Source organism: Peromyscus maniculatus, chromosome 9, assembly GCF_049852395.1.
Source record: "Peromyscus maniculatus bairdii isolate BWxNUB_F1_BW_parent chromosome 9, HU_Pman_BW_mat_3.1, whole genome shotgun sequence".
Taxonomy (NCBI): Eukaryota; Metazoa; Chordata; class Mammalia; order Rodentia; family Cricetidae; genus Peromyscus; species Peromyscus maniculatus.
In genome coordinates, this window is record NC_134860.1 from 33617066 (window position 1) to 33688932 (window position 71867).

The 71867-nt window shown below is 44.0% G+C and overlaps 2 protein-coding genes and 1 long non-coding RNA gene across 4 annotated transcripts; all 3 read right to left on the reverse strand.

The window, feature by feature from the left end:
- Positions 1-1622: 1622 nt before the first annotated feature.
- LOC121832230 (uncharacterized) lies at positions 1623-5729 on the reverse strand. The gene is made up of 3 exons (XR_006075805.2): positions 5364-5729; positions 4515-4583; positions 1623-4348 (listed from the first exon to the last, which is right to left on the reverse strand). It is a non-coding gene; the product is annotated as an uncharacterized LOC121832230 (long non-coding RNA).
- A 20481-nt stretch (positions 5730-26210) lies between these two features.
- Positions 26211-35343, reverse strand: LOC102903355 (double homeobox protein B-like). Of its 2 annotated transcripts, XM_042284581.2 has the most exons (6): positions 35216-35341; positions 33179-33243; positions 32177-32331; positions 29516-29609; positions 28665-28810; positions 26671-27441 (listed from the first exon to the last, which is right to left on the reverse strand). In XM_042284581.2, the coding sequence occupies exons 2-6, from the start codon at positions 33198-33200 to the stop codon at positions 26800-26802; spliced, it is 1059 nt and encodes a 352-aa protein (XP_042140515.1). In that variant the 5' UTR covers positions 33201-33243; positions 35216-35341; the 3' UTR covers positions 26671-26799. The 2 variants fall into 2 exon arrangements, with proteins under 2 accessions (XP_006991697.2, XP_042140515.1); XM_006991635.4 differs by having other exon boundaries at positions 26211-27441; positions 33179-35343.
- A 24517-nt stretch (positions 35344-59860) lies between these two features.
- On the reverse strand, positions 59861-62999 carry LOC107403024 (uncharacterized). The gene is made up of 2 exons (XM_042284267.2): positions 62784-62999; positions 59861-60899 (listed from the first exon to the last, which is right to left on the reverse strand). The coding sequence occupies exons 1-2, from the start codon at positions 62997-62999 to the stop codon at positions 60045-60047; spliced, it is 1071 nt and encodes a 356-aa protein (XP_042140201.2). The 3' UTR covers positions 59861-60044.
- Between the last annotated feature and the right edge of the window lie 8868 nt (positions 63000-71867).

Here is a 71867-nt window from a genome sequence, read left to right on the forward strand (position 1 = left end):
AGTATTTTGTGTTATTTGAGACAGAAACTCAGCCACAGGTAGTCCTGAGCTGGGCATGTTCCCAAAAATATTTCAAAACTGACCGTCATTGAAGTCAGAGAGCTAATCAAACCACTGTCCTCTGAAGGAGCAGCAGGTGTTTGGAACGGCTGAGCCATCTCTCCTGTGCTAGAAACTTTAAAGCATCTTGAGGGCTAAAGAAGTGACTGGGTAGTCCAACACTACTAACTACTAACAAGCACAAGGCCTGTGTTCAGTCCCTATAACCACAGGAAAGGAAGAAAAAGTAGCTTTGGGGAAATAAAAAATTTTAACACAGCATACCATAAAGCATAGGAGGAGGCTGGCGATGGGCAGCTGAGCAGGTAAGAGTGCCCGCGGAGTAAGCATGGCATCTGCAATTCAAACCCCTGGCACGTGTACAAAAAGCATGCAAGTAGCATGCCCCAGTACTGAGAGGAGTGGAGACAGGAGGATCACCGAGGCTTCCTGACTGCCAGCCTAGCCCTATGTTCTGATGAGTAACCCTGTCTCAAGGGAATAAGGTAAAGAATGACAGGGAAGAACACCTGACATCCTCCTCTGCACACAGGCACATAGGCAGACGCATGGCCACATCCACATGTGCACATACAGCACACACACAGACACACACACTATAACACACACCACAGACACACACATTGTAACACACAAACACACACACCACAGACACACACACCACACACACACACTATAAAACACAACACACACATACACACACACACACACATACACACTCATGCATGCACACATGTGCTATGAAAGATCGGTGAAAGCACTACAGAGCATGAAGTTGTGGAAGACTCAGAAAGCAGCTGAATTAAAGACACCAGAACTTTCCTAAATCTTCCTGAGCCCGGGGCAACCATCAGATGTGCGGCTGCTGGAAAAGTTGCAGGGGTGTGTGTGTGTGTGTGTGTGTGTGTGTGTGTGTGTGTGTGTGTTGAGGCAGAGAGAACAACTGTAAACAATAGGCAGTGACCAAGAGAAAGCCAGAAATACCGAACTTTAGATTTGTAAAAGAAACAAAAGACTGCCAGGGGAGGTGGCGGGGCAAGTCTTTAATCCCAGCACTAGGGAGGGAGGGGGAGGCAGATGGATCTCTGTGAGTTCAAAGGCAGCCTGGTCCATAGAGCAAGTTCCAGGACAGCCAGGGCTACACAGAGAAACAAAGACAAAAGAAGAGGGGGAGGAGGAGAGGGGGGGGGGAGAGAGAGAGAGAGAGAGAGAGAGAGAGAGAGAGAGAGAGAGAGAGAGAGAGAGAGAGAGAGAGGCTAACAGACTAGGCAACAATAGAGAAGGCAAAAATTCCTCTCCCTGGGGCTTTGAGCGGAAGAACAAAGGGAGCCTTGGCGGAATTCCACAGATGCACAATTTGTAGCCTGCAAAAATGCGGACAGATTGTGATCTGAGCAGCAAACAGACCCTCAGGAAGACCCCTGTGCTCTACAGCTTCCTCACTGGTGCTAGGTGTGGGAACAGCTTAAGACAGATCTTACCATCAACCCTTCTGGTTCTGCAAAAGCCTTTGCCTTTTTAAAAGACAGTTCCATGCTCTCACTGCGTTGCTGAACCTACACACGGAGAATCCTGACATCAGTTCAATCCTGCAGCAGTCACAGAGGCATGCGCACATCGGCTGCAAAAGGCACTTCCTGGTCTGACCTGTTTGGGCTTCAGAGAGAACCTTAGTACCTCCCAGTTCCTCCCCGCCATATCCTAAATAAATAAGCCTGAGGCAGAAGTGTCTCCTCTGTAAGGCTCCCCCCACCCCCACCCCCGCCATTTCCTGCTTTCGAACTCTTCTCTCTCCTTCCCCTCACCGCTCTCAGTCATTTTTGTCCGATACTGGATACTGTTTCACTGCTTTCCTCTCACTACAGCTCCTGGAACCTTCAACCCATACCTTTCCCTTCCTGTCTAGCTTATTCCCATGCTCTTTTAAGTGCTGAATCAATACTTTCATTTTTCTTAATTATTAAAAACAATCCTAGTTTGTTCTATACTGACCTAAGTTCCCTTTTCTATCCATGTTGGGGGTATAAATGGTTTTAACTGTTTGGGGCTTTTCTTCCCTATAGTCTAAATACCCAGTTTGTTTATGAGTTCTTGTAGTAGCAATCTGCTTTCTGTCCTTTAAGAAGTCAAGAAAAGCCTGGCGGTGGTGGCGCATGCCTTTAATCCCAGCACTTGGGAGGCAGAGCCAGGCAGATCTCTGAGTTCGAGGCCAGCCTGGGCTACAGAGTGAGTTCCAGGAAAGGTGCAAAGCTACACAGAGAAACCTTGTCTTGAAAAAACCAAAAAAAAAAGTCAAGAAAAGTGAGAACTCAAGACAATGACCCGCTAAACAGAAGCCCTCATAAAACTCGAGGAATTCTCATCCCAGCAAACACACTATGGATGTAGAAATAAATTAATATAAAGAAGCAAGATGATGTACCTGTTATGATTTATTACACGGGCCCCCACCCCCGCCCCGTGGGTATCCTGGGAGTGCAGGAAACCATGCTGGCATCCTGGGCAGATGCAGGCTGGTGGGCAACCCACTCCATGCCAGCATGGCGACGGGTGGACATTCACACCCCAGATGCTACATCTGCATGGGGAATTTATTATAATAGAGAGATGAAGAGGTTGAAAGGGAGACAGAGAGAGAGAAGGGGGGGTCAAGGGATGCACACCTTGTGGAAGTGGAGGGGGAGAGAAGCAGAAGAGAGAAGACACATGGGCAGAGTTTGAGGCGGGATCAGAATATTAACAATACCTTCCCCAAATGCTTGTAGCTTTTCTACAACCAAACCCAGAAATCATTGAAATGACAGGCAACGAATTCAAAAGCCTGCTTTTTGTAATGATCAGTTACCACACAGGGTACACAGCTAGACAGAGGAATAAAATCAAGACACCAGTCCAAATCTTGGATAAGAAATTCACAAGGAGCCGGGCAGTGGTGGCGCATGCCTTTAATCCCGGACAAGAACCAAAACTATACAGAGAAACCCTGTCTGGAAAAACCAAAAGAAAAAAAGAAAGAAAGAAAAAAGGAAAGAAAGCAAGAAATTTACCAAGAAAGCATAATTTTTTTGGGAAAAAAAATTAAACCACAAGGGGCTAAGGAAAAGGCTCAGTGGGCAAAACTGCTTGTCTCTTGAATGAAAATGAGGACACAACCCCTCCCATGTATGGTTGAGGAGGTTTTATTAAAGATTTATTAAAGATGGTATTGTAGATATAAGGAAGAGAACAGCCAGAGGCATCTGGAAGAGTCCAGACTGAACATGACCAGCAGAATAGCCTGGGACATGAGGCTAGAGACAGAAGAGGGGAGGAAGTGGGGGGGGGGGGGAGAGACAAGTAGACCAAGAGGCCCGGAGTAGCTGACTAGCCAGGAACCAAGGGTGAAGGGTGAAGGGTTTATTTACCAGGCGGACACTTCCGCCTAGCCATTTCCGGATCAAAGCGTCTGTTGTAGCCAGGATACCCGGCAGACCCGGACATCTCCGCCTAGCAAGTTCCGGGCCAAGGGGTCTCGCGTGATCAGGGTCCATGACATTACATGGTCACGTAAGCGCGCAACATGACCATGTGATCTACGCACACTCGTGGAGTAGTGACGTGACCTGGCCATGCCCCCAGCCGGTTTTAAAGTGGAGCGCCATGCTTCCTAGTTCCCTCTTCTCCATGCACGAGTCTCTCCCACAGGCCTGCACTCTCTATCCCTTTATTTCTAATAAACTCTTATAAGCGGATTCTGTCGTGTTTCGTGACGTTTCTTTGCAGGGTAAGAACACAACGCAGCTAAATAACTAACAAAGGGGCCAAGAGAACCAAAGATGGCATGTAACCAAAATGTCTAAGTTATATAAGAATCAGAAGCTGGGGGAAGGGAAGCCCAGCCCCTGGGCTGGAGAGGTTTGGGGTGGAGGTCAGGGTGAGAAGAGATGGGAGGAACCACACACAGGTCCTGAGTGAGATTTGACGCAGGTTTCTTTGGGATCAGACATTCCAGCCTTGTGTTGATAAGGGGTCATGTAACAGTCTCTTCTATAACTGCCTCTGAGCTGAAATCGTGACATTGTTGTCCGGGGGAGCCTGGGAAGGCTGGAATGTTGGTCAAAGCCAGGAAGAGAGAGAGGAACACAGGCTGGGAGACACCTGTTTCCCTGGATGCCCAGCTTCTGTGGAACCACCTGGGGTTAGTGAAGTGCAGGCTGCTTTGGGGAAGCCTGGGGTGCAGTTTCTGAAGGGACAGCTGAGGCTGGCACATTGTAGGCAGTTTTGGAGCAGTCTGCAGTTCATTGGAAATCTGCTAGGACAGATAGAGATTAGGGACAGAAGGTAGAGTTAAGGAACTTAGGGGAATATTTTTATCTTGGGTGTACATCTGAAACTTCCAGCCCATGGTCCTGGCAGTTGGTGGGGCAGAATAGGGGAGGGGAGTCCCAAGACCAGGGGAAAAAGAGAAATCCTACCCTTGAGAAGAGGCAAGTGGGGAAACTCAGGCTGTTGATTGACGAGTACTTCTCTGGGGTCCATTTGACCTGTGAGAGATGGATCCAAGTCTCAACTCCTGAAGCTTACAAGAAATTTTTTAAGTTTACAAAAAGAGATAAAAAGTGTTATATATATTAGCATTAACACTGTTTGTAATCTATACTGAAATCTTTTTTTGTAGAAAAAGCAGTAGAGCCAGGTGGTGGTGGCTCACACCTGTAATCCCAGCACTCGGGAGGCAGAGGCAGGTGGATCTCTGTGAGTTCGAGGCCAGCCTGGTCTACAGAACTAGTTCAGGATAGGCTCCAAAACTACAGAGAAACCCTGTCTTGAACCACCACCCCCCCCCCACACACACACACACACACAAAAGCAGAATCATGACTTTGAGTCATTAAAAAAAAGCTTGGGGATCCAAAAAATATTATTCGGAGTTAAAAGCATGAACACTTCCCCTATGCATCCAGAGGGTTGGAGATATAGATTGAACAGTGGTGTTTTTAGCACAATTGAGAGGCACTTTTAAAGTCTATACTTAGAAGACAACCAAAGGAAATTTCAATTTCCGAGCTTGTGACTGTGGTAATAGTAGCAGTGCTTTCCCAGATTAATATAATAGATTAATAGCCTCGTAGAACTGCATTGATTAATGTCAAAACTCTAAACTTTGGAGGACTTAGTATGACAGACTAGAGAGGGAGAGAAATCTGAAACAGTTCTCATTTTTTACATACCTTAAATCACTTCCTTAGACCTTTACAATGCGCATTTCTTTCTTAGACCTCACAAGTTACACTTTAAACCTTTTCTTTCATCTAGTTACTTACCATGAGACAGGGGTGGTTGATTCCTGAGAGCAGGCATTGTGAAGCAAGTTACTTTAAATAAAGGAATTGGTAAAAAGTTACATTGAACCCAGGTTTCTGAGTTTAGCTCTTTCACCATGAAGTCGGCCCCAAGGGTGAACTGTACTGTCTGCTTTTCTTAGGAAGAGACTTAGTAGCTCTAGAAAAGTGAGGCCTGGCTTACATTTGAAATGAACCGAGTGGGTGGCTGCAGCCTTAGGGAAGGAGTTGGGGGCGACAGTTAAACGGACAAAGCTACAGTTAGCTGTCAGAACCATCAGAGATCCCAGAAAGGGGAATTACCGCAGGAGGTATAATCCCAATAGCTTCTGTACCAATTAAAATGACATAGACCTACTGCTACCTGGACAGTTGACGTAGGCTTCTGTGGTGGACAGTTACTCTAGGCTCCCGTAGTCACAATGGCTTCAAGGAGTGGGTGGGAGACAAAGGTCATAGGTCTTCTGGCCACCACACGGAACAGTATTACATTGTCAGCTGCTGCACAAGACAGCATTAAACTTTTGGCTGCCAGACCCAGAAGGTCTCAGAGATTTTCCTGTGGAGGAAGTACTTGGGAAAACTGAACCACCTTGGCAAGGCAAAAGAGGGCAGGCAACCCAACAGTGTGCACAGTTCAAGCAGGGCCCTGGTGATAGGCAAGGCATGGGGTCTTTGACAAGTGGTCAGAATTACCACAGTCCAGGTGGAGTCATCTGTGTCCCATCATCTTCTTTGGAGACCTTAGGGTTGCTGTTAGGAGCTGGCAATTTTGTCTGTCACAGGAAGCTTTTTCATTAAGCATTTTTAATATCATATTCAGAAGATCTCTAAAGAGCTTAAGGACCTTTATCTATTAAGTATATCTGATTTTAAACAAACTATACTTGTTTTTAGTCACTTGTTTTAGGCTTAACCTTGAAAACAATATATAGGAGGCTAAGTAAAGTTTGTCGTTGTAAATGGAATACATTTGTACTTGGCACATCTAAGAGCATAGTTCTGAGCACATTAAAGAATTTGCTCTTTTATAGAGTGACTGGGCATTAACTTGCAGGTCTTAATTATCTTTAGCAGATTACAACAAATTAGTAGCTTATGTAAGACTAAGATTTTACAGCTTTATCCATGTTAACTTGAGCCCTAAATATTTGAATTGAAGAATTAATTGAAGCTCCTTTATCATCAAAATAAAACTTTAAACCATAAATACAGTCCATTGAGAGACTGAGGACTTAACTTTTTTGATCTTTTCATAATGCACCATTACAGAATATCAGTATTTTGTGAGACTCAGTTTATCCAAATAATATCCAAATATTAACAAAGCTAGCAAAGAAGCTACACATCTATCTTTAAGTCAGTTACTATTAACATCAGGAGATAGACCTTAGGAATTTATAAACCTTATTTATCAAACATATGTTTAAGACAGGGTTTCTCTGTGTGGTTTTGGTGCTTGTCCTGGAACTCACTCTGTAGCCTACTCAGACTGGCCTCGAACTCACAGAGATCTGCCTGCCTCTGCTTCCTGAGTACTAGGATTAAAGGCATGCACCACCACCACCCAGCCATATGTTCTTTCTTATACAAAAATTTTTTTGAAGTCTGGTGTTGAATAGTTAGCAAAGACATACATCTCTAAGTCAGTTTCTGTTAACCTAGGAACACCTGTATAACCTTAGGAATTTTTTTTTTCTGGAGCTGAGGACTGAACCCAGGGCCTTGTGCTTGCTAGGCAAGCACTCTACCACTGAGCTAAATCCCTAACCCCGGAATTTTTTATCATACAAAAATCTATCCTATTCCAAAATATTTTGGAGACCTGTCATTACCTCTTTAGTTCAAAAGGAGACAGATACAGTGATAAGCAGAGGGCTCAGTTGGACTGAGAAGTTTCATAACTGCTGTTTAGTTGGTTTAAACCATGTATTCATTTTAACCAAGATAGTGTGAAGCTCTATGACATGGTACATTTTAACCTTAGTAAAGATGGCTGCCAGTCACAGGGCTGCTTCCATCCTAACGAGGTCATCGGCCAAGATAGAGGCAGGTCACATGGTTGCTATTTAAAAACATCTATTTTTCTAAAGAGGAGTTGAATTCAAGTAACATACAAAGCACATAGATGTATTTTCCTAAATAAGAGTTGAATCACATATTGGAAATTAAGATTCAACCTTTTGTTACAAGTTTTAAGCTAACTTTTTTGTTACAGATTTTACAGATTCTTTAACCACACCCAATGAACTTATACATTCTGAGCTAAAGAATGTTCAAATAAGAGTCTTCAGGGCTGGAGTGATGGCTCAGCGGTTAAGAGCACTGACTACTCTTCCTAAAGGTCCTGAGTTCAATTCCCAGCAACCACATGGTGGATCACAACCACCTGTAATGAGATCTGGCGCCCTCTTCTGGCACATGCAAGTACACATGTAGACAGAACACTATACATAGTAAATAAATAAACCTTTTAAAAAAAATGAGAGTCTTTAAAGATGTCTTGAGAGGCCAACACAGGGAAAGTTTAGACATAAAAGATTTTCAAGAGCAGAAAGTTGAAAACCCTTAGAAATAAGAGACTTTGGGGAGTGTAGAGCAGAGAAAGCTTAGATATAAGAGATTTGGGGACCATTTGTTTGTGCATGGCAGAAGTTGTTACAATTTGGGAGAATCTGAAAATCCAGTGTGTCAGTTTTGGCCGTTGATCTGTATGGAGACCAATCCATTTACAGTAAGGTATCAAGGCTGTGGTAAAATCTCTAAGTCTGAGGAGTAACAGAAAAAAAGGGCTTTACACCTGAGGGAGGATTCCAACATCATAGAGGACAAAAGGGCACAGAGAAGCTATGGGACCCCAGCTCCTAGAGGGAGGCGAGGAAACTCAAGGAAGAAGCTGAGAAAAAAAAGAGACTGGAGGGTGGCGTCCAGGGTGTCCTCAACCAGACTGAAAGACTTGTCAGAGAAATGTCCCAAATCACAGAGGAGAGGCATCCCTTTCCACGTCCTAGGGGCCCAGTAGGGTGAGAGGAGCTTCCTGGCTCCTATTTGCAACCCTTTCCCCTCACAGCTACATTGGCTATCCCTCCTGGGCCCATACATGTTGACCCTTTTCCCTCAAGGCTCCTAGCTTCCTAGGAACTGCCTGCTCCGTCCCCCAGCTTCTCCATGCCCTACTGGATTTCTACAATATCAGAGTCCTCCCTGGGGCAGAATTCCTAATCTGCAACCCTCTTCTCCGTCTCTCAGCTCCCTCTTGGAGCTCACAGGAACCCTCTCTCTGGTTTGTTTTAAAGCCCTTTTGTAATAATGGTAGACAATGCAGGCTGACACTGACCAGCAGAGGAGGAGAGATGAGTGGTTAGAGCAGGTAGAGGAGAAAACAGCTGAAGAGGTAGACTGAGAGAGGCTTTTGAGGAGAGGGAGGGTTCCAATTGAGGGTGGCAGGTAAATGTCTTAGTAGAGAGTGGCCCACATGGTGGGGCCCCAAGTAGGCAAGGAGAGACATAGATTGTTGAGCAGGAGGAGAGAAGAAGTGGGTGAAGAGTCAGACTCTAAAACTTGGATGAAATATGGTGGAGGGTAGAAGCCAGCAGAAACAAATAACCCATACACCTTAGGCAAGTCAAGTCCGCAGCTCTGTTCAGAGCCTGAGTCCCTTGGAAGGGAACTCGCAGATGCCATTCCTGGAGTTTGGGCACCAGATGGATTAAAAATGAGGAAATGATTGCTTGATTGCTCCAAGGTTTGGTTGAGGAGAAGGGTTGTACTGTAGATATGAGGAAGAGAACAGCCAGAGGCATCTGGAAGAGTCCAGACTGAACCTGGCCAGGAGAATACGAGAGGAGCGAGGGAGTGAGAGCAGGAGAGGGAAAGGAGAGAGAGGAGCCAGGGGACAGGAGAACCAAGAGAGCATGTAGCCAAAATGGCTGAGTTAATGGGAATCAGAAGCTGGGGGAAGGGAAGCGAATTACCCTGGGTAGGTTTAGGGTAGGGGTGGGGTAAGAAGTGATTACTAGAAGGAGCCACGGGTAATTAGTTAGCCTAGCCCTGGGTTTTTTGGAATCAGATACCTCCAAGCCTGCTGACCTGAGTTTGATCCCTAGGACTCATATGGAAGGAAAGAAGCATCTACCACAAGTAATCCTCTGACCTCTACACATGCATTATCACACACACACTCATACACACACACACACACACACACACACACACACACACACACACACACAAGTAAACAAATGTAATATTTTTAAAATAAAATCTAAAGCATAAATCTTGAAAAAAAAGTTCAAAACATCAACTTTTTTTTTTTTTTTCAAGATAGGGTTTCTCTGTGTAGCTTTGGCACCTTTCCTGGAATTCACTCTGTAGACCAGGCTAGCCTTGAACTCACCGCCCGGCCTCAAAACATAGAATTTTTAAAATTCAATGAAAAGTATCATCAGTTGACTATATCAGCAGAAGAAATAATAATAGGGCCTGAAAGCAAGATCAAAGGACTATTGCATTCAGATGCCATAAAGGGAAAGGAAAAAAAGAAAAAACAACAACTAGCGATTATGACCACTTTAAAGAATTCTGAGACACAATTAAAAGATCAAACTTGCCAGGCGGTGGTGGGCACCTTTAATTCCAGCACTCAGGAGGCAGAGCCAGGCGAATCTCCATAAGTTCAAGGCCAGCCTGGTCTACAGAGTGAGATCCAGGACAGGCACTAAAACTACACAGAGAAACCCTGTGTGTGTGGGGGGGGGGGCGGGGGATCAAACTTAAAACTCTTCAGGGTTGAAGAAGGAGCTAGAATAGAAACAATAACACCTACATACTCTGTGAAATTAGAGCAGAAAACCCCCAAGCATGGGCATCCACACAGTGTTGGGCTTGGGGTCTCTCAATAATGGGGGACAGACCACCAAAATCTATTAAATCAGAAGCAAACTTTATTCCAGAAAAAAACAAAGAAAAATAAAATTTTAAAAATGTCACCACAGGGCACAAAGTTTATCAGCTAACTAAGACCACAGCCAGAGTTTGGATTTTAAGGCTGTGGCAGTTGGAGGGGGGTTATGAGCCCCTTTTTATAGTAAGGAGAATGGCATTAGGCACAGAGTGCATGCTAGGAGTCACGTGGATACATCAGGCATAGGATGCATGCTAGAAGTCCCGTAGAAACAACTATTAAAAGTTAACTTTGGTCCAGGCAGTTGTTGGCTATAAGGGGCAAGGGGGTTAAAGGTTAACCCCTGGCTGTTGACAGAGGAGCTGGCTGTAAAGCAGACAGCCATTGTTAGCAGTTAACCTTTAGAGCGGATGACTGTCAGTTTCCATTTCTTTTCTTTTTGTTTGTTTGGTTTGGTTTTTCAAGACAGGGTTTCTCTGTAGCTTTGGAGCCTGTCCTGGACTAGCTCTGTAGACCAGGCTGGCCTCGAACTCACAGAGATCTGCCTGCCTCTGCCTCCCGAGTGCTGGGATTAAAGGTGTACGCCACCACCGCCCAGCCAGTTTCCAGTTCTTAAGCTTATAATTTGAAATGTCTATATTCCTGGACCCTTCAAGAGAACATGCACAAGTCATACCACAGTTAAAGAAAGGAGATTGAAAGCTGCAAACCAGAAGGTCAGACAAAGGGCTGACAAGATGGCTCAGTAAGTGAAGGAGCTTGCCACCAAGCCTGCCTTGGGTTCAATTCCTACAGTGAAAGAAGAGAACTGACTCCAGCAGGTTTTCTAACCTCCATGTGCATCCATGCATTCACACTCACTTACACACACATTATACACAAACATACAATAATAAATAATGTAAAAAAAATACATTATCCAGGGACTGAGTATAGAGGGCATGAGGTTTTTCCACTCACAGATCAGCACTGGAGAAACCAGGAATATTAAATACATAAGGTTGTCTCTCCAATGGGAGGGATGTATGTATACCTGTTTCCACCCACAAGGCTAGGAATGGATGTAGTTAATAGCCTGGTGATCTGTGCTATCTGTAGGCCAGGTCTCACCCAACCCCCCCAGACTGTTATGTTCACCCCAGACTCTTCCTCCCTAAACACCTTTATCCTGCCCATTGTTTCTCAGTCAACAGAACCCGTCCTTATGGAGGAGCTCACCTGTCCTTTACAAAAGATCTGTGCAAAAGACATACTTTACAAAAAGGTTTCGATGTAGCCATGCCTTAAGAATTATCATAATTATCACCAAGAAACTGTTTTTCCAAAGTTGTACTGTACTTAAATATGACTAAAACAAACTGCCCCATGTCAGTCAGACTCAACACCAGCTAAGTCATTTTGAACCGGATTTCCTTCTTGCCTCACATGGATCATTATTCTGCTGGCCATAGTGTTGACGGAGACACCCACAACTGTCACCCAATGTGAAGGGCTCAACCCTTAGGGAAGGTAAGAAAAGTTTTCTCTAAAGAAGGAAGGAAGGAAGGAAGGAAGGAAGGAAGGAAGGAAGGAAGGAAGGAAGGAAGGAAGGAAGGAAGGAAGGAAGGAAGGAAGGAAAGCTTTCTTTAAATAGAAATAAGGGGGAAATAAGGAGTAGGAATTAAGTCCTCTTGCCCAAGGGTTCACAATCATAAGTGAGAGAGTGGAATTAATATGGGTTCTTCTCAGTCCTCTGAGATTAAAAAACAAGTATACAATTATTGACCTGTTAAGATCCAATGGAGCAAAATATTCAGAGCAACAGCTCTGCAGCTTTCTACACATAGGAACTGCGTAAGAAGGGACCATGAAAAGGGGGTAATAAAATCCCTGTCAGTTATTTTACAAGCTAGAGTATGGTGATGTATTGCTTGGACCCTCTCAGGAGAAAAAAAGGGGGGAGGGCATCCTGCAGGATACATCTTGGCAGGTTGGGCTGAGTGGACTCCAGTGCTGCTCAGCTTCAGGCCAGCTCTGCCATTCAGTGATCGCCCTCTCAAGGATCCCACTGGAACTCAAAGACCTCTGGCCCCAAAGCCCTGTCTGCTCCCTGGGTTTGGCTGAGCTCAGAGCAGCCTCTGATGAGTCCCAGCAACTGGGGAATGAGGACTAAGCTCCTGCAGTCTGGGCTAGGGCTTGGTTGCCCCAGGGCATAGTTTTTGTTGGTCTTCCTCACAGCAGGAATAACTCAGTACAAACTGATCAATGGTCCTGTCATGTGGAAAAATTAAAACAGGCCCAACTTCTAGTACACCAACAATTACAACTAAGACATGATGCACCTGAGCTGGTGCCATTTAAATTTCCTTAGGTATTTGTCATTCAGGGCACGGATGACATTCTCTTCTCCTACTCTAATCAATGCTTAAATGAATGCTTAACTTGCATGGTAAACAATCTAAAAGAGAAAAATGTTAAATTTGGGGCCATGCCAGTCTCTGATCTGCCTATCCCTACTGAGAATTTGGCTCGGCCCTTTAAGTTGCTTTCCAGAGAATCTCAGTTAAATTCTATAAGAAATGGAATACCTGAAGCAGAGCGGGTTCCTAGCTTATTAATAAATAGCTCATAGAATTAATCCCTTACTGGTAAAAAGCCTGCAAAAATTACTGTGCTGCTCTATAAAATGCAGGTTGATTATTTGTTCCACACTAATAATTGGCAGGTTGCATGAGCATGTTATTCAAGAGCTATAGATAACTACTACCCAAAAGATCCCCCTTTAAGATCTGTTTGTTTTATGTATATGAGTGCTCTATCTGCATGTACACCTTGATGCCAGAAGAGGGCATCAGATCCCACTATAGATGGTTGTGAGCCACCATGTGGGTGCTGGAAATTGAACTCAAGACCTCTGGAAGAGCAATCTCTCCAGCCTGCTTGAGATTCTTTTTTTTAAGCTACTTCATGGGTATTTTCTAAAATTACATCTAAAAATCCTATAGAGCTTGCTTTTAATGCTTTTACAGAATTCTTCAAAGGGACAAGACCCTTATGTCTATAACTGAGACTAGATGCTTTCCCTGCTGATGCCTGGTCAAATTATGTATCCATCCAGTGTAGCTAGAGTTTTCCTGCCTTGCCCACAGTCAGGACAAATCTCTGTCACCCGCCAGTCCCACAGCCGCTCAGACCCAACCAAGTAAACACAGAGACTTATATTGCATAGAAACTGTATGGCCGTGGCAGGCTTCTTGCTAACTGTTCTTATAGCTTAAATTAATCCATTTCCATAAATCTATACCTTGCCACGTGGCTGGTGGCTTACCGGCATCTTCACATGCTGCTGGTCATGGCGGTGGCTGCAGTGTCTCTCTGCCTCAGCCTTCCGCTTCCCAGAATTCTCCTCTCTCCTTGTCCCACCTACTTCCTGCCTGGCCACTGCCAATCAGTGTTTTATTTATTGACCAATCAGAGCAATTTGACATGTAGACCATCCCACAGCAATCCAGTGATGTACTCACAGCATTAGCAAAATAAGGAATTTTATCTTGTCTTTTACATCAAAATTGAAGACTTCCTTATTTCAGGCCTTTTAGGCACTGAGAAACCAAGCCACGTAGATTCCACTGTATTTATAATTACTAAAACTTCACTTTTCACTTTTGTATTTTGGTACATCGTAACAAAAATTTTAAAATAAGCTTGGGATGAATTTTAAAAGTAAAATAGGAGTAAATAGGAATTAAGAAAATTTTTTTTAAATATTTCTTCTGAATAATTGGTAGCCAAGAAATGCAAACATAATTGCATGTTTCTCAAATTCCCATGGAGGCCAAAGGCAGTTAAACCAAAAATGCAATCAGTAGGAATTTGCTACCATAGATTATTTGTTGTTCAAGTATAATCTTGGTTGTCAACAATTCCCTGGCATGTGTTACTTTAATGTGTCAGATTTTTCTCACACTATTGATGATCAAATTAATGATTTACATAAAGAGATAGACAAAATCTCTCAAGTAACTTTAAATGTAACCATGAATGGCCATCACGGTTTAGAAGGCTTCCCCTCTCCTTGGTCCTCTGTTAGCTAATGTTACCATTCTCTCATGCTCTCTATTTTGATTAGACTAGCTATGGAGGCAATGCATTCAACTATGGCCTCTATTACGGCCACTATCCTTTCTTTAAAAACTTAGAAGTGGGGCTGGAGAGATGGCTTAGAGGTTAAGAGCACTGACTGCTCTTCCAGAGGTCCTGAGTTCAATTCCCAGCAACTACATGGTGGCTCACAACCACCTGTAATGAGATCTGGTGCCCTCTTCTGGCCTGCAGTCATATATGCTGCATACATAATAAATAAATAAATCTTTAAAAAAAAAAAAAAACTTAGAAGTGGGGAGATGCAGAAGGTCCCAAATCCTTATGCTCACAAATCAGCTCTCCTCGAAAACCAGGAATGTTCAATATGCAGGGTTGTCTCTGCAATGGAAGTGTTGTATTCCTGTTTCTGCCCCCAAAGGCTGGGAAAAGATGTAGTTAATAGCCTGGTGATGTGTAATATCTATAGGGCTAGGCCTAACTCAGATCTCTCAGACTGCTATGTTTAACCCAGACTCTTCCTCCCTAGACCTCTATCCTGTACATTGTTTCTCAGTCTATAGAACCTGTCATTATGGAAAAGGCCACATGTATTCTGCAAAAGAGTTTCCATGTAGTCATGCCTTAAGCATTATTGTGATAACTGTTACCAGGACACTGTTTTTCCAAAGTTGTATACTGTACTTAAATATGACTAGAATAAACTGCTCAGGGTCAGACTCTAGAAGTCTGAACCAACACTGGCTAACTAAGTTGTGTTGAACCAGACTTACTTCTAGCCTCATGTGGATCTTACTCTGCTGGCCCTGGGGTTTACAGAGACTCCCACAGCTGGGTGTGGTGGTGCACGCCTTTGATGCCAGCACCCAGGAGACAGACAGATCTCTGTGAGTTCAAAGCCAGCCTGATCTACATATCTACATAGTGAGATCCAATCTCAAAAAAAAAAAAAAAAGGAAGATGAAAAGAAAGAAAAGCCGGGCAGTGGTGGCGCACACCTTTAATCCCAGCACTCAGGAGGCAGAGCGGATCTCTGTGAGTTAGAGGCCAGCCTGGACTACAGGGTGAGTTCCAGGAAACGCACAAAGCTACACAGAGAAACTCTGTCTGGAAAAACCAAAAAAAGAAAGAAGAGAGAGAGAGAGAGAGAGAGAGAGAGAGAGAGAGAGAGAGAGAGAGAGAGAGAAGAGAAGAGAAGAGAAGAGAAGAGAAGAGAAGAGAAGAGAAGAGAAGAGAAGAGAAGAGAAGAGAAGAGAAGAGAAGAGAAGAGAAGAGAAAAGAAAAATATGTGTGTGTGTGTGTGTTAGTAGAGATGCTGCACATGTATCCCAGCAAAAATGCACGTGTCCCAGGAAAGCTATACTAATAGGGAATAAAGACTCTTCAAGCACAGACTAAAGCGGTTCATGACCACTAAGCCACTAAAGCCAGCACTGCAGAAGATGCTGAAATAATTCTACACACATCGAGGAAGAAAACCAGTCACAATCACAGAGGTTAGGAAAGAATAAATCACATAATGACAGGAGAGAAGCACATGAAAATTTCTGAAAAAGGCCAATAATGAAAATCATTACTTCGTCCAGTTAATAGATGCCAACAAAATGTTTTTTTAACCATGAAACTGCTGAGCATCGTTTACTAAGTAAACCAGGATGTCACTAAGATGAGTGCAGGAAAAAGAAAAAAATTGGGATAATCAACTCAAATCAGGGAACAAGCCAACAAAACCACAAGAATGTGCACTTGCCTCCCAATAATAGCCTTACATTCAAATAGCCATAATTCTTTCATTAAAACATGAAGATTGGGCGAGCAAGATGGCTCAGCGGGTAAAAGCATTTGCCTTCCAACCTGATGACCCGAATTCAATCCCAGATCCCACAGTGGAAGAACTAACTCCTGGAGGTTCTCCTCTGGCTTTCACACACATGTGTAAATGAACATATACCCACATGAATGTACATGTACACATGCACATGCACATACACATACACACACACACACACACACACACGTATGTGCACAAACTCAATGGGCACTGTTGGACCCCAAAGTTTAGGGTCTCAAGTGGGTGCCCCAAGAAACCAGACTCCAGTCCAGTTGATGCAATAGCAGGACGATTTATTAAGCTTCTATATAGAAGGGCAAACTCTGCTCCTAAGAGCAAGAGCCGCATCTTACTGTAGCCACATGGGGGGTTTTAAAGGAAAAACCCACAAAAGCCATAAGATTACAATTCCCATACAATTTCGTTTCACAAGATCATGGTCTGGGTACAGAGTGATCACAGAGGGGGTACAGTTACGTCAACAGGTACATTTTTCCTGAAACCTCACGGGGTGGGGGGTATCAAGGCAGGATTGGAGTTTACACACAGGTCACGGTGGTTTTTCCTGGAACATCTGCAACTATCCCAGTCACAGTTGAGCACATCTCTTAACAGAAATCTCTTTACATTGTTATATGGTTGCAGAGGAGATCGAACAATGGCTAAGTCAGGTTGCCCTTGGAACTAGATTTTTAGTTTCTCATTTCCTGGTGCTTGAAGTTTCTCTTTTCCTGAGGCTTGGGGGTGTAAGCCTGAAGGGCTAGGGTCTTTCCGGCATGTACACACACACACTTAGCTAATTAAATTAGCTAAATTTAGTTATTAAATTGACTAACACTAATGTTAGTTAATTTTGCTAATTAAAAAAATATTAGGTTTTAATTTTTTTTTAATTTTTTTAAAACACAACCTCAGTAAAACCCCCAACTCTATTCCCTACAGACAAAGAGAAGCTTAAACCAGGATTCCTGAGTGTAGATAAGAACTTAGACCCCTTTTCCCCAGGTGGATGTATCTGCTACAGGGACTTTGGAAAACACAGAATCAGGATATTCGACCAAAAGACTAAAAAAAGGGAAGCGGGTTAAAATAAATTATATGGTCTGTGCCTTTAAGAACTAGCCTCACAAAGAAAGGGGAGCACTCCTTCCAACCTCCCTGCTGTGAGTGAGAGATTTGGAAGAGCCTCCCTGGAGGCTTGTAAACTTAGAATTCACCTTGCTTTTACATTCTGTACCTAAAGTCTCCAGTGGTGGCTTTGGGGACGATCTGGGCACAACAAGACCCTGACTCTATTGTCTCAAAAAGGGGGCCTTAGACAAAGATATCTCAATATAGATAGACCCAGGCCAGTTTCAAGTCCCTAGAAATGATGGCGCCAGCCCCAGGAACTCAAAAGAACAAAGTCAGGATGTCTGATGGTAACCTATTAACCACTGTTGTGCCCAGATCGTGACCCCCAGAGAGACCACCAAAGATGAGCATGCCAGAATGCAAAAGCAAGGTTTAATTCTGGATATCCAAAAGCAATACAAGCCTAGGCAGGGACTTCGTCCAATACATCCAACGCAGTGGAGGCTGGAGGAAGTGCCCACCTGTCTGCAAGCTCAGTTTTTAAAGGGAAAAGTCACAAGGTTACATCATTTAGGGGTGCTAGTATGGATACAATTCTGATTGGCTCGCTTCTAGGGACTTCTAGAAATTACTTCTAAGGGAGTGGTTGCCCACTACCATTTCTCATTGGCTGCCCTCAGGTGGGGGCATTTCTGTGATCAGTTACCCTGGAAACCAGGGAGAGGACATTCCATAGTCTGGCAGGCATTACCTCGTGACTATCTTGTGACTGTGAACTTCTACACTTCCTGGTTTCTGGAATCTGAACTGACTGGTTTCAGTAACTAATGGCCTATTCCCAAAAGGAGAAATCTTAGGCCTTAATTTTAGGGTGAAAACATTTTGGTCTTATTTCTAAGATGGCTCATTTTGGTCTCACACCACAAGATGCCCCTCTCCAGAGATAACATGACCAGACCCCGGAGATGAGTTGTAAAACTCCTGACAGGGCAAACAGATAAGCTAGAATAAGATAAAGTCCAGGCCCGGGAAAAACTGGACCAATCAAGGATGGACCTGCACTAACACCCTCCCCTCTAAGAAATTTTATGGGTTTTGCCTATAAAAACTAACTTCCCCAAGAAAGAGGAACTCCTCCCTGCCTCACTTGAGATGACTTGAGATGAGTTCCCTGTCATGACTTGCAGCAGAAGTAAACCTTGTTTTTGCATTCTGGTGTGCTCGTCCTTGGTGGTCTCTCTGGGGGTTACGATCTGGGCACAACAACTGCCTCATTATATTAAAAAAAAATCTCCAACTATTTCCTGTCTAAAGAAGCATCTTCTATTGGCAAAGATACACAGAGACTAAATTCAAAGGACAGAAGAAAAAAAAAAAATTCCAAGGACACAGACTCCAAAAGCAAGCTGAGGTAGTCATACTCAGAGCTGATGAAGGAGAGTTCATGACAAATCACATGATCAACTCAATAGACACAGAACAAAGCTTTGACAAAACTCAGCGCCCTTCATTATGAAAGCCCATCTAAATTGAAACAGGAGGATCGCAGCTCAACATAGGACAGGCTGCCCAGGAGAAATACTCAGATAGGCAACCGTGCAGGAACGGGAGATACTGACACATCTCTGCTAAAATCAGATTGTTCCGGGGTCTGCTGAATACTGTTTCAAAAAGCAAGCCGTGCATGGTGGTACTACAGTCCTAGCATTTGGGAGGCAGAGGTAGGGGAATCTCCCACAGGTCAAGGTCACCCTGGTCTACAAAGTGAGTTCCAGGCTAGCTGCCTACCTAGGCAGACTCTGTATTAAATAAACAAAAGTAAATAAACAAATACAAACAAAGTGTTAAAGTAGCAGGATATAAAATCAGTGTTTTAAAAATCAGTAGTTTTTTTTTAATATATATATATCAACTCCCCTCAGGTTATCCTTAGATCTCCTCACTTCACAACATGTGCATGGCCCCCAATAAAATAAATGAAAACAAAGCTGGGCAGTAGTGGCACACACCTTTAATCCCAGCGCTCAGGAAGCAGAGGCAGAAGATTTATGTGAGTTCAAGGCCAGCCTGGTTTACAGAGTGAGTTCCAAGATAGCCACCAGTGATACACAGAGAAATCTGACAATAAATAATTAATTAATAAAAATAAATAGATAGATAGATAAATAAAGACTGAAAATACCTAATTATAAACTTAAGCAAAGATGTTAAAGACCTCTATATGAAAACTGAGGAACTAAGCTGAAGAAAATACCAGAATATGGAAAATCCTGCCTCACTCATGGACCAACAAAATTAATATTGTCTAAGTGGACATGTTACTGAAAGCAACCAAGCCACAGCAAAATCCTAGTAACTTCCTCTTCACAAAAAAATAGGAAAAAGTGATATTTAAACTCATATGGAAATACAGATCACCAATAGCCAGAGCAATCTTGAGCAGAAAGCAAGGCTGGATGTGTTCCGATCCATGCCTGCAGGGTACGGCAGAAAGAATAACACAGCCAGTGTGGAATGGCATAACAATACACAGAGGACCCTTGAGACAGTTGAGCAGATAATGAATGTATTTGCTGCCACACCTGACAACCTGAGTCTGGTCTCTGAGACACATGTAATGGAAGGAGAGAAGAAATCCCCAAAAGTTTTATCTGTGGCACATGCATGCTTACCTTTTCATATAACATAAAAAATAAGTATTTTTTTTAAGATGCAAAATCAAATGGACTACAAGACCCAGAAATGGGATCCCACATAGCTACAGCCATCAGACTCTTGACAAAGTTACCAAAAACACAGATTAGAGAAAATCTTCCTTAATGAGGAGAGACTGGTGAAGGGTTCACAACACCCCCCCCCCCACGGTCGCATTTACCAGGCGGACACTTCCGCCTAGCCAATTCCGGTCAGGACGGACACCTCCGCCTAGCAAGTTCCGGCCAAGGCATCTCACGTGACCAGAATCCGTGACGTTACATGGCTACGTAAGCGCGCAACGTGACCATGTGATCTACGCACATGCGTGGAGTAGTGATGTGACCTGGCCACTCCCCCAGCCGGTTTTTAAAGCGGATTGCCATATTCCCGGTTCTCTCTCTTCTCTCCTCTCTTCTTCTCCACGCACATGTCTCTCCCACAGGCCTGTGCACTCTGTCCCTTTAACTCTAATAAACTCTTATAAGCGGATTCTGTCGTGTTTCGTGACACTTCCTTGCAGGGTAAGAACACAACGCAGCTAAATAACTAACAACTGGATGTCCACATGCAGAAGATAGGAACTAGATCCCTACCTCTCACGTGGTACAAAAGTCCACTCCAAATGGATCAAAGACCTTAACATAAGACCTGAATCTCAGCCAGGCCTTCAATCCCAGCACTTGGGAGGCAAAGGTGGGCAGATCTCTGACTTCCAGGCCAGCCTGGTCTACAGAGCAAGTTCCAGGATAGCCAGATACCCAGAGAAACCCTGTCTCAAGAAACAAAACAAACAAATGAAAGGACCTGAAGCTCTTAACTGCAAGAAGGAAGCCAAGAAAAGACAGCTGAAGACACAAATATGATAGAAGCAAGAACTTTCCAGAAGCACAGGACACAATAGCAAGAGTTAAATATGGTATGTACTCACTCATAGGAGGATACTAGATGTGGAACAAGGATGACTGGACTGCTGCTCACATCACCAGTGAGGCTATCTGGAAAACAGGACCCAAGAAGGACACAGAGATCACCCAATGATGGAGAAATGGATGAGATCTACATGAGCAGCCTGGACGTGAGTGGGAGCAATGAAGGGCGAGGGTCGAGGAAAAGAGAGCGGGAGATCCCAGCTAGATCAAGAAAAGAGAGGGAGAACAAGGAATAGGAGACCATGGTAAATGAAGAACACATGAGAAAAGGAAGAAACAAAGTGCTAAAGAGGCCCACAAAAATCCACAAAGATAGCCCCACAAAAGACTGCTGGCAATAGTCGAGAGACAGCCGGGACTGACCTACTCTGGTGATGGGATGGCCAAACACCCTAATAGTTGTGCCAGAAACCCCATCCAAGGACTGAGGAATCTAGATGCAGACATCCACAGCTAGGCCCCGGGTGGAGCGCTGGGAGTCTAATTAGTGAGAAAGAGGAGGCTTTATATGAGCGAGAATTGTTGAAACCAAGGTTGGATAAAGCACAGGGACAAATAGCCAAACGAATGGAAACACATGAACTATAAACCAAAGGCTGAGGGGCCCCCATCTGGATCAGGCCCTCTGAATAGGTGAGACAGTCGATTGGCTTGATCTGTTTGGGAGGCATCTAGGCAGTGGTACCAGGTCCTGGGCTCATTGCATGAGTTAGCTGTTTGAAACCTGGGATTTATGCAGGGACGCTTGGCTCAATCTGGGAGGAGGGGACTGGACCTGCCTGGACTGAGTCTATCAGGTCTATCTCAGTCCTCGGGGGAGACCTGGATCTGGAGGTGGTGGGAATGGGGGGTAGGCTGGGGGGAAGGGGAGGGGGGCAGGAAGGGAGGGAACAAGGGAATCTGTGTCTATTATGTAGAACTGAATAGTATTGGAAAATTAAAAAAAAAAAATGGGAAGCACCCTTAGTCATTAGGGAAATCCAACCCCAAAACACCTTGAGATCAGTCAGAGGTAAGCATTAAGAAAAGAGGAGCAAAGGACTTGAGTCACCTCTGGCTCAGCAGTTAGGAGCACTTGCTGCTCTTCCAGAGAACCACAGTTTGGTTCCCAGCACCCACAGCAGGCAGCACACAACCTCTTGTAACTCCAGCCCCAGGAGACCCAATGCCTTTTTCCGCCCTCTCCAGGCACCTGCACATATGTGACATATACACGCACAGACACATTAATAAACGTAAAATTAAATATTTTAAAAAATAAAATAAAAAGCAAAGCCATCAAATATTGGCAAGGATCTGGAAGGGAAAGGGAAACCTTGGTCTCACCATTATAGAAACGAACATGGAGATGGCCCCAAATGCTAGATCTAGAATTGCTACAGCACTCTTCGGTGTATAAAGAATCAACGCCAGCATATAGAAAGATCACTCATAGGGTAAAAACAATGGCCGTGTAAGCAAGATCACCTCAGTTCAATCCCCATGACCCAGACCGGAAAGAGAAAACCAACTCCCAACCTATACACACACACACACACACACACACACACACACACACACACACACACGTGCGCGCACTCACATTTTTTAAATCAGCATGTAATAGACACACACTCAAACTCATATTTGTTGTGTTACTATTGTTTGGGGTATGTGTGTCACTCTTATATGTGTGTGTATTTGTTAACAAATCACATATTAAAAAGAAAAAAGAGCTCATGTCAACAATTTAATTTGCAACTCAAAGCCCCAGCAAAAGAAGCCTCACAGTTTGGGCCATGATTTCTTGGATTACTACTTGCAGTGTAGACAACAGAAACAACATACAAGCAGGAAGACTTCGAACATTGTAACTTGGGGCTGAGGAGGTGTAGCAGTGGTAGGGTGTGTACAGAGCATGTGCAAAATCTCCAGTTCAAGAGGGCAGTGGTGGCACGCACGCCTTTAATCCCAGCACTGGGAGACAGAGCCAGGTGGATCTCTGTGAGTTCAAGGCCAAGCTGGGCTAGACAGTGAGTTCCAGGAAAGGTGCAAAGCTACACAGAGAAACCCTGTCTCAAAAAAAAAAAAAAAGATCTCCGGTTCAGTCTCCAGCATGGAGGAACACACAGATACATAATTAAAATTCATGACCCTCAAAGCACACAGCATGGTGAAAAAGCAAGTTATGGAATGGGAGAAGACGTTTGCAAATCACATTGGAAAGAGACTAATATAGAGAATATAATTTTCTTTTGTTTTGGTTTTTTCAAGACAGGGTTTCTCTATGTAGCTTTGCGCCTTTCCTGGAACTCACTGTCTAGCCCAGGCTGGCCTCGAACTCACAGAGATCCACCTGACTCTGCCTCCCGAGTGCTGGGATTAAAGGCGTGGGCCACCACCGCCCGGGCAAGAATATAATTTTAAGAGGGCTGAAGAGATGGCTCAGTGGTTAAGAGCACTTGTTATTGAAAAGTTTCTATGTTCAGTTCCCAGTACCCACACGGTAGCTCACAACCATCTGTAACTACAATTCCAGATGAGGATCAGGCATGTACATGGTGCACATACATGCATGAAGGCAAACCATTTACACATAAAATAATATTTTTTAAAACAGTATAGATTTTAAATGTTTAGAATTCAACAAATACTTCCATAAGTAGTGATCAGATTTGAGTAACTACATGAAGAGATACCCAGCACCATTAGAGAACCCCAAGTCAATGGAGAATGAGTTTCTATCTCTCACCCATTAGAACAGCCACTACCAAAACAACAAGAACTAACAGGCACCGGTGAGGATGTAAATAAATGACCCTTGTGCACTGGTGGTGGAAATATGAAATGATGGAGTCACTATGGAGACCAGTATGACAGCTTAAATAGACATCATAAGATCCAGCTCTGATGGTTCATATTGATTTTCAGCATGACACAACCGAGGAGAATCACCTAGAAAGAAAGGCCAATGAAAGACGGTCTTTATACAGTACGTAAAAGAATTGGATCTCAAAGTTATCTGTAGGCTGTCATTCCTTACAGCATCATTTCCAATGTCTAAGAGGTAGGAGCAACCTTGTCCATTGGTGGACAAAATGTGGAATACATGTATAGTGCAAATTATTTGTCCTTGGGGGAAAAAGGACATCCTGACACAGGTTCCCAAATAATACACTTTGAGAATATTATGCCAATAAAAGTAAGTTGACTACAAAAAACAAACATTGTATGAATCCACCTATCTGAGGGACCTAGAGTAGCCAAACTCACAGAAACAGCAAGCAGTGGGGCTGAGGAGATGGCCCCTTGGTAAAGGACTTTGTCATGCAAACATGAACACCTGTGCTGTGGGATGTCCTGTATGTCCTGTGGGAGGCCGTTCTTGGGTTCCTCGTAGCTTTACCCAGCAGGTCCGCATAGAGGATGATCAGAACCACAGGCCTGAGTGCAGGTGTCTGAGATGGTCTGCACTTGGCTGTGCTGGGGGATGGTCTGTATGGCAAATGTGTTGCTCTGATTGGTCAATAAATAAAACCTGATTGGCCGTGGCTAGGCAGGAAGTATAGGCGGGACTAACAGAGAGGAGAAATAAAAGAACAGGAAGGCAGAAGGACTCACAGCCTGCAGCAGCCGCCAGGACAAGGAAGATGTAAAGTACCGGTAAGCCACAAGCCACGTGGCAAGGTATAGATTTGTGGAAATGGATTAATTTAAGCTATAAGAACAGTTAGTAAGAAGCCTGCCACGGCCATACAGTTTGTAAACAAAATAAGTCTCTGTGTTTACTTGGTTGGGTCTGAGTGGCTGTGGGACTGGCAGGTGACAGAGATTTGTCCTGACTGTGGGCAAGGCAGGAAAACTCTAGCTACACACCTGAGTTTAGATCTCCAGCCCCTGTGTGAAAAAGCCAGGTGCTAAGCACATCTGGAATCCTCAGGCTGGAGACAAAGGCAGGAAGATCCCTAGAGCTAGCCAGTGTCGCTCAAGAGTGGGGCTAGCCAGCAAGTCTATCTCAGTCAATCAACAAGCTCCAGGCCCAGCACGAGACCCTGTCTCACAGAATAAGGTGGAGGGGTTGCTGAGATGGCTCAGTGGGCAAGAGCAAATACTGCTCTTCCAGAGAACTCAAGCTTGGTTCTAGCAACCCTGTGAGACAGCCCACAACTGCCTGAAATTCTAGATCCAAAGCATCCAATACCCCAGGCCTCCCAGGCCTCCACAGGCACCTGCCCTCTTGGGACCATAACCTCTTTCTTTCTCTCTCTCTCTCTCTCTCTCTCTCTCTCTCTCTCTCTCTATCTCTCTCTCTCTCTCTCACGCACGCACGCACGCGCACACATTAAAAAAATAAAATCTTTTGAAAAGAAAATGTGGATTACAGTGGAGAAAGAGGAAACACTGGACATCAACCTCTGGCCTCCACCCCACCCTCACTACACACACACACACACACACACAATTGTGGCTGCCAGGGGCCAGGAAAGGGGAAAATAGGAAGTTGCAGTGTTCACTAGTGTCAAAAGCTAAGCATATGATGAAGCCTTAAGGCAAAGGGAAAAGGAGTATATCTACAGAGAAGATCTTTAAATATGCATGTAATCAACATTAAGAGAGGTCCTATGTGTAGAACCCTTCAAAGCAGAGACGAGATGCAATCATGCACAGAGCACAAGTTATGTGAAGACTGAGTCCTCAGAAATCTCCAAGCCCTGAAGAGCCTCTGCCCCATCCAGAACTACAAGCACCTGCCAAAGGGACTTCTGACCTCTACAGCAGTGGAAATACACCTTTTCTGTGGCTTGACACATACAGTCTGTGGCATTGTTATGGTTGCTCAAGTGACTTGAACGAGTGTGAGTTTCAGGTTGCAAGATGAACGTTATTGGTGTGTACTGGCCAGCGGCCAATAATATAGTTAGTACCACTGTACCACACACTGAGTGAGTGACTGGTAACCAGTAAGTAGTAGTGACTTTTAACTCTCTGTGACCAAAACATCTACTTGAAGCAACTCGAGAAGAATGGTTTATTTGGGTTCTTTTCAGGGTGTTTCAGTCCATTGTCACAGAAAGGCATGGGGAAATGTGTTTGTCTGGGCAGAGGCACCATGTGGTGAATGCTGGTCGTGTGTTGAGTATAACTTCCAAAGACCCACCCCTGGCCTACTTCAGCTGCTCAGAACCCACCTCCTAAACGCTCTACAGACTCAAAGGGCACCACCAGCTGAGAGGCAAGCATCTAAAACGAGCTCGTAGAGGACACTTCAGATTCAAAACATAGCCAATAACAAATGAAACAGATTTTTAACAGTTTTTTTCTTCTTTTTGGTTTTTCAAGACAGGGTTTCTCTGTGTAGTTTTGGTGCCTGCTCTACAGACCAGGCTAGCCTCGAACTCAGAGATCCACCTGCCTCTGCCTCCCAAGTGCTGGGATTAAAGGGGTGTGTCACCAACGCACAACAATTTTTTTTTAAAACCATAATTAAAATCAAAACCAAGCCAGACATGGAGGCATATACCTGTAGTGCCAGGTATTCAGGAAAAAGGTGGCATGGGAGCTCAAAACCAGGCTGAATAAAAGTAAGACCAGATCTCAAAAATAAATTAAAAGTAAAAATCGATGCTCCTTTCTGTGTCCAGGTGGTTTATGCTGTTCACTGAATTAAACTAGTTCCATGATTCAGTTCTATTTATTCTTCACTATATCCCCTGATTTCAAACCCAAGGCCAGGTGTCCAGGATTAGGATCTTGATGGTCTCCTGAATCTGCGTCACTGATAAAACTTCTCCTTCTGTAAAAGAGAACCTGAAAATCTTCTGAGAAGCTCTCCAAGCCATGCACAGTCATCCACAGGTGGGCCTGGATGTGAAGAGATGAAGCCATGTTCAGTGGGAATTAACAGAAACGGCTTGAGGCTTAACCCTACTGCTGCAGAATTTCGTCCGCTTGATGAGGTAGGTCGGCAGGCTGCAGAGGCTGCATCTGCCATGGATGCTGCAGCTCAGGGTTGCCAGGGGACCAGTATTCTCTGTCAGGTACCCACTCAGCAAGCATCAGTTGGAACCACTCATCCCAGTGCTGCAGAAAGGCAAAGTCTTTCCGGGCCAGTTGATTGACAGCCGGGGCCTGAGTAGAACCGTCTAAGGGTTGTACAGCCAAACCACTGTCCTCACTGGGATCCTGACATCTTTCTTGGATGGGGAGCCATAAAGGAGCCGGAGGATGGAAGGCCTCCAGTGCTGGAGCTATGACCGGTGATAAATGGCCATTAAACACGGAGGAACTTGGACGATCACCCCTTCCCTGTACAACCTGGGATGGCTGCGGTACTATGGTCCTTGATAACTGCTTCTGACCGCCCCTAGAGAGATCCAAAGGACTAGATTGTGGGTCAGGTGGAGAAAAGGCTGGTGTGACTGACAAGCTGCTGGGGAGAGTTGTAGAAGGAGGAGGTTGACCAGTAGTCTTCAGGGCAGGGCACTGGCTGTTCTGAGGCAGCTGAGCAGTTGCCTGAGTACCCTGTTGGGTGTCTGGGTGCCGAGCTCTCCGATTCTGAAACCATATCTAAAACACATACACACATATACAAAAAAAAAAAAGTCCTGAATAGCAGAAGTCATTCCACCTGATTCTTATGATTTGCTAAGCAAAATGACAAGGGGACAATGACCAAACCCTTCCAATGCAGGTTCTTGGTACTTCACTTCCTCCAACTAGACCCCACATTCCACATCTCTACCACTGCCCAACAGCCCCTTCATATTTTGAACAGATTCTTTGCAGCGACTAGCTCAGAGGTCTTCGGATCTAATGAGCTCTGGGAACACCTCATCTCCCCAACACACCTGGAGATGACTTCACTAATCTTCAGTGTTTCTCAACCTAATTAAGTTGACAGTCAAGATTAAGTAAGTCACGGCACATGGCTCTAGGTAAAATAACACCATGGTTGAAAAGTTAGAAGTTTAGGATCCACCCCTCTGATTCCCCACACTGATTCAGGAAAGAAGTTCTCAAAAGCAGGGTGAATGTCTGCCCACCAAGGAGCATCTAAGAACATGGAACTCCCAGAAGGCATGGAAACAATGGCTGATGGGATTATCTAAGGACATGCTTCAGAAGCACGCTATCAATCTCCACAATATACAAAGAACAGGGATTCTCTATACAGGCAGTGTTCTAAATTTCTCTGGTTACACTCAGAGGTGAGCTGAGGGCTGGGTATGCAGGCATCCCATGCCTAGAAGGTCTGGATGCTAACTAATATCCTAATACATAGGACAATGCCCTCATCCTCTGGTACTACATTTCCAATATTTTTGAGGGCTAGAAATACTAGCAAAGACTGTGTTCTCAAAACAGGTGTGAATTCCAGCTTTCCCAATCTTCCTTTTTTTCCTCCTTCCTTTCTTCCTCCTCCTTCCCTCCCTTCTTTCTTTCCTGTTTTGTTGTTGTTGTTGTTTTGTTTTGTTTTTGAGACAGGGTTTCTCTGTGAAATAGTCTTGGCTGTCCTTCGGCTCACAGAAATCCGCCTGCTTCTGCCTCCTCCCAAGTGCTGGGATTAAAGGTGTGAGCCCTGCTAGCTGTTATTTCTTACTTCCTATGCTTCCACAGGTCTGATGAGACTCTCCAGAGTGTCGCTTACAACATCAAATGTCTACATCCCATCTCTAGAGCAGAGGGGACACCCCCAAATAACCCGCGTTTGTCCAGCAACAGCTCAGGAGGAAAGCAGCTAGCAGTAAGAACAAATAGGCTGTCAGAGACAGAGAACCCGTGCAACATACATGAATTCTGGATTCGGGGATGCCTGTTTCTTGAGCCAGCTTCTCCCTGGTAACAATCCCAGGGAATCGGTTAATCTTGAAAGCTGCAATTAGAGTATCAACCTGCGCCTTTGTAAACTGTGTCCGGCTCCTCCCAGGTTCTTTAACTAAAGAAAGCATAGACACACATCAGGGTTTGCAAGTCAGTTTTCACATTCAAACTTGAAAAGAAAAAAAAAAACACCAACATGTTGAATATTGTTCTGACCACTTTTACTCTTAGAATATGCTCCACCCACCCCATACCACCAAGGAACTCCTTAACCTATCTTGTCCCTGAGATGAAACTCCAGAGGTGACAAGATACAGCATCGCTAAACAGCAGTGGAAATAAAGGGAAGCTTTTCTTGCTGTAGCCCAGGCTAGACTCAAACTCTCTAAATAACCAGAGATGACCTTGATCTTTCTTTCTTTCTTTCTTTCTTTTTTTTTTTTTTTTTTTTTTTGGTTTTTTTCGAGACAGGATTTCTCTGTGTAGTTTTGGTGCCTGTCCTGGATCTTGCTTTGTAGACCAGACTGGCCTTGAACTCACAGAGATCGCCTGCCTCCTGAGTGCTAGGATTAAAGGTGTGTGCTACCACCCGGCTGACCTTGATCTTTCTTGATACTCTAACTTTCCCCTTCCATGTCTGGGTCACAGCTACCACACCCAGTGAGACAAAGTTTCTGTCTCTGACCTGAGCATGCTCAGAATATGCTGTAGTTGGTCCCTGGCCTCAGCTTTCTCTACAGAATATTTCTCCATAACACACAGTTGTTTATACTCCCAAAGAAATCAATGGAGGGGTTCTATTGGAACTTGTGGGTCTTACCTTTAGGTTTATCCCGTCCCTGGGCTTGGCTGTCTTCAAAGCAATATTCAAACTCCACTTGTTTCTGTATTTTTCTGTGCTTCTGAAACCAAGTCTATGTGGAGAAAGAAAACGAGAGGAAACAGGATGCAGCTCAGTCCAGATCACTCCAAACTGATCTTGGGCATATGCCCTTGAGACCATGTCCATAAGAGAGGGTATAATTCAGTTATTGTTATTGTTAAGTTTATCTAAAATACAGGAAATTCTACACTCATCCTCACTCTTGCTCCCCAAACCTCTGCCATGCACGCACGCACGCACGCACGCACGCACGCACGCACGCACGCACGCACGCACACCTCATATTTGTTAAGCAGGTAAAGTATTCAATGCTAATTTCTAATTTCTTGGCCCCCTCTTCTTAGCAAATATTATTTCACAATGTGCAATACATATGGACTTAATCTTTGAAAATAATTCCGAGCCAGGCAGCAGTGGCACACGCCTTTAATCCCAGCACTCGGGAGGCAGAGGCAGACCAATCTCAATGAGTTTGAGGCCAGCCTGGTCTTCAGAGTGAGTCGAGGACAGCCAGGGAGGACAGCCAGGGCTGTCAGCATTTAGGCTTCTGTGTTGGCCTGCCCTTAGGGTCCTGACAGGATATAACCTCAGCTGCAGCCATTAAGAGCAGAGTTATTTCTGAGTATTTTCTTTGGACAACCTGATAATTCCCTCTAACCTTGTCTGACCTTAATGGCAACCATTTCTAGGCTGAGTTGCTAGACATACGCCTTAAAATCCTAAAACACCAATTCCAAGCTGTGTTCTCAAAGGCTCTTCATGTTTTCCAGATTTGGTATTCAAAATAAGTTTTCAAATTAAAGCCTTATGAACAGCTGGAAGCTTCCAACTAATGAGAAGAGATAAATGTCCTCAAGAGCCACCAACACCCTACAAGGTTCGGAACTTTTCCATCAGTCCCAGTCTCTTGGGTACCTGCCACCAGGTGTGCCCACATAGAACATTTCATTAGTTTGACTCTCTCGGGTACCCAGCCACCAGGTGTGCCCACATAGAACAATGTCATTAGCATTATTGTGTCAACCATCTCCCATACCTGGAGAGTTTATCAGGATAGAAGAAAATTTTCCTCTCTCCAGGATTTCCAAAGTTCGAGTCATTATACCAAATATGCATCAAGGACAGAAGCTTGAACTCACTTCCTCACCTCGAAAAGTTTAAAGGTTTCTCTCCACTCGTTTAAACATCAAACCACTTGACAAAAACTACACAATGTACTACTCCAGCTCATCTTGGTCTACCCCATCAGCAATTTTATGAAAATAAAACCATATAGCATTTTACACAGTGCTTTTATGTAAAAGACATTTGAGATTATAGACGAGCCAGAGGAGGAGGAGAGAGGAGGGGGGTAAGAAAAAGAGGAAGCAGAGAAAGAGCTATGGTGGCATACCTTTAATCCCAGACTGGCAGAGGCAGAGGCAGGCAGTTTCAATAGTTGTAGGCCCTGGCTAGCTTGGGCTACAGAGTGAGACTCCTGTACACACCTTTAATCCCAGCATTCACACTCCAGAGGCAGAGGCAGGCAGATCTGAGTTTGAAGCCAACCAGGACAGTGAGTTCCAGGACAGCCAGGGCTACAGAGAAACCCTGTCTCAGGGGGGAAAGAAAGAATAAAAGGATAGAAGATGACAGTGGAAAGAACAGTGAGGATGCCCAGAGGGAATAAGAGAAGGAATTCAGAGAGGATGATTCAGATAAAAGCATTTAATTAATTTAGAACTATTAATAAATAAGTGAGAAAAGAATAAAGGAGAAAAAAGTAGTAGCCTACAAACCAGCTATTTTCATGAGGTCTCAACTTCCCTATTTTTTCACAGATGGTAATTTCATTCCTTAAAGGTTCTACATTACTAAGCTGATGACATAATTTCTTATATTCTGTAATTCTCTCGATACTGGTTACATTACCCGCTATGTGGGAAACGGTGAGCTGGTTATCCTTTCCAACAGTGCAGACTCACAACCAATATTTCCTTCCAATAAAACATATGCAGCATTTCTGTTTTATCTTCCCATTACATATGGAATAAACTTAGCAAAATATAGCCCATCTATGAGAATCGCCCGAACTTAGCCTAGCTTTGCTCTTTTTTGTGTTTTAAAAATGGTCCGAAGGAGCCAAACCATACAACAGCACCCACATGGAGGTTTATTGAGGGGAGTAAAGTGGGCAGAGGCCAGTCCCTGGGGACGAAAGAAAGAGACGGGACGTGTACAAGGCCCATCTTTTATTTTTTTTATTTTATTTATTTTTATTTTATTTATTTATTTATTTATTTTTGGTTTTTCAAGACAGGGTTTCTCTGTGTAGCTCTGTGCCTTTCCTGGAACTTGCTTTGGAGACCAGACTGGCCTTGAACTCACAGAGATCCGCCTGGCTCTGCCTCCCCGAGTGCTGGGATTAAAGGTGTGTGCCACCACCGCCCAGCAAGGCCCATCTTTTATAAGGAAACATCGAATGTGCACAGCGTGCACTCTTAGTGGCTGCAGCTAAGGTCTATCCTGTCAGGACCCTAAGGACAGGCCAGTACAGATGCCTAAATGCTGACCTCTTCACCTTTACTCCAAAAAACAGGCTCTCAACCTAACACCTACCATAATTTGAGACTCTGAGATGCCCAGTTCCTTAGCCAAAAGTCCCCTGGTAGCTAAATCCGGATTGGGATTCTTTTGAAACCATGCACGAAGAGTGTCCTTTTGCTTCTGGTTCAGAACTATTCTCCTTCTTCGGACTTCTTTTCCCAGTAGGCCTAGCAAAGAACCACAGACAAAGACGTGAGATGGACATCTTTCCTAGCATGAACTCCTGCTTTGTCTGCTTCATGCTGAAGGCCCAGACACATGGGGATGACTCTGTGCTTTTACTTTAGGGATATATCTGAAGCCAAGCCAATAAGGACATGCACAGGTATAAACATAGATTTTAGAAAAAAAATGATAATCATGTTAGACTAAAAATAAGAAATGACAGAAATTCCACAATAGTGCATGAAAACATAGCCATGAGAACTAGAACATGCAAATTAATGAAACAAGTACATTTTTTTAAAATTGAAAGGTTAAATTAGATTATTATACAAAAGTTGAACTTTGGGATAAATGACATATTTTAATAAAATGAAATACTGGGTACTTAATTTTCTCTTCATCCAAAGTGTCAACTTTAAAAGTCTTAAGTAGAAGCCTCTTTTGTAAGAGCCCTAGCTGGCACTGCAAATTGGAAGTTCCAAGAATTTCAAAATGCTCATCCATCTACCCACCCAAATTGTCACCAAAACCCAGCTCTCTCCCTCTCCCTCATACAATGTAAAAATCACAATTATGGCCGGGCGGTGGTGGCGCACGCCTTCAATCCCAGCACTTGGGAGGCAGAGCCAGCGGATCTCTGTGAGTTCAAGGCCAGCCTGGGCTACTAAGTGAGTTCCAGGAAAGGCGCAAAGCTACACAGAGAAACCCTGTCTCGAAAAACCAAAAAAAAAAAAAAAAAAAAAAAAAAAAAAAAAAAAAAATCACAATTATGATATAAAAGTCCTGAGGTTTGGGGAAACAAAGGAGGCCTTTGGCACTGTCACAGGAATAAACAAAGATAGAACATACCAAAAGGGCAGCTTAGATCCATACTGGAGTCACCAGGATCCCACGAGGCAAGTGACCCAACTGCGCTGCTCACAAAGACACAGGGTTTAATCACAGCCCACAGTGGCCCACCCATCCCTTAAATACCTGTTGCTTTAATCCCTCATTAAATATGCAACAGCACTGTGGCAAATCTTGATTGTCAACTTGATTGGATTAAGAGGTTGCCGGGAGATTAGTGGAACCGCCTCTGGGTGTGTCTGGGGTGCTTCCAGAGGAGATTAGATCACGAGCTGAGCTAATCACAGGTTTAACCCTTGGGTGGACTGACACTCAGAAGACTCTTAACAGGTGATGAACTGTGAAGGCAGAGACTCCTTTGGAGGGCGGCTAAGACTGTGTGACTTCAAAGGAGAGGCGTGGCCCTGCTGCATTCCTGTCACCCTCTCTCTCTGCTACCAGATCTCCAGGATAAACAGCCTGAGACTCACTGTCTTGATATGCTGCCTGATCAGATCTACAGCAGTGGACCCCAGTGACCACAGAGAGACCTCTGAACCAGTGAGCAAGAAATGAATTCTCCCTTCCTCAGCCTGTCTCTCTGGGCCACCTGTTAGAGCAATGTAACTTGGACTAACAGAGCCACATAGGAGGACTTTGAAGTAATTACTTACACAAACAAGTTGAATTTGGAGAAAAAGTACAGACTCTGCTGGGTAATTCTGCATCTATCCTAATGCCTTTCCATGTATGGTTTTATTTCTGAGCTCTCTAGATTATATCTGTATATTATTTCATCTTCTTCATCTTTTGCTGTGCTCAGGATGGAACCCAGTCTCAAACAGCTAGGTAAATGCCCCAAGCTACAGCCTCAGCTAGCTCCTACTATTCATTTCGGTTGTTTTATTTCCTAATTACCTTGACGTGACCATATTCTTTAATATATTAGGAGTCTCCCCTTGTTTCATATTTTTCAAAATTTTCTCATCTTCTGAGGAAACACATTTAACTTCTTTATCCTGTCCTGGCTGATCTGTCTGTACATTCAATTGGCCAGCCTCAGCTCTCTAGTATACCGACTCAACCTTAGTGCAGGTGTGCGGCGAATGTACTTGGCACATGTGATTAAAGAGTAAAACTAGATGACTACACGTAAGGCAGACTATCCAGTATGGGTGGGGCTGGCTCAGTCAGGAGGAAGAAGAGAAAATAGAAAAGCTGGCACTCGCCTGGAGGACGTCAACAATGGAGAGCTAGCTGGCGGTGCAGCCCTGGCATGAGAGGGCCAGCCTGCTCCCCTCTTCTTCCCTGGCTGGCCCTGCTACTACACAGGTGGATGCATGTGCATTATATACACAAGCCTTATGAGCATGCATGTATACACACTCGCAAAATACTTTCATTTCCTTCTTTTATCCCATCATCATCTAGTACAAGATACATTAATAACGATTAACTTCAGAGGCCAGTGAGGGTAGGGAGGGGGTGCTTGTTGCCAAGCCCTGAGGATCTGAGTTCAATTCCTAGACTCCATATGGTAGGAGGAGAGAGCTAACTCCCACAAGATGTCCTCTGACCTCCACCTATACCATGGCATGAATGTGCCTGCCTTATACATACCTAAATAAATGAATGAGTAAATGAATAAATAACAACTTTATATACCCACATTCAATGTATGGTAAGAAGAGAATAAACCTCACCCAAGAACCTTGTCCTTCTGAGTAAATGTGTTCAGGGCGAGTTATAGAAAGTTAGAAATAAATATGACCTTGCTGCTGTCTTTTATTTACACCTAAGAATAGCTTAGACGAGGCATAGACATGCCAAGTTGGTATAGCTGTTATGTCTCTGTGGAAAGTAATAGTGGAATTAAAATTGCTAATGAGAAATCATTTCAGCTGTCCCTGCCGCTAAAGAAAAAGACAGCTCATGCTTTAGAAAGGCTGATCGGCTCAGGGCATCTGAGAAACAAACTGTCTTAGTTACTTTTCCAGCTGTGATAAAATACCCCGATGAAAAAGCAGTTTAAGAAAGGAAGGGTACATTCAGGCTCACAGTTCCAGGGCACAGTCAGTCCACCATGCAGGGCAGTCAAGGCAGCAGGAGCCTGAAGCAGCTGGTCACATTGTTTCCGAAGTCAGGAAGAAGACAGCCAAGGATGTTGCTGTTCAGCTAGCTTGCTCCTTTTCAGTGCAGTCCTGGACCCAAGCCCGAGTCCCAGGAATGGAGTGGCCTGTTTTGAAAGTGGGTCTTCCCACCTCCAATTAACCTAATCAAGATAACTCACAGGTGTGCCAGGAGGCTGACCTCTAAGTGAGCCCAGACCCTGTAGAGGCGATGATCACTTTAACCATCACACACATCTCCACCGATCCTATAAAGTCTAGGTATTCCACCAAGTTTTCTAGTTTGTTTTACATTATAGTCAGATGTTAATTTTTCAAAATTGTTTGCTGAACATTTAATATTGCCAATTTTCTATTGACTGCAGCCAAAAGTCACATTTCAATATGCACATATTGTTAAAAATGTGTTTTGTTGACAAGATATATTCTTGTGGCTTGGCATAAAATACATTGTTGTTTTCACTTAAAAAAAGTATTTATGATAACAAAGAAAAAAACAGACAATAAATTGGGAGCCCCTGTAGCTAAATGAAATCAGTTGCATTAATTAACCTTTATGGAGTGTGCTACAGATATCTCTGTATGATACCAGTGTTAGATCCAAAAAAGCCACGTGACTAAACTAATGAAAAAATGTGGGGGGGGGAGACTATCTAGACCCACAGGATCCTACACATATGGTAAAGTAAGGGAAAACCCAGTAGCCCCTGATCCCCCTACGCATTTGTAAATGAAGGAAAGATGGGGATCTAGCCGAGATGTTCTAGTCAGGCAGCAGAAATTACCTAATTAGGGGAATCGCATCTCAAACTGAAGGATGTGGAAAACATCTCTCCAGCAGCAACTTGGTTTCCCACTGATACTACCTCGTCCTCTTCGTAGTCTCCTGCTCCCCCCTCTCCACAAACCCCCTTCCCCACTGTATCAGAAGAGAAAAATGTTTTGCTTTCTGTGGTAAGATGGCGGACTGGACGCTTTCTCCATGCAACTCCGGGATAGAAGGGTCAGGGTAACAAAGGACAGACCGTATTCCCCGGACAGAAAGAAAGGAAGCGCACCAGAAAGAAGTAACAGGACAGATGAAAAGGGATGAGAAAACAGACTCTGGCAAGGACAGACGGAAGCAATCTGCCGTCCCAATCCCCGCAGGGGGGAAGAAGAGCAGGAGCCCCAGCCACGCGTAAGCCTGTCAGCTCTGGTGACAAAAGACTGGCAGTCCCAGCTGCAGGATAAACCCACAGTTCTCACAAGCCTTAATCCAGTTGGGGGAGGGGAGACAATGCCTCCTCCGGTGGGGCCCCCCGATAGCTGCAGAGAAGCAATCCTGCATCCAGTCCCTGCATCCACACCCCTACCCAACCGGGTGTTCAGGAGTGCAGTGCTCTACCAGATGCCTGGTGGAGAAAGGACCTATTGTTTGAGACTAGGCTACTCTGGGACTCCGAAAACAAGGAACAATCACAAGTCAGCGAGCCTAGGGCCACTCCACCACAGAGCCAGAGAGGCGGACCGTTACCAGGCGCAGAGGCAAAGACCGAGGGTCGGACATGGGCGGGCTGGGAAGTTTTAGGGGGCGGGAGCTCAGCGGGGGGCGCCCCTCCCTGAGAGCTGAGAGCAGGCCCCACTGCCGGTGGATCCCAGCAAAGACAGAGAGATCCAAGTCCTGGCTGGCGGATTCCTCGGCCTCTGGAGTTGCCTCTGGTCTGCCGCCTAATGTAACAAAGCGCCAAGAGCCCAGAGCTGGCAGATGGCTCCATTTCCAACGTAGAGGTTTGCTGCTGGGCTGGGGCTGCGTGCCCGGAACCAGGCAGGCAGCTTGCCACCCCCACCCCACCCCCACCCCCGTGAAGAAACCAGCACTCCTTGATTCCCCACTCTGATACACTAGGCTTGGACATTTGCCACTGATGGATGGGCAAATCTAAGCGGTGGGCGTCTATGGGTTGGAAAGCTGCCTGGCCTACAGGCTGCAAAGCTTACTGTGGCCAGCAGCAGCTGCCAGGGAAGGGAAGCTAGTTGAGTGTATCCCTGACCTCGCAGCCCACCCTTGACAAAGACAGACCTCCTCCGCATAAGCAGGAGACTTTCCACAGGTTTCAGCACTGACTCGGCACCCTCCCTCCATCTGGCAGATTCTAAAAGAACTAAAAGAACCCGGAAGGAAGTTTCTGGGTTTGCCCCCTCACTTTTTTTCTTTGTACTATATTGTTTCTACTTTATTTTATTGATATTTTAATTTTTTATTTCTCTTTTATCTCTAACTTTACTTACATACTTTAAAATTTTAATTCATATTCATATCTCTGTCATTTCCCTCATATTCCTTTCTCATCTTTTTGTTTATTTGTTTTTGTTTTTTCCAGACAGGGTTTCTCTGTGTAACCTTGGCTGTCCTGGAACTCATTCTGTAGACCAGGCTGGCCTCGAACTCACAGAGATCTGCCTGCCTCTGCCTCCTGAGCTCTGAGATTAAAGGCGCGCACCACAACCACCCAGCTTCATCTCTTAACCTCATTGCATCTCTTTTCCCTTTTCTTTGCCTCCTCATTTCATTCTTTTATTATCACCTTTATCTTTACTAAAACTTTTTTATTAGTGTGTATTAATTATACATAACCATGGGTTTCACTATGTCATTTTTCCATGCACACATACAATGAATGTAGCTGACCATGTTCATCCCAGTTGCTTGTCTTGCTGCTGAGACAAAATATCTAACAAAAGCAACTTAAGGAAGGGTTTATTTTGGGTTACAGCTCCAGGAAGTACAGAGTAGCAGAAATGAGAGAGGTGCAGAAGCAGCAGGTAGCTGGCCGTATTGTGTCCACACTCAGGAAACAGAATAAATGTTTGTGTTTGTCCTGTGTTCTCAACTTACCAGTGGCTATGCTACTGCAGAAAAGAGCTGTCCTTCTGCAAGCAACCATGGACTGTACATCCTCGGGAAGCAGCAAGGCCCTTAAGTCCTTCTCCCCTCGTGGCAGAATATGGGCAAGCCCCGTCTTGTACAGGTATTACGTGGGGAGTTATGGCTGCTGATTGTTCAAGAGTACAGTGACCATGTCTTGCCTAGATGATGTCTTTATACATTCTGCCCCTTCTCTCAGCTCTTGGGGCTTTTTTCCCCCTGTCCTCTCTGTTGAACCTTTGGAGGGCATGATTTAGGGTGAGCAATCAATGGTCACTTAGGCTCACACTTAAACCAGTTATGGCACTAACTGCCACCCGTTGCAAAAAGATGCTTCTTGGGCCCAAACTGGCAGCACTAATGGCATTGCTGGATTCAGAGACTTTGAGTCTCTCAGCATTCTATGGCTTTATTACATTAAAAAAAAGATTTATTTAATTCTTTATTTCTTTGTGTGTATCTGCCTGTATTATGTGTGTGTGTGTGTGTGTGTGTGTGTGTGTACAGGTACCTGAACCTATGTGTGTACATGAAGCCCAGGAGAGGACACTAGATGTCCTCTCTCTCTCTTTCTCTCTCTCTGTCTATTCCTTTGAGTCGGGGTCTCTCCCTGAACTTGAGGATCATGTTCTCAGCTATACTAAGAGCCAGAAAGTCCCAGCAATCCTCCTGTCTCTGTCCCCCTTGGAGCTAGGGTCACTGGCATGTACTGGATGCCCTACTTGATCCATGGATCCATGGGTCTGAACTCTGGGCCTTGTGATCACCCAGCAAACCTGCTTAGCCACTTAGCCCTCTCTCTAGCCCCAATAATTTTTAACTATAGTTTATTCTGACATTTTGATAGCTTTTCTAGGATTATTCATTGTATACTGGCTAGATATTTGATTTTTATTGTACTTCTACATCAGATTTGTTTTGGCTTTATTGCTGATCTGATGGTTTATTTTCTCCACTCTGAGTTGGTACAGACACTGAGGCCTCACTAAGAGAAGGCTGCTCACTAAGAAGAACTCCACCAGGAACTGGAGAGCTGGCTTAGCAGTTTAGATGCTTACTTACTGCTCTTCCAGAGGACCAGGGTTTGGTTGCTAGCACACACATGGGGTAGCCCACAACTGCCTGTAACTCCAGCTTCATGGGATCCAGTGCCCTTCTCTGGACACCAATGGCATCTGCACATGTATGGCAAACACACACAAATAAAAATAAAAATGTTTTATGTCCATATAAAAGCAGAAGAAATAGCCCCCTCAATCAATGTACAAAATACAACAGTAATTCATGTTTTAAAATATCAATGTAAAAACATGAGAAATAGGACAGTGGTGGCACATGCCTTTAATCCTACCCAGCACTCAGGAGGCAGAGACAAGTGAGTTCCAGGCCAGCCTGAGCTACAGAGTGAGTTCCAGGACAGGCACCAAAAACGACACAGAGAAACTCTATCTCAAAAAAACAAAAAAAAAAAAAGTAAAAATAAAAAAACAAAGTGAGAAATAGGAAAAAGAAAGGCAACATGACTCCTCTGAAAGTTCCTTCTCCATAGTAACTAAATCCACAGATGTTAGAATGGCTGAAATAACAAAATATCAAAAGTCTAGTTTTAAAAAGATTTCAAGAGTTCCAAGTAAACATGAGTGAAAAGGTGTTGCTAGTTCGTTTGTCTTGTTGTGATGAACGTCCCTCAGGAAGGGAGGGTTTACTTTGGTTTTCAGCTCCACCGTGCTCAGTCCACAAGGTGCAGACGGCTCAGAGGCAGGAGCAGGACACGGCTGGACACATTGTGTCCACAGGGAGGAAGCAGAGAGTATCCATTGCTTATACCAAGTAACCAATACAGAAAATCCCTCCTAGGAAGTCGGGCTGTTGATGGATAAACCTGACCATGCGTTCTTGGGTCTTGGCAATGTTTTTTCTGCAAGACGAATGTGGAAGAGTTTTAACTCAAGACAGAAAATCCCTTGAATATTGTAGCAGAGCATGATGGACTATTCTGGTGGGAATTTAGAAAGCAAGAATGCTGAGGGAAGCCCAGGCGGTGGTAGCACACGCCTTTAATCCCAGTACTTGGGAGGCAGAGGCAGGCAGAGTTCTGTAAATTCAAGGTCGGCCTGGTCTGCTGAATGAATAGGATAGCCAAGGCTACACCGAGAAATTCTGTCTCTAAGGGGGGGTGGGGAGAAGAATGCTGAAGGAAAGGTAGACAGAGATGGTCCAGCTTATGCATGAGGTTTAAGGGGAACAAGGATTCTCTCAGACACTGACTAAGCCAGTCACCGGGACCTTGTGACAAAGAATCTGCAGCCTGCCCATTTCTGAGAACACAAGTGTGGCTGGATTTTAAGATGATGAACAACTTGCTTGGCAGAGGAATTTCAGGATAGGATAGCATTCCATTTGCGCCATGGTGGCTGCTCGCTGCTCTTATCCAGGTTTACAGCAAGAGAGAGCAGGAGGTCGGGTAGAAAGAAGAAAAATGTGGAGTTTCCCCAACAAAAGGGGTGTGAGCAGGATTCAAGTTTCAGACAAGGGGCATGCAGACAACAAAACATCAGTACGTGTGGAGGAGAGTAGCAGATTAGCACCTTGAAAGAGAGCCCCAGGAAGATGGCTCCATGCTACACAACCCTGAGGACTGAAGTCTGAATCCCCAGAACTCATGTAAAAGCTGGGTGAGCGTGGGTGGAGGCTTGCCCACAGTCCCAGAATACAGGAGGCAGAGAGAGGCAGATTCCAAAAGCTGTCTGACCAAATTACCCCAAAAAACAAAGTTCTAGATTCATCGAAACATCCCTGCTCAGGACTGGAGAGATGTCTCAGGGCTTAGGAGCCCTGGCTGCCCTTACCTCTGACCCAGGGTTGAGTCTCAGCACCCACACAGTGGCTCACAACTATTTGTAACTGGAGTCCTAGATGCAGTGCCCTCGTCTGGCCTCAAGGGCACCAGGCATTCACAAGATGCACTGACACCCACACAGGTACAATAATTTTATTTGGTTTTGTTTTGTTTTTCCAGACAGGGTTTCTCCGTGTAGTTTTGGTGCCTGTCCTGGATCTCGTTCTGTAGACCAGGCTGGCCTTGAACTCACAAAGATCCGCCTGGCTCTGCCTCCTGAGTGCTGGGATTAAAGGCATGTACAACCACCACCACCACCGCACCACCCGGCCACAGTAATCTTTTTTTTTTTTTTTAAATAATTTTTTTTAAGATTTATTTATTATGTATACAGTATACTGCCTGCATGTGTCCCTGCCGGCCAGAAGAGGGCACCAGATCTCATTACAGATGGTTGTGAGCAACCATGTGGTTGCTGGGAATTGAACTCAGGACCTCTGGAAGAACAGCCGGTGCTCTTAACCACTGAGCCATCTCTCCAGCCCACACAGTAATCTTTTTAAATAACCTTCCTTAATGTACTGTCCTGTGCAGATCACTGTAGGATGATGCCCAACATCAACCTTGGGCTTCCAAATGCATGAAGATGCACACGCATGTACACCCACTCACATGTTTGCCCACACAAACATGCATCATACCACACATACATACATATACCAGGGGAAGAGGGGAGAGATCTGGTGCCTTGACTTGGAACAGCAGAAAAGGTATTCTGAGAGTAAGACAGACATGAAAATGCAAATTAACTTGGAGAGATAGCACCTAATCTGGGAATGTTGAAAGGGTCTCTGTTTAAAAAAAAAAAAAAAAAAAAAAAAAAAAAAAAAAAAAAAGGGTACATCCCTACATACATGCTTCACACAAATCCCAATGCAACTGTGGTACAAGGAAGAACCTGGCAGCTTGTTACCATGGTTTTCGTTTGGGAGGCATGAAAGATACATGACTGAAGGGGTTAAGCGTGGAGTCTCACAGCATGATTCCAGAGAACTGCCAATGCCAGGCAAAACATGGCAGAGTCGGAGTCCTGCCAAAGACATCCTGAGAGCCCAATGCATGAAGCTGTGAAAATGAAGCCCTTGTGCACTGGAGATGCCAAGAAGAGCTGCAGGCACCGAGCAGAGCCAGCCTAACTGTGCTGAAGGCAGTGGAGGAGGAGCCATGGCTCAATCCTAGCCCTTTGAAGGGCCGGAAATTCCATCACGGCCCCAGGTGTTCCACATGGAACTATAGAATTTGATGTTTTCCTGCAGGGTTTTAGTCTAGCTTTGGTTCTGTCGTTTCTTGCTACACCCCCATTTTCCCCCTTTGAATGAAAACGTCTGTTTTGCGTCACTGTGTGTTGGAAGTATGGAACTCATTTTTATTTTATGGAAGCTCAGATAAGAGATTGTCCTGGGGCTGGAGAGATAGCCCAAGAGGTTAAAAGCACTGGCTGTGCGCCCAGCTCGGCCCCAGTTGCCGGCCAGCAGGCAGGGCTCCTTCGGGAAGGCCCCCCTTCACCAAGGCACCCCCAGCGGACCCTGCAATCTACACGCCCTGCCCCCATACCCATCTGCCCGAGACACCAGCCACTTCCTGAGGCTTGGAAACCAGCTCCCAGCTCTATTCGGACCCAGAGCTCCCATTGGGCCTAGAGAGAGCTCTCATTGGACAAAGAGCTGTCATTGGACCAATAGTAACCTCAGGAGACAGGGAATCTGCCAGGCCTCATTAGACCAAGAGTGGGTTTCTGAGAAGTAGAATCTGCCACCTCTCATTAGACCAAGAGAGGCTTCCTGAAACACAGAATCAGTCAGCTCTGACTGGACCAAGAGCCCTGATAAGACCAAGAGCAGATCCGTGAGTCACAGAATCAACTAGCTTGGGTTGACCCAAGAGAAGCTCCCTGAGACACAGAATCTGCCTGCTCCAATTAAACCAAGAGCTAAGATAGGACCCAGATGGGCCCCCTGAGACACAGACACAAGTGGCCCAACAACAACTCGCTCAGACACAGGGCCTCTTATAGAGGAGGGGATGGGCAGATGTCAAGGCAGAAGTACATACATAAAAAGCAATACAGCATTACCAGAACCTAGCTCTCCTCAAACAGCAAGACCTGAACATCACAAGGAAGAAGAAGCAAAAGAAAGAGACCTTGAGAATAGCATCATGAAGATACTAGAGGCCTTTCAAGAAAAAATGAAAAATGAAATTGAGGAAAAGGGCTGAAGAGATGGCTTGGAGGTTAAGAGCACATTGCCTGCTCTTCCAGAGGTCCTGAGTTCAATTCCCAGCAAACACATGGTGGCTCACTATAGTGGGTAGCCATTCCAACCTTGATCTAGAAGTTCCAACCCCCATTTAGGCTTCGGTAACTGTCATGCCTACAAGGTGGAGACAAGAGAGGACCCTGAAGACCCAAGATCTAGATGCGTGGGCTCTCTTGGTTCCTGGACCCTGGACACTGGAGGTAGATGGAGCAGAGTTCTCCAGAGAACACTGCCAGACTGCGCCAGGCCTTTCCTAGACCCTGAGACCTACCTATCCCTTCATTTGTAAGTTACGCCACTAAATAAACCTCCCTTTTAACTACATGGAGTGGCCTTAATAATTTCACCAATAGCTCACAACCATCTATAATGAGATCTGGTGCCTGTTTCTGGAATGCAGGCAAACAGGCAGACAGAACACTGTATGCATATTAAATAAATACATCTTTAAAAAAAAAAAAAAAGAGCCGGGCGGTGGTGGCGCACCCCTTTAATCCCAGCACTCGGGAGGCAGAGGCAGGCAGATCTTTGGGAGTTCGAGGCCAGCCTGGTCTACAAAGAGAGATTCAGGAAAAGCGCAAAGCTCCACAGAGAAACCCTGTCTCGAAAAACCAAAAAGAAAAAAAGAAAGAAAGAAAGAAAAAGAAAAGAGAAATTGAGGGAAAAATAAACAAAAATGTGGAAGAAATCAATAAAGAAATTGAGAAAAGGGCTGGAGAGATGGCTCAGAGGTTAAGAGCACCGACTGCTCTTCCAGAGGTCCTGAGTTCAATTCCCAGCAACCACATGTTGGCTCACAGACATCTGTAATGAGATCTGGCACCCTCTTCTGTATGCATAATAAATAAATCTTAAAAAAAAAAAAAAGAAATTGAGAAAAAGACAAACAAAAAAATGGAAGAAATCTATAAAGAAATAGAGGAAAAGACAAATAAAAAATTGGAAGAAATCAATAAATCCCCTTTTAAAAAATTATGAGGGCTGGAAAGATGGTTCAGCAGTTAAGGGCACTCTGCTTTTCCAGAGGTCCTGAGTTCAATTCCCAGAAACCGCATGGTGGCTCTACAACCTCGTGTAATCTGATGCCCTCTTGTGGCCTGCAGGGACACGTGCAGGCAGAATATTGTATATATGATAAATAAATAAATCTTTAAAAAAAGAGAGAGAGGGAGGGAGAGAGAGAGAGAGAGAGAGAGAGAGAGAGAGAGAGAGAGAGAGAAGGAAGGAAGGAAGGAAGGAAAGAAAGAAAGAAAGAAAGAAAGAAAGAAAGAAAGAAAGAAAGAAAGAAAGAAAGAAAGAAAGAAAGAAAGAAAGAGAGGGGAACAGGTGAGGGGAACAGGTGAGGGGAAGCTGGATATAGAAAATCTGGGTAAACAGACAGGAAACACAGATGTAAGCATAACCAACAGAATACAAGAGATGGAAGACAGGATCTCTGTTACAGAGGATACAATAGAGGAAATGGAGTCATCAGACCAAGAAAATACCAAAGCCCAAAAAGTCATAACACAAAATGTCAAAGAAATCTGGGACACCATGAAAAGACCAAACCTAAGAATAATGGGGATAGAGGAAGGAGAAGAATACCAACTCAAAGGCACAAAAAATATATTCAACAAGATCATAGAAGAAAACTTTCCCAACTTAAAGAAGGAAATACCTATGAAGATACAAGAAGCCTATAGAACACCAAACAGACTAGACAACCCAAAAAGTCCTCTTGCCACATAATAATTAAACAACTAAACCCACAGAATAAAGAAAGAATATTAAGAGCAGCAAAGGAAAAAGGCCAAGTGACTTATAAAGGCAAACCCATCAGAATAACACCTGATATCTCTCTCTCTCTCTCTCTCTCTCTCTCTCTCTCTCTCTCTCTCTCTCTCTCTCTCTCTTTCTCTCTCTGGCTTTTTGAGACAGGTTTTCTCTGTGTAGGTTTGGGCCTTTCCTGGATCTTGCTCCATAGAACAGGCTGGCCTCAAACTCACAAAGATCTGCCTGCCTCTGCCTCCCGAGTGCTAGGATTAAAGACACCCAGAAACACCTGATTTCTCAATGAAGACTGAAAGCCAGAAGGACCTGCACAGATGTAATGCAGACACTAAGAGACCATGGATGCCAGCCTAGACTAATATACCCAGCAAAACTTTCAATCACCATAGACGGAGTGAACAAGACATTCCAAGACAAAACCAGATTTAAACAATAACTATCCACAAATCCAGCCCTACAGAAAGCACTAGAAGGAAAATTCCAACCTAAGGAAGTCAGATACACCCACGAAAACACAAGCAATAGATAACCCCAAGCAGTAAATCCCAAAGAAGAGAAATACATACACACTACCACCAAAAAAATAACAGGAACTAACAATCACTGGTCATTAATATCCCTTAATATCAATGGACTTAATTCACCTATAAAAAGACACAGGCTAACAGAATGGATATGAAAGCAGGACCCATCTTTCTGCTGCATACAAGAAACACACCTCAAATTCAAAGACAGACACTACCTCAAAATAAAAGGCTGGGAAAAGTCTTTCCAATCAAATGGTCTTAAGAAGCAAGCGGGTGTAGCTATCCTAATATCCAGCAAAATAGATTTCAAACTAAAATCAATCAAAAGAGATCAAAAAGGATATTATATACTCATCACAGGAAAGATCCACCAAGGAGAAGTTTTAATTCTGAACATTTATGACCCAGAAACAAAGGCACCCACATACGTAAAAGGAACATTACTAGGCTGGAGAAATGGCTCAGTGGTTAAGAGCACTGAGTGCTCTTCTAGAGGTCCTGAGTTCAATTCCCAGCAACCACATGGTGGCTCACAACCATCTGTAATGAGATCTGGTGCCCTCTTCTGGCTTGCAAGGACACACGCAGGCAGAACACTGTATATATAATAAATAAATAAATCTTTAAAAAAAAAAGAAACATTACTAAAGCTTAAATCATGTATCAAACCCCACACATTAATAGTGGGAGACTTCAACACCCTACTCTCACAACTGGACAGATCTGCCTGCCAAATTGAAACTTAACAGAGAAATAAGGGACTTAACTGATGTTATGACTCAAATGGACTTAATTGATATCTACAGAACATTCCATCCTAACAAAAAAGAATATACCTTCTTCTCAGCACCCCATGGAATCTTCTCTAAAACTGACCACATGCTTAGTCACAAAGCAAATCTCAACAGATACAAAAAATTGGAATAACCTCCTGTGTTCTATCAGACCACCATAGTTTAAAGTTAGATTTCAACAACAACAAAAATTACAGAAAGCCTACAATCTCATGGAAACTGAATAATGCTCAACTGAATCACCAATGGGTCAAGGGAGAAATAAAGAGAGAAATTAAAGACTTCCTAGAGATCAATGAAAATGAATATACCATATACCCAAACTTATGGGATCCTATGAAAGCAGTGCTAAGAGGAAAATTCATAGCACTAAATGCCCACATAAAGAAGTTGGAGAGGCCGGGCGGTGGTGGCACACGCCTTTAATCCCAGCACTCGGGAGGCAGAGGCAGGCGGATCTCTGTGAGTTCAAGGCCAGCTTGGTCTCCAAAGCGAGTTCCAGAAAAGGCACAAAGCTACACAGAGAAACCCTGTCTTGAAAAACCAAAAAAAAAAAAAAAAAAAAAAGAAGAAGTTGGGGAAATCTCACACTAGTGACTTAACAATACACCTGAAAGCTCTAGAACAAGAAGAAGCAAAGTCACCCAGGAAGAATAGATGCCAGGAAATAATCAAATTGAGAGCTGAAATCAATAAAAATAAAAAAAAAAACAAAGAGAATACAAAGAATCAATGAAACAAAGAGTTGGTTCTTTGAGAAAATCAACAAGATAGACAAGTCCTTATCCAACCTAATCAAAGAGCAGAGTGAGAGAATCCAAATTAGCAAAATCAGAAATGAAAAGGGATACATAACAACTAACATTGAGGAAATCCAGAGAATCATCAGGTCATACTTCAAAAACCTGTACTCCACGAAATTGGAAAAATCTGAAAGAAATGGATGACTTTCTGGATAGGTACTACATACCTAAGTTAAATCAAGACCAGATTAAACTATTTAAATAGATCAATAACACCTAAGGAAATAGAAACAGTCATTAAAAGCCTCCCAGTCAAAAAAAGCCCAGGACCAGATGGTTTCAACACAGAATTCTACCAGATCTTTAAAGAAGAGATAATGCCAGGGCTGGAGAGATGGATCAGAGGTTAAGAGCATTGGCTGTTCTTCCAGAGGTCCCGAGTTTAATTCCCAGCAACAGAAGGTGGCTCACAACCATCTGTAATGAGATCTGGCTCCCTCTTCTGGCCTGAAGCAATATATGCAAGCAGAACACTGTATACATAATAAATAAATAATTTTTTTAAAAAAGAGATAATACCAATACTCTTCAAATTGTTCCACACAATAGAAACAGAAGGAACATTACCAAAATCCTTCTATGAGACTACAATTACCCTGATTTCCAAGCCAAACAAAGATGCAACAAAGAAAAAGAACTACACACCAATCTCCCTCATGAACATTGATGCAAAAATACTCAATAAAATATTGGCAAACAGACTCCAAGAACACATCAAAACAATTATCCACCATGATCAAGTAGGCTTCATCCCAGAGATGCAAGGGTGGTTCAATATACGAAAGTCAGTCAATGTAATACATCATATAAACAAACTGAAAGGAAAAAACCACATGATCATCTCATTAGATGCTGAAAAAGCCTTTGATAAAATCCAACACCCTTTCATGATAAAGGTCATGGAGAGATCAGGAATACAGGGAACATACCTAAACATAATAAAGGCAATTTACAACAAGCCAACAGCCAACATCAAATTAAATGGAGAGAAACTCAATGCGATTCCACTAAAATCAGGAACAAGACAAGGCTGTCCTCTCTCCCCATGCTTATTCAATATAGTACTTGAAGTTCTAGCCAGAGCAATAAGACAACATAAGAAGAACAAGGGGATACAAATTGGAAAGGAAGAATTCAAGCTTTCACTATTTGCAGATGATATGATAATATACATAACTGACCCCAAAAATTAGACCAAGGAACTCATACAGCTTATAAACACCTTCAGTAATGTAGCAGGATACAAGATTAACTAAAAAAAAAAATCAGTAGCCCTCCTATATACAAATGATAAACGGGCTGAGAAAGAAATCAGAGAAACATTACCCTTTACAATAGCCACAAATGATATAAAATACCTTGGGGTAACTCTAACTAAGCAAGCAAAGGACCTGTATGAAGAGAACTTTAAGTCCCTGAAGAAAGAAATTGAAGAAGATGTCAGAAAATGGAAAGATCTCCCATGCTCAAGGATAGGTAGGATTAACATAGTAAAAATGGCAATCTTACCAAAAGCAATCTACAGATTCAATGCAATCCCTATCAAAATTCCAACACAATTCTTCACAGACCTAGAAAGAACAATACTCAACTTCATATGGAAAAACAAAAAACCCAGGATAGCCAAAAGAATCCTGTACGATAAAGCAACCTCTGGAGGCATCATGATCCCTGGCTTCAAGCTCTACTATAGAGCTACAGTAATAAAAACAGCTTGATACTGGCATAAAAAAAATGGCATGTGGACCAATGGAACCAAACTGAAGGCCCTGATTAATCCTCACATGTATGAACACCTAATTTTTTTTTTTACAAAGAAGTAAAAAATGTACAATGGAAAAAAGAAAGCATCTTCAACAAATGGTGCTGGCATAACAGGATGTCAACATGTAGAAGATTGCAAATAAATCCATATCTGTCACTGTGCACAAAATTTAAGTCCAAGTGGATCAATGACCTCAACATATATCCAGTTACTCTGAACCTGATAGAAGAGAAAGTAGGAAGTAATCTTGAATGCATTGGCACAGGAGACTACTTCCTAAATATAACACCAGTAGCACAGACACTGAGAGAAACAATCAATCAATGGGACCTCTTGAAATTCAGAAGCTTTTGTAGGTCAAAGAACATGGTCAATAAAACAAAATGACAGCCTACAGAATGGGAAAAGATCTTCACCAACCCCACATCTGACAGAGGCCTGATATCCAGAATATATAAAGAACTCAAGAAACTAGACATCAAAATGCCCAACAGTCCAATTAAAAAATAGGCTATAGAGCTAAACAGAGAATTCTCAAAGGAAGAATTTCAAGTGGCCGAAAGACATTTAAGGAATTGCCCAGCATCCTTAATTATTAGGGAGATACAAATCAAAATGACTCTGAGATACCATCTTATACCTGCCAGAATGGCTAAGGTCAAAAACACTGAACACAGCTTATGCTGGAGAGGGTGTGGAGCAAGAGGAACACTCCACTGTTGGTGGGAATGCAAACTTGTACAGTCACTTTGGAAATCAGTATGGTGGTTTCTCAGAAAATTGGGAATCAGTGTTCCTCAAGACCCAGCTATACCACTCTTGGGCATATACCCAAAGAATTCCCAATCATCCCACAAGTACACATGCTCAACTATGTTCATAGCAGCATTATTTGTAATAGCCAGAACCTGGAAACAACCTAGATGCCCTTCAACTGAAGAATGGATAAAGAAAATGTGGTACATATACACAATGGAATACTACTCAGCAGAGAAAAACAATGTCATCATGAGGTTTGCAGGCAAATGGATGGAACTAGAAAATATCATCCTGAGTGAGGTAACTCAGACTCAGAAAGACAAACATGGTATGTACTCACTCATAAGTGGATACTAGATGTAAAGCAAAGCATAACCAGACTGCAACTCACAAACTGGGGGGAGGGGGTAATGGAGGGCAAGCATTAGGGGAAAAAGAGCTTAGGGGAGTGGGAGTTCCCAGCTGGATCAGGAACAGAGTGGGAGAACAAGGACAGAGATACCATGATAAATGAAGACTCCCATGGGAATAGGAAGAAGAAGAGTGCTAGAGAGGTCCCCAGAAATCCACAAAGATACCTCCACTATAGACTACTGGCAATGGTTGAGAGAGTGCCTGAGCTGACCTGCTCTGGTGTTCGGATGGCCAAACACCCTAACTGTCATCATAGAACTCTCATCCAGTGACTGATGGAAGCAGATGCAGAGATCCAGGCCCCAGTCGGAGCTCTAGGAGTCCAGTCGATGAGAGAGAGGAGGGATTATATGAGCAACAGATATCAAGACCATGATTGGAAAAGGCACAGGGACAAATAGCCAAACTAGTGGAAACACATGAACTGTGAACCAATAGCTGAGGAGCCCCCATGGTACTGGATCAGGCCCTCTGGGTAAGTGAGACAGTCGACTAGCTTGAACTGTTTAAGGAGCTCCCTGGTACCTGTCCTTGGTGCATGAGCTGGCTTTTTGGATCCTGGGGCCTATGCTGAGACATTTTGCTCAGCCTTGGTGCAGGGAGGAGGGTACTGGACCTGCCTCAACTGAATCTACCAGGCTGGGCTGACTCCCCAGGGGAGACCTTGCCTTGGAGAAGGTGGGAATGGAGGATGGGTTGGAGGGGGAAGCTGGGGGTGGGAGGGGAATCCGTGGCTGATATGTAAAATTAAATTAATTATAAAATAAAAAAAAGAGCACTGGCTGCTCTTCCAGAGGTCCCAAGTTCAATTCCCAGCAACCACGTGGTAGCTCACAACCATCTATAATGAGATCTAGTGCCCTCTTCTGGTGTGCAGGCATACATACAGGCAGACTACTGTATACATAAGTAAATAATAAATATTTTTTAAAAAGAGAGATTGTCCTAATCCCTAACATTGGGAGCAGGGGTGTCTCTGACTCTGCCTGATCTAAGGACCCTTTCCTACTTCTGGCTTGCCTCCCCCAGCCTTGATATGAGGGTTTGTGCTTAGTCTTGTTGTGTCTTGCTATACCATAATACTGTGTTTGGTTGATGTCCCTGGGAGGCTTGCTCTTTTCTGAAGGGAAGTGGAAGAGGAGTGGATCTGGGGGAGAGGGGAGATGTGGGGGTAATGGAGGGAGGGGAAACTATCTATGGTCAGGATGTATTGTATGAATACATTTACATTTATAATGAATACAGAATACATTTTAAAAAGAGACTATTCTAAGACTTAGAGGAGACTTGGACTTGGGGTTTTTAGTGCTGGAATTGTTGGTTTGGGGGATTTTAAAGTTGGGCTGACTATTTTACATTACAATATGAGCCTGTGGGGACAGGAGGTGTTTGGTAGTAGTGTTGACTGTCAGCTTTACAGAATCTAGAACCTCCCAGGGACAGACGCCTCGGAATGAGTCCAGGCACACACGTGGTGCTTCTGAGCCTGCCTCTGAGGGGTTGGTTGAGCTAACCGAAGAGAAAGAGTCACCCTAACATGGGCTGGAGTCCTGCTCCAAATAAAGATGAGATCAAGCAAGCATCAGCTCTATCACTCACTGCTTCCTCCCCGTGAATGACCAGCTGCCTCCTAATCTTGCCACCATAACCTTCCCTGCACTGGTGGACTGAATCTCTTCCTTCCGCGGTGGGCCTTTTCCAAGCTTTTTGTCCTAGCAATGAGACAAGCAAGAAACAGAATCATCTGGATAAGAAATACAGCAGTTTGAACGAGAAATTCAAAGAGACATGCATTCTGAACAAAAGCAAATGAAAATTCTAGAAATGAATGCTCAGTCCTTTCACTAACTCACTGCAAAGCATCACAAGCAGGTGGAATAGACTGAAAGGGTGTGAGATAGAGAAGCTTTGTCATGGACTGCCACTGGCGGTGGAGGCCGTTCATTTTCATAGCACTACTTAGTGATTTACAGTCTAACCAGCACTGGTGCCCCAGGGATCTGCCTCGACGTCCTGAGTGCTGGGATTACAAGCAGCTAGCATTGCCCAGCATTTGTACAAGAGCTCTAGGAATCTGAACTCTGATCCTCACAATTCACAGGGCAAAAACTTTAAGCTGTATCCCATCCCCATTTATAAGCTAATGATCTATCACAGAGTTGAGTCTTTGATCCTACCTCTCAACAGTCCCAGAAATACATCTATTGTTACTGTGTGTTACAGTCCTTTGCTAATAATTGATATGAAATTTGAAGGGCAAAGAGTCCTTCTTTTATTTTGTTTGGGTTTTTTGTTCTGTTTTGTTTTTGTTTGCTTGTTTTGAGACAGGGTTTCTCTGTGTAGCCCTGGCTGTCCTGGAACTGCTCAGTAGACCAGGCTGGCCTGGAATTCAGAGATCCACCTTTTTTCTTCCTCCTGAGTGTGCTGAGACAAAAGGTGTGCACCACCACGCCTGGCAAAATCCGTCTTCGAAGTGAAATGTTTCCGCCTGTCTGTCATTCTCTCAGGCTCAAAATCTAAAGGTCCACCTGGTCAATAACCTGGCACTGTGGCACATGCCTTCAATCCTATCACCTGGGAGGCGGAAATAGGTGGATCTCTGTGAGTTTAAGGCCAGTATGGTCTACATAGTGAGTTCTAGGACAGCCAGAGCTACATGTTGAGAAGGAAAAAAAAGAAAAAAAGAATCATGGGTAGGTGTTTGCTCAGGTGCTCCCATGATTTTAAGGATTGCTCAACAAAATTTGTGAGAGGCCATTGATTTGAGATACCCTCCTCTACTAAACCAGGCACAGCAAACCACATAGAATTCAGTCATAAAACATAAGCATTATAAAACTAAATAAATAAATAAGTAAATAAATAAGATAAACATTATATTATACATTGGATCTCAATTGTCCACAGGGGCTATATGCTAGAGATGTGGTTGTTTGCTTATGGTGCTGTTGGGAGGTGGTGGGATCTTTAGGACGCAGCCTAACTGGAGGAAGCTGGCTCACTCAGGGTATGCCTTTGAAGGCGACATACTTTCAGTTGGTATTACTTTCCCACTATACACAATGCCCTAAATTCAACCCACATCACTTCACTGACCAAGTATGATGGCACATACCAGCACTAAGGGAGTACAGGCAGAAGAATCAGAAGTTCAAGGTCATTCTCAGCTACATAGTAAGTTTGATACATAGGCAGTTCTGAGCTAGCCTGGTATACAAGAGCCCTTATTTCAAAAGGAAAGGGGGCTAAAAAGATGGTTCAGTGGTTAAGAGAACTGACCACTCTTCTGGAGGGCCAAGAATCAATCCCCAGGACCCACAGAACATCTATAAACCATTTTTACCTCCAGTTCCAAGGGACTTCAGCGCCCTCTTCTGGTTTTTTTAAGCACTGCACAAACATATAAGCAGGCAGGACGCCCATACACAGACATACAAAAAAAAGTAAATCTAAAAACAAACAAACAAACAAACAAACAAAAAACTAAAGAAAGACAATTTCTATGACCCGAAACAAATATTTTAAACTTCTAAGTTGTCTATCTTGGTGACAAAAAGCCAACACTCTGACTTTGTAATTAAGCTGGAACCAGTTGAATTCTCTCCTCAATTTGTTTTCTTTAAATGCTACTATGTCTGTTGTTGGCCACAACTCTTAGAGACTGTTCTGACTCTAAGGGCAACCCAATTTTCGAATCATTCCCACTGCTTTGTTCTTTAAACTCACTCATAATTTAAACTTGTTTTTCCTTTCAACAGAACTTAAACTAGTCACCAAAGAAAGACAATAGCCCATATTAAAGAAAAATGGTGCCCGACTTGTTTGGATATCTCATTTGGAGTGAGAGACTGTCTGTTGTATACAAGATCACCACCGTGTTTTTCTTAGTGAAGAATAGAAGGAAGGCTCAATTTTGAGAATTTGGAACTCACTCTGTAGACCAGGCTGGCCTAGAACTCACAAAGATCTGCCTGCCTCTGCCTCTGGGATGCTGCGATTAAAGGCGTGTGCCACCACTGCCCAGCTACTCCAAGTTGTTTAAAACGGAATCATTGGCTTGCGTTTGGTGCTTCTGTATAGCAAGCATTTGGGGCCTCACTGAACCCAGCTCTTGACACCAAGCCATTGCTGTTGAACAAAGTTCTAAGAAAAGATCATACAAACCATCTCAGGAAATGCTGAGGACAGCAATGCCATGGTGCTTAACAGCAATCATGGAGGTTCCCTGTGACATGACAGGCCATTGTGGTTTTTTTTCACCTTTCCTTCGGCAGTTTGTACAAAGCTGCCAATGCATCCTCCACATAACTCTTTTAGTTAAGTTAGCTCAAAAGCAGATGAAGCCTTATCCAGCTTAGTTCATTTTCTACCAACATATGTCTCCAAAGAACATCATTGTACAGCACCCACTGTTAAGCAGTCCTTGGCGAGTGAGTGGATAAAAGTGAATGATACTATTCAGCTTTTCAGTTAAGGAAATTAGCAAGGGATCATGGCACACACCTGTAGTCCCAGCTACTCCGGGTTGACACAGGAGGATCACTGTAGTCTGAACTAGTGCAGCAGGTAGTTCTTCAATGTCAGGTTCCTGTGAGAGAGTGAACCAAGGTATGAGAGGATATCGAAGATAGCAAAGCTGGGGTCAGGAAATCTTCAATCTTGTTAAGAAGTACAACTTCTAGGCCAGGCATGGTGGCGCACACCTTTAATCCCAGCACCCAGGAGGCAGAGGCAGGAGGATCTCTGTGAGTTCAAGGCCAGCCTGGTCTACAGAGTAAGTTCCAAGACAGCCAAAGATACACAGAGAAACCCTGTCTCCAAAAACAAAACAAAACAAAAAAGTACAACTTCTTCAGTGGGGAAGATGGGACAAAGCCAGCAGGAAGCTAATCAAGCAATGTCTCACAAAGAGACACAAGCTATCTCAACTGCATTCAGAGGACACTCAGCTGGGGGACTGATAACTATAGCACTCTCTGTGGGAGGAGCTGAATTCTCAGGATGAAGTAGCAGCTCCCCCAGGACCCTGGCCCCAGGCCATGACTGGTCTTGCCAAACATAATTCTGCTTTCAGAGAAGGAACTACATTCCTTCTCCGTACAACAGGGATGTAGGGAATGTCTCAGACCAACCTAGCTCAATAGTACTGCAAGAATCTGAGACCATCCTAGGCAACATGGCAAGACTCCTGTCCCAAATACTCCTAGTTCTAACAAAGAAACCCTATTGTTCAAAAACATGGAGGAACTTGGAGGACATTATTCTAACTGGCCAAAGTGCAGTTTGAAATTTGAAATATGAAATATTTGAAATTTCATAAAATTCTTTAACTGGATACAATGAGTTCACATCTTTGTGGGTGCAAAGACAAAACAATGATAGACAGCCAAGATTTGAAAGAGTGGGGGAAGACATATTACCTGCAACAGGCAAGGCAGCACATGAGTTATTTCCAAAGCAATGCCCTCCTGGAACAAAGGTTTTATCCAGGGAGCCTACACATGCTCACAGGGATTGGTGCATTCCTGAGCATGCTTGGTTTAACGTCACAACTTAAGAACAACCCAGAACAGACATATTTGGACATGTTTAGCTTCAGGTCATGGAGCACATGTGTAAAACATTACAGTAATGGGGCAGGAGTGCCTCTGGCCTAGCTCAGCTAGATATCTAGCTTTTCCTGAAAATAAAAGTAAAAGTCATATTTGCAGGTACATTAATATGGATGCCGTTCTAAGTGCCTGCCTTGCTTACTGGCTAAAAATTTTTTTAATTAAATTTTATGTATAGGAGTGTTTTGCCTGCAAGTATATATGTGCACCACATGTGTGCCTGATACCCTCCAAAGTCACAAGGCATTACAGAAAGTTGTGAGCCACCATGAGGGTGCTGGGAACTGAATCTTGGTCCCCTGAAAGAGCAACAGGTGCTTTTAACTGCTGAGACATCTCTCCAACCCTCTTGCTAAATCTTTCTAGTGAGGAAAAAATATTTGTTAGTGTATGCACAGGGCCTGGGCTCACATCTCAGCACCACAGCCTTCAGATGGAGTGGTGCATGCTTGCAATTCCAGGAAGAAAAGCAACCTCAGCAGGGCCATAAAGGTGGCTCAGCTGGTACAGCCGCTCGCACTAAAGACCCAAGGTTTGATTTTCAAAACCCACACGGTGCAAGAATGTGCTCCCACCTTCTGGAGGCATCACAATCCCTGACTTCAAGCTCTACTATAGAGCTACAGTAATAAAAACAGCTTGGTATTGGCATAAAAACCGACATGTTGACCAATGGAATCGAATTGAAGACCCTGACATTAACCCACACACCTATGGACATATAATTTTTGACAAAGAAGCCAAAAGTGTACAATGGAAAAAAGAAAGCATCTTCAACAAATGGTGCTGGCATAACTGGATATCAACGTGTAGAAGGCTGCAAATAGATCCATATCTGTCACCGTGCACAAAACTTAAGTCCAAGTGAATAAGAGACCTCAACATAAATCCAGCTACTCTAAACCTGCTAGAAGAGAAAGTAGGAAGTAGTCTTGAACGCATTGGCATAGGAGATCACTTCCTAAATATAACACCAGTAGCGCAGACACTGAGACAAACAATCTAATCAATGGGACCTCTTGAAACTGAGAAGCTTTTGTAGAGCAAAGGATACGGTCAACAAGGCAAAGCGACAGCCTACAGAATGGGAAAAGATCTTCACCAACCCCACAGGTGACAGAGGACTGATATCCAGAATATATAAGGAACTCAAGAAATTAGACATCAAAACAACCAACAGTCCAATTGAGAAATGGGCTTTAGAACTAAACAGAGAATTCTCAACAGAGGAAACCCAAATGGCTGAAAGACATTTAAGGAATTGCTCAACATCCCTAATCATCAGGGAAATGCAAATCAAAACAACTCTGAGATACCACCTTACGCCTGTCAGAGTGGCTAAGATCAAAAACACTGAAGACACTTTATGCTGGAGAGGTTGTGGAACTAGGGGAACTCTCCTCCACTGCTGGTGGGAATGCAAGCTTGTACAACCACTTTGGAAATCAATATGGCGCTTTCTTAGAAAATTGGGAATCAATCTCCCCCAAGATCCAGCTATACCACTTTTAGGCATATACCCAAGAAATGCTCAATCATACCACAAGAGCACTTGCTCAGCTATGTTCATATCAGCATTGTTTGTAATAGCCAAAACCTGGAAACAACCTAGATGCCCTTCAACTGAAGAATGGATAAAGAAATTGTGGCACATATACACAATGGAATACTACTCAGCAGAGAAAAACAATGACATCATACGGTTTGCAGACAAATGGATCAATCTAGAAAAAATCATCCTGAGTGAGGGGACCCAGACTCAGAAAGACAAATATGGTATGTACTCACTCATAGGAAGATGCTAGATGTGGAACAAGGATGACTGGACTGCTACTCACATCACCAGTGAGGCTACCTGGAAACGGAGACCCCAAAAAAACACGGAGAAATGGATGAGATCTACATGAACAGCCTGGTCATGAGTGGGAACAATGAAGGGCGACGGTCGAGGGAAAGAGAGTGGGAGATCCTAGCTGGATCAAGAAAAGAGAGGGAGAACAAGAAATAGGAGACCATGTTAAATGAAGACCACATGAGAAGGGGAGGAAGCAGAGAGCTAGGGAGGCCCACAGAGATCCACAAAGATACCCCCACAAAAGACTGCTGGCAATGGTCGAGAGACGGCAGGAACTGACCTACTCTGGTGATGGGATGGCCAGACACCCTGTTAGTTGTGCCATAAACCCCATCCAAGGAAGGTCTGAGGAATCTGGATGCAGACATCCACGGCTGGGCCCCTGGTGGAGCACTGGGATTCTAATTAGTGAGAAAGAAGAGGGTTTATATGAGCAAGAATTGTTGAAGCCAAGGTTGGATAAAGCACAGGGACAAATAACCAAATGAATGGAAGCACAGGATCTATGAACCAAAGACTGAGGGGCCCCCAACTGGATCAGGCCCCCTTAACGGGTGAGACAGTCATTCGGCTTGATCTGTTTGGGAGGCAGCTGTGCATTGGTGCCAGGTCCTGGGCTCGTTGCATGAGTTGGCTGTTTGAACCCTGGGACCTATTCAGGGACGCTTGGCTCGGTCTGGGAGTGGGGGACTGGACCTGGCTGGACTGAGTCTACCAGGTCGATCCCGGTCCTCGGGGGAGAACTTGATCTGGAGGAGGTGGGGATGAGGGGTGGGGTGGGGGGGAGGGGGAGGGGGGGCGAGAGAGGGAGAACAGGGGAATCTGTGGCTATTATGTTGAACTAAATGATGTTGTAAAATAAATTTACTAAAAAAAAAAACAATGTGCTCCCATGAATGCACGCACACAGCCCTGCCTGCCCCCTCATGATAAATAGATGTAAAAATACTTTTAACCTGTTTATTAATCCCAGCACTCGGAAGGCAGAGCCAGGCATATCTCTGTGAGTTCGAGGCCAGCCTGGTCTACAGAGTGAGTTCCGGGACAGCCAGGGCTGCACAGAGAGACCCTGCTAGGGGTTAGGGGGCGCATAATAGGGGTGCAAATGAGCAGACTTCCCTACAAGCTGCTTTGCTGTGGATGAGCTTCAGAAATTTGGCCAACTTCTACCACATAGGAAATCAACAGCTCCCACTTCTGTTAAGTGAGTGAAAGGAAAGAAAATCTGAAATCCAGATGGGGCACTGGTGGGTTGACAGAAATCCTTGGGAAATACCCATAGAAACTGTCTGAAGATGCTGTAAAGCCAGACAACGACACCCATTCAAGAAGTTGAATCTTTATTTGCCTAAAGAAAAATTACATATAGACCACCACTATTACTATGTCCTATGATAACCGTCAGTGCACACTTAAAAACCAAGTTAAAGGGTGGAGTTCCAGCCTTGAAAACCAAATTGATAATCCTGCCAGTCTGGGGGCAGGGGCTGCATGCTTATTGCTAGAACTGGGTCATAATTCATATTTAGGAAGCTTCTTCTCGGGTACAGGAAGTCATAGGGAACCACTCGTGGGTGTGGTGAGATTTTGTTTGGTTTTTGGTTGTTGTTTGATTTTTTGTTGTTATTGTTTTTCTTTCTTTCTTTTTTTTCTTTCGTTTTCTCCGAAACTGTAGACTGAACTGAGGGCAAGCGCTCTACCACTGAGCTAAATCCCTAACCCCAGGTGTGGTGATGTTTTATTTGTTTAGAAATTTATCTACACATGGGAATCCTGGATCTTTGTTACTTGTTACTTTGTTACTTGTGTTAATGGTTTCACAGAAGGTTGTAAGATTCCTGGACTCCACCTTAGCCCCACCCAATACTGCTCCTTAAATTCCTGCAGCTCACACCTTGCAGGCTGGTCCCAGGGCAGCCTTGGGGAGCCTGCGGGTCTGTTTTGATGGGACCCGTCTATGGTGGTATTTTATTTGTACTGAAATGTGATTTTCATTGTATGTTAATAAATAAAGTTGCCCAGGGGTCAGAGCTATTAGAGCTATAGCAAAAGCTGGGCATTGGTGGTGCACACCTTTAATACCAGCACTTGGTAGGCAGAGCTAGGTAGATCTCTGTGTGTTCAAGGATACCGCCAACATTGGAGACACACGCCTTTAATCTCAATACCATAGAAGACCTGTGGGCTGTACATACAGGCAGTGATGAGGCAGTCATGTGTTTGAGTTTACAACCAATGAGAAGGCAGAACAGAAAGTCTATATAAAGACAAACAGACAGGAAGTAGGTCTCTTTTTGGAGAGGTCTCTTGGCTGAAGAGGCTAGCTGCAGGGTAAGGCTCTTAGCTCTGATCTCTTGGCTTTCTTCTTTGCATTGGCTCTGTGTTTCTTATTTAATAAGACGGTTGGTTACATCTACACCCGTCTCCTGCTGGGCAGTATACACAGCTGTTGGCAGCACCTTGCTGCCCATCTAGCCAAAAAGGCATTGATGCTCTGACTGCCTCTTGCAGAGGTGCAGGCTGCACCTGAGAGCCTGCTGCATCTCCATTACTTGGACCGAATTGGTCCTGATGCCCTAAATCCCCCCTCAGAGGCAGTGGTGGCTGATCTCCCCGGTTATTCTTCTGCTGTTCTGGAAACAGCAAGGAATAGTTACCATCCATCTGCCACTGTCCTTGAACACTAGGAACACATCCAAAGGCAGAGGGCATAGAACCGAATTGGTCCTGATGCCCTAAATCCCCCCTCAGAGGCAGTGGTGGCTGATCTCCCCAATTATTCTGCTGCTGTTCTAGAGACAGCAAGGAATAGTTACCATCCATCCGCCACTGCCCTTGAACACTAGAAACACATCCTAAGACAGAGGACATAGAACACTGGCTTCTCCATGTCTTAGGCCAGTCACCCATAGGGGGAGGAGCAAAGTTTGTCGGTGTGAAGTTAAGAGGAGATCCACTTCCACTGGTGCCTTGATGCCATGCAGCACCACTTGATCTCGTTCCGATGCTTTGGATCTCGGAGTCATGTGAGCCAGAAGCTTCCTGGATCTCTACAGAACAGGCAGTAAGACTCCATGGAGCCACCTGCACAGAAGAGACTTGCTCAGTGGTGTGATTGGCAGCTTGCGCCTGGGTATCCTGGTGGCCTGTACGCATGCAGTCTTGGCTCTTGTGTGGTCTCTTGATGGCAAAATTTTTGCCTTTCAATGTTGGTGATAGCCTGGATCTTTTATTCTGAAACCAGTTCTAAAGAGAAAAAAAGGAAATTGTCAATTAAGCCTGCTTTGCAGCAGTATCCCACCATGCATTTTTTTCTGTCCCCCCCCCCCCCCTTTGTTTGTTTGTTTGGAGACAGAGTCTCTATTATGTACCTCTGGTTATCCTGGAACTCACTGGATGGTATACACTGATAATCCTAGCACTTGGAAAGCTGAGGCAGGAAGATTCAGAGTTTAAAGCCACTAGTGGGGAAACCTACTCATTTCGCTAAATGATCAGGTTGTCAAGCTGCCTTCTAAATATTTGTGTTGCTTTCAACCTTGGTCAAAGATACTTCTTTTTGCAGTGGACAGTAGTTAATGCAGAGGCTTCTAATCCGTCAAGGTACTGAGTGCTTGTGAGTGCCCAATCCTCCAAGGGACATCTACATCAACAAACTGCTCCAAGGATCAGGGACATCACGGAGGAAGGGGTGGAAGAGTGTAAATGCCCAGGGAAGTGTGCTGTGAGTGCTGTCTTCCAGCTGTTGTACTCACTCACACTTAAAAGAAAATTTGATTAACTATAACAACCACACAGTAGACCTGCGTAAGATCAAGCCAGCCACCTGTCCAACATGGGGGCCCTCCGTATGAAGACAACTCCAATCATCCATTTATTTCACTTTTCAAGGCAATCCTTTCTCCCTTGCTCTGTTGTATGTAGAATTATCATTTTAAGATGTGTTACATTTGTTTATGCTGTGGAACATTTGCTTTAATGGTGCAAAGATGTGTTGCATTCCTTTATGTTGCATTTGTTTAGCTCTGTGAAGCTGTGTTACTGTGCCTGTCTAAAACACCTGATGGTATAATACAGGGCTGAACAGCCAATAGTGAGGCAGGAGAAAGGATAGGCAGGGCTACCAGGGAAATAATATATAGAAGGAGAAATCTGGGGAAAAGAAGAAGGAGCAAGAGAACAAGGAGAGGAGACACCAGGGGCCAGCCACTCAGCCACCCAGCCAGCCACAGAGTAAGAGTGAAAGTAAAATATACAGAGGTAAGAAAAGGAAAAAGCCCAGAGGCAAAAGACAGACAGAAAAGCTGGCTTGCAACAAGCCAAGTTAAGGCTGGGCATTCATAAGAATAAGCCTCCATGTGATTTATTTGGGAGCTGGGTGGTGCTCCCCCCCCCCTGCGCAAGAACAAAGAGCCAAAAGAGTAAAAAACAACCAACACTGCTCCACCTTTAAAATGGTCAACATTTTCAATACTAGAAATACCCAGAAGTCTTCCTATTTTGTCCTTGTCACAGCAAACATCAGCATGAAACCATCATAGTCCCTGTCCTGGGTAATGGCAATAACTTTATCATTTATTGTTTTTTGGAGACAGGGTTTCTCTGTAGCCCTGGCTGTCCTGGAACTTGCTTTGTAGACCAAGCTGGCTTCAACTCAGAAATCCACCTGCCTATCACAGCACCCAAGTCAGTGTGGGGATTAAAGGCATGAAACACCATTCATGGCCTAAATGTTTTAGCATGTGTTGTATGGGTATTTTGCCTACATGTGTATCTGCGTACCATGCATGTGAAGTGCTTGTAAAGGCCAGAAGAGGGCATCAGATCCCCTAGAACTGGAGTAACAGAGGCATGAGCTGCCATGTGGATGCCGGGCATCAAACCCAGCTCCTCTGGAAGAGCAGCCCATACTCTTAACCCATCTCTCCAGCCCTGGAGGGGCTTAAGTCCTTAAACTTGTCCCTGCTTCCAAATTTCCCTCAAAATAGGTTATTTTCTGTGTAAGCTGTGTCAAACTGAAAGAAGAAAGGTGACATGTTGACAGGTCAGCTTTCTTGTGATTCTTCACTGCATTTTCCAAATGGCCCACAAAAGGGCATCCTCACAAAAAGCTTCAGAGATCTGACTTACTTCAATCACATACACTTGGCACTTGAAATGCTGTGCCAGCTTATCCTTGGTTTGGGAATCTGGATAAGGATTATTTTCAAACAGTTGTTTAAGTGTCTTCTGCTCATCTTTGGTAAACTTATGTCGAGGTTTTATCCTTCTTCCGTGCTCTGCCTTCACTTTGCAGCCATTGTCCTCTGTGCCTGGAGAACCAGAAATGTGGAAACAGAAACGCATTGAACATCAGTAGCACCCCCAGAAAGGCTCCTTTCTTGACTAGTCATAAAGAATTTTTTTTTCTTTTTCTTTTCTTGGTTTTTTGAGACAAGATTTCCTTGTGTAACAGCCCTGGCTGCCCTGGAACTCTCTGTAGACCAGGCTGGCCTAGAATTCAGAGATCCTGGGATAGAAGGCATGTGCCACCACTCCCAGCTCAATATTTTTTCTTAAAATAGAGCTCTGCCTCATTTCTATCCATAATGAAAGGTTAAAGGTCCATCTTTTTTTTTTTTAATATTTATTTTATTATGTATACAGTGTTCTGTCAGCAGGTGTCTCTGCGGGCCAGAAGAGGGCACCAGATCTCATTACAGATGGTTGTGAGCCATGTGGTTGCTTGGGAATTGAACTCAGAACTTGGAAGAACAGTCAGTGCTCTTAACTGCTGAGCCATCTCTCCAGCCCCAAAGGTCCATCTTTAAATTGATGAGGATATGGGCTGGAAAGATGGCTCAGCCGTTAAAGACTAGGCTCACAACCAAAAATATAAATTGATGAGAATAATTTAATTTATTTATGGTCACTAAATTAGGAAAGGGTTTCTTTTGTCTAACAAAATTGTATACATTACAAAGGAAGATTCTAACGATACTCACTTTCGTTAGTAATTGAGGATGCACCAGCTCACACTAGCATGCAATTCCAGCTTTAAGGGGATTTGATGCCTCTAGCCCCCTTGGGCATCTTCACTCATGCACAAAACACACACACACACACACACACACAAAAAAAAAAAAAAAAAAAACTAAAATAAAAATAAATCTTTAAACAAAAAAAAAAATAATAAGCTGGGCAGTAATGGTACACACCTTTAATCCCAGCACTCAGAGGCAGGCAGATCTCTGTGAGTTCAAGGCCAGCCCGGTCTATAAAGGAGTTAGGTCCAGGACAGTCAGAGAGCTCTTACACAGAGAAACCCTGTCTCAAACCACCACCCACCACCCACCCCTTCCCCCCCACACAAAAAAATCAACTCAAATCAAAGCAGAAAAAAAAAGTAGAAGACACAGAACTAAAATGCCAATATCAAGCACCTCCCTACAGGCAATTATTTAAGATAAAAATGAGTTGACCTTCCCAGCACAAATATAAAGATTGGCTGATTTTAAAACCAGAACAAGATTTAAATAGATTCTGTCTACAAGAGACTCACTTTAGATCTAAAGACACATTCAATGATAAAGTAAAGAATGCAGGGCTGGAACTCAGTTTGCAGAGGACCTACCTAGCATTTACAGAGCTGGGGGGTAGAGGGGTTCAACCTCTAGGCCATTGTGTGAAGAAGCATGATGGCATAGGCCCAGTATCCCAACACTGTGGGAAGACAGGATCAGAAGTTCCTATCCACAGACTGAGCTGTGAGAGGGGGTGAAAATCTATACTACTCAAAGTGGTCACCAGCTTTTTTTCAGTCTACACTGAAAACTCAATCAGGCAAACACCTGCGAGTCCAGCGCCAAGGGATCAGATGCCTTCTTCGGCTTCTGCACATGCACTGACCCATACACTCGCACACAAGCACATAGACACTCAAACACATACAAATAGATCTCGAAGAAAAAAGGAATATTTGAGGGTCAGGTATGGTGGTGCAGGCCTTTAATCCCAGCATTCGGAAGGCAACTAGAGAGGAATCTCTGAGTTCAAGACCACCACAGTCTACACAGTGAATTCTACAACAGTGAAGGCTATATAGAGAAACCTTGTATCAAATACATAAATCTAAATGAGCTGGCAAAATGGTTTGGTGGGTCACCTGCTACCAAGCCTGACCATCTGAGTTCAGTCCCCAGGGCACATAAAGAGAACTGGCTCCTGAAAGCTATCTTCTGACCTCCTTTCTCACGGTGTGGCAGGAGTGAGCCCATAAAGACACACACACACACACACAGTGTAATTTAAAAAAAAAAAAAAAAGAGTACATCAAAACTAAGAATTGAGCATTGGAGAACACAGTGAACAGCTTGAAATGCAGCCTACAGAATGGGCGGATACACTTGAAAACCGTTAGTGAGAGGCTAATAGACTCATTAAAGAATGACAAAGCAGAGAAACAGGGCACTCCACTCAACCCAACTTTCAAGTGGGCAAAAGACTCCGATAAATATTTCTCTACAGACAACACATGACCACTAAACACGCACTGAAAATCTCTCGTTATTAAGGAAACCAAAATCAAATCTGTAGAAATACTGTCTCACACCTGCGGGGCATTTACCCACCAACCCCACAGTTCCCCAGAGTTTTCTTGAGTGTGTGCAGCAGAAATTAGAAGGATTTAGATTGTGGAGATAAACAGAAAATAAACAATAGGCCGGGCGGTGGTGGCACACGCCTTTAATCCCAGCACTCGGGTGGCAGAGGCAAGTGAATCTTTGTGAGTTCGAGGCCAGCCTGGTCTACAGAGTGAGTTCCAGGAAAGGTACAAAGCTACACAGAGAAACCCTGTCTTGAAAAATTAAAAAAAAAAAAGAAAAGAAAAGAAAGAAAAGAAAAGACACAATAGCCTTGAGAGGGCCTGGAACTTATTCCAACAGGACTGTCTCTGCCCTAAGGTATTTATAGAAACACCAGGGGTGGAGCAAAAGACCTCCCCACAACCCAGCACAGCCAAGTGCAGACCATCTTAGATACCTGCACTCAGACCCATGGTCCAATCATCCTCTCCATACAGACTTGCTGGGTAAAGCCACGAGGAACCTGAAAACTGAGCTCTCACACACACCCCTTAAGAATGGCTACTACCACTGGGTGGTAGTGGCTCAAGCACTTAATCCCAGCACTGGAGAGGCAGAGGCAGATGGATCTTCGAGTTTCGAGTTCAAGGCCAACCTGGTCTGCAAAGTGAGTTCCAAGACAAGCCAATGCTTCTCAGAGAAAACCTGTCTCAAAAAAAAAAAAAAGGAGTGGTCACTTCCTATCACCAATACTCCTCAAATTATTCCACAAAATAGAAACAGAAGAAACATTACCCCATTCATTTTATGAGGCCACAGTTACTCTGATGCCCAAACCACATAAAGAGAAATTTCAACACAGAATTATAGACCAGTTTCCCCTATAAATGCAAAAATACTCAATAAAATACTTGCAAACCAAATCCAAGAACACATCAAAAAGATCATCCACCATGACCAATGAGGCTTCATTTCAGAGATGCAAGGATGCAAATGGAAAGAAACAAAAATACATAATCTCATTAGATGTAGAAAATGCCTTTGACAAAATCCAAAGAGCATTCATGATAAAAGTCCAGGAAAGATCAGGGATACAAGGGCCATATCTAAACATGCTAAAGGCCATTTACAGCAAGCCTACAGCCAACATCAAATTAAATAGAGAGAAACTCCAAGTAATTGCACTAAAATCAGGAACAAGACAAGGTTGTCCGCTCTTCCCATATATATTCAATAGAGTACTTGACATTTTAGCTAGAGCAGTAAGACAACTGATGATCAAGGGTCTACAAATTGGAAAGGATGATGTCAAATTTGCAGATGATATGATAGCATACATAATCGACACTAAAAATTCCACTCCTATAGCTGATCAACACTTTCAAAGTGGCTGGGTACAAGATCAACTCAAAAAAAAAAATCAGTAGCCCTCCTATATACAAACAACAAACAGATGAAGAAAGAAATCAGGGAAACACCTTGCACAATAGCCTCAAATAGTATAAAATATCCTGGAGTAACTCTAACCAACCAAGTGAAAAAGTTGTATGGTAAAAACTTCAAGTCTTTGAAGAAAGAAATTGATACCAGTAGATGGGAAGATCGCCCATGCTCATGGAGGTAGGAAGTAACTGGGAGGAGTAGAGGGAAGAGAAACTATAATCAGGATATATTGTATGAGAAAGGAATCTATTTTCAATAAAAGAAAAAAAAAGAAGAGCTACTACCAAAAGAAAAAAATTAGAGGCTGGAGAGATGGCTCAGCACTGGTTGCTCTTCCCAGCATCAACATGGAGGCTCACAACTGCCTGCAACTCCAACATCAGGTGATCCAGCACCCTCTTCTGACCTATGAGGGCACCAGGCAGGCACACAGTGCATATGCAGGCTCATCTACAGAAAATGAAAAAATATTCTTTTAACTGACTTAACCAACCCAAGGAAATAGCTGAGAACTAGATTAGGCTCTACATACTCAAGTTCGCTCTAACATTAAAATCACCTTTGAGCTAACCAACCCACTCTCGTGGCATTATCCACTCTGTGAGGGTGATGCTCCATGATTCTTACTTAGTACTGATACACTGAGGATGCTTTTTTCAACATATTAACTTTAGAGCCATGACCATAGACCATAGTACTCGGCTTCATTCAGAGGACTACATTCAGCATCCCCAAATAGAGCATTTTAGACATTTAATTGTATACCCAGATTAAAATAATAGATTTGTCATGAATTTAAAAGTAACTAATATGGGGCCAGCAAGAAAGCTCAGCAAGTAAGGTTTCTTGCCACCAAGCCTGATAGAATCTTAATTTGACTCCTGGGGCCCACACGAGGTCAGAACTGGCTCCTCGAAACTCTTCTGGCTTCTGTGTGCCCTCCCCTCAAGTGATATATAAACAAATCAAAGACCTGGCTTGCTAAACTAAATGCTGATCATCAAGAGAGTGAAACACCAATAAACTCTACGCTCTAAAGACCAGTCGGTAAATTTTGTTTTTCACCACAATTGGAAAATACATTTTAGAAACTCCAAAGGAGAGTCATGTCCGGTGGTGCAGTTGGGACACGCTCCCCATCTTGCCCTTCTGTCAGAGGACCACACATCCAGAAGGTCCTGCATGCTGTATTGAACACCAGTACCTCATTCTTGGGCTTTCCAGCTTCTAGAACTATAAAAAAAATATATGTATTTATTTATTGTAAATTACCGTGACTCTGCTATTGTTACAGCAGCAAAGAACAGAGGAAGACATAAAGGTGAATATCACATTCCAGCACCCAAGGGAAGAAAGAGGATGACCATGTGTATGAGACCTAAGAATAGCTAGCTGGTCCTTAAACCCAACAGTAGGTTGAATTTGCTATTGTATTGGAGAGATAGAATAAGAACCTTTATCTGAGGTAGGCAAAAGTCACGAAATCATTCTGAAGCTAGAGAATCAGAGCCCTTGGCCAGTCCCAGCATCCCCAGGTACCTCAGAGGTCCAGCATTTACATTATTTGCCTCAGGCAGCATGCCCTGGGTACCCCCTCACTCCCCTTCACCTCCTTTCCCCTTTCTCTTTCCTTCCCTCTACCCTACCCACCAAAAAAATAAATTTGCCACATGGTCGAGGCGTCTGCAGTGTGAGTAACTTTCCATTGTCTGCCTGGCCGCATGGCGGGGGGTGGGCACCTTGGTCCCAAGCCCGCCAAGGCCTCACGCATGCTATATCATTACAGTGGCCCTTCACATTGCTCTGGCAATTTCTATACCAGCCTGGTCGGTCCCTGGCTCCTGTGATATACACTCCTGAACTAGCCAGTGTGTATGTTTTTCTGGTGGTGGGGACTGAACCCAAGACCTCACACTGGCCTGGCAAATATCACTGATGAGTCCCCAGCCCTCCTTCTGCTTCTGCCTGGTCTCTTTGGTTCTATTGTTCTCTCTCCTAAGGTTAAGGCACAGCATCCACCTTAAAGAGGTTTCTCAGGAAGAAAGCCATGGACATAATTCCTTGTTTAAAAAAAAAAAAAGACAGTCCACACACTAATGGGGGGGGGGACAACAAAGCAAAACAAACAAACAAAAACCAGAATTCTGTTTCATGACAAAAAGGCCATTAAACAGCCTAAAAATAAGAATTAAGTCATGACTGTTGAGTTCAAGGGTATATATAATCTTGTCTGCAGCTAGGATGAGGGGCTAGTCAAAAGGAAGCAAGGTTTTTAGCGGCTCTATAGAATATATTCTCCCAAATTTCAACATATAATACAGCTTTCACCGCTGTGCCAGAAAAACAATGACCATTCAGGTGTGAGCTCACACCTATACTATAACCCCAGCAGCAACTTCACAAAGCCGGTTTAGAAGCAACACTAGTGAAGGAGTGGGAGGCCCTCTGCTTAGAGCACAATTGCTCTTGGGGTACCGCTGAGCACAGCCAGCATTCTGGGGAGCATATGATCTGACGTTTCAGCTCACACCCTGTCCCGTAGCTCAGTCTGAAGTTCCCAACATTTCTCAAAAGCAGTTGTGCACACATGTTTTTTTTTTGTTTTGTTTTGTTTTGTTTTTGTTTGTTTTTTTAATTTCAAAACAAGGACTGAAGGGATCCTGCTTGGTATTGCACACTTTTTTTTTTCTTTTTTTGGTTTTTCGAGACAGGGTTTCTCTGTGTAGCTTTGCGCCTTTCCTGGGACTCACTTGGTAGTCCAGGCTGGTCTCGAACTCACAGAGATCCGCCTGGCTCTGCCTCCCGAGTGCTGGGATTAAAGGCGTGCGCCACCGCCGCCCGGCTGGTATTGCACACTTTTAATCCGTGCAGAGGCAAGTGAATCTCTGAATTTGAAGCCAGCCTGGTCTGCATAGTGAGTCCCAGGACAGCCAGGGCTATGTAGAGAACCTGTCTCAAAATAACAACAAACAAAACACCACCAAGGGGTTTGAAACAAAACTGAGTAGTAGAGACGCCAACTAAGGGACATTCTCTGGGACCCCATGAACACACTGTGAGAAGCAGGTTCTCCTCCTAAAGGTGTTGGAGCAGGATTTTTGCCTCTGAGATCGTACTCCTGGGTCCACTATAAATCCAGGAAGATTCTGACAGAGGACTTCACTGTTGCTTACTGAGACATGCATTACATAAGGAGCAGCTACATGTAGTCAACCCCAGAGCCCTGTGCTCTCAGGTAGGGCTCATCTAGAAGAAATCACACCCCAAACCCCACACTCTGCAAGTTCCCCTTCCCAAAGAACAAGAACATCAAAATCTCTCCCTATCCTAGAGTTGAGATGTTGAAAAGCTGCAGATTCAAGCACTACATGTCTTTAGCTTAACATTTGGATTTCTGCCTTTTTTTTAACCCTATTACCCCTTTCCTTTATGTATTTATCTTTATTTTTATTAATTTTATTTTCTTTCAGACAGGGAGGGTCTCATCATGTAGCCCTGGCTAACCAGGCTGGTCTCGAAGTCAGACATCTGCCTGCCTCTGCCTTCCAGTGGTGAGAGATTAAAGGTGTGCACCACCACACCTTTAGTTATTGTTTTGCAGTACTGAGGATCAAGATAGGAAGGCTCTGTGCCACCAGGTACTGCTCTCAGCCTCACTTCATTCACTTTTTTTTTTTCTTTTAAGCAAGAAGAAGGCTGAGGGGGTGGGGATTTAGCTCAGTGGTAGAGCACTTGTCTAGCAAGCACAAGGCCCTGGGTTCCGTCCTCAGCTCCAGGGGGGGAGAGGGGGGGAAGAAGGCTGGGGTATGGTAGCATTTGCCTTTAATTCAAGTAGGCAGTTCTTTATATCAGCCTGGTCTACATAGTGAGTTCCAGGACAGACATGGGACTATGTAGAAAGACCTGTCTCAACACCTACCCCCTCCCCAAAATAAATCAGAAGGAATAGTATAAGAGCCCAAAGACCCTACCACTTGAGTCAGCCCTCTTCCCTTTACCAGGGATTGAACAGGAGGCCTTGCTGGTCACAACCATAGATTTTGATGTGGAGTGTTACTTGGCTGGTACCATTCACTCACCCACACATCCTGCTTACCTCTATGCTCACACCTACCCATCACTGCAAATGGAATCCCAAACATAATTTCATTTTACCTGCAAAGAAGTCCATATTGACTTCTAACACAGGAGAAACCCCCTCTAGTGTAACCACACGTTTATTTGTAGGCACTTGAGTCTCTGGGGAAATTCCCACCACCAATCATTTCACTATTCGGCAGCCAGGAGCAGTTACCTTGTTTACAAGAGCTGTCCCCATCCTACAAACCCACTTTTTTTTTTTTTTTTTTTTTTTTTTTTTTTTTTTTTTTTTTTTAGGTTTTTAGGTTTTTAGGTTCTTCAAGACAGGGTTTCTCTGTGTAGCTTTGTGCCTTTCCTGGAACTCACTCTGTAGCCCAGGCTGGCCTCGAACTCACAGAGATCTGCCTGTTTCTGTCTCCCGAGTGCTGGGATTACTAAAAGCCCACCTTTGAGAGAGAGAGAGAGGATAGTTCATATTCCTACAAACAGACCAACAAAAACTCAAATGCAGCCATGCCCAACTTGTAGGCAGAATGTGTGCCAGGGTGAATGCAGCCTAACACATCTGTAGATGAATACATCAAAATATTAAAAAGGGTAGACATCCCTGGGTAGAGCATCAGATAAGTAGGCAGCTACAAAAGGCAGAGTTTGGTCCCTATCCAAGGAACTCACCTTTGGAAGTCATTTGGGAAACCTCCAATCCCAGACCTGGAGTGCCTCAGAAGAAAGAAATGCCTTTTCCTGTTATTACTAATTATATAAGAAGCAGAGGCTGCCCCCTCCCCAGAAACACCCTAAAACGCCCACCCAGTCTTCAAGGCAAACAAGGCTCCACCCTTGACCCAGCCCTATTCTCCACCTGGGACCACCTTAGCCACGCCTACTGGCAAAACAAAACAAATCTGTCTTTCAAATTCACCTTGAGTTCATTAAAAGCAGACGTGCCTTGTGTTCATTAAAGGAAGACTGAAAGGAATCTTCATATTTAATCTCTGTGTTATCTTTACAATGTTGGCATTGTTTTATCCCCACCTAGACTGGAAGGCAGTGGGGGCAGAGTGCCTAGGCCACAGAGTCAGCTGAGGACCTGGAACCTCATGTTTGTGGCTTAATTACTGCATTG

Excerpts from the sequence above, each read along its gene's own strand:
- LOC102903355 (XM_006991635.4), bottom strand. The coding sequence starts at position 33,293 with ATGGGTGGGCCACTGTGGGCTGTGATTAAACCCTGTGTCTTTGTGAGC. Across the intron at positions 32,332-33,178 it reads GGATCTAAGCTGCCCTTTTG|GCCTACTGGGAAAAGAAGTC; the intron begins GTATGTTCTATC and ends GTTCTTTGCTAG. Across the intron at positions 29,610-32,176 it reads TCTCAGAGTCTCAAATTATG|ACTTGGTTTCAGAAGCACAG; the intron begins GTAGGTGTTAGG and ends TTCTCCACATAG.
- LOC107403024 (XM_042284267.2), bottom strand. The coding sequence starts at position 62,999 with ATGCGTTTCTGTTTCCACATTTCTGGTTCTCCAGGCACAGAGGACAAT. Across the intron at positions 60,900-62,783 it reads GCCAAGTGTATGTGATTGAA|AACTGGTTTCAGAATAAAAG; the intron begins GTAAGTCAGATC and ends TTTTCTCTTTAG.